Source organism: Tyto alba, unplaced genomic scaffold (genome assembly GCF_018691265.1).
Source record: "Tyto alba isolate M040663 unplaced genomic scaffold, T.alba_DEE_v4.0 Super-Scaffold_31, whole genome shotgun sequence".
NCBI classification, from domain to species: domain Eukaryota; kingdom Metazoa; phylum Chordata; class Aves; order Strigiformes; family Tytonidae; genus Tyto; species Tyto alba.
Window position 1 is genome coordinate 471 of NW_024881306.1, and position 70,242 is coordinate 70,712.

At 50.2% G+C, this 70,242-nt stretch overlaps 2 protein-coding genes and 1 pseudogene across 2 annotated transcripts; 2 read left to right on the plus strand and 1 right to left on the minus strand.

Annotated features, from left to right (window-relative positions):
- The first annotated feature begins 2,605 nt into the window (after window positions 1–2,605).
- LOC122154116 lies at window positions 2,606–8,426 on the plus strand (annotated as a pseudogene).
- A 4,780-nt stretch (window positions 8,427–13,206) lies between these two features.
- Window positions 13,207–16,979, plus strand: LOC122154099 (ubiquitin carboxyl-terminal hydrolase 42-like). The gene is made up of 10 exons (XM_042800340.1): window positions 13,207–13,433; window positions 13,877–13,987; window positions 14,063–14,165; window positions 14,313–14,380; window positions 14,536–14,606; window positions 15,063–15,145; window positions 15,390–15,501; window positions 15,807–15,947; window positions 16,171–16,271; window positions 16,958–16,979. Exons 1-10 carry the CDS (start codon window positions 13,247–13,249, stop codon window positions 16,977–16,979), a joined length of 999 nt encoding a protein of 332 aa, XP_042656274.1. The 5' UTR covers window positions 13,207–13,246.
- A 33,080-nt stretch (window positions 16,980–50,059) lies between these two features.
- Window positions 50,060–52,170, minus strand: LOC122154100 (olfactory receptor 14C36-like). The gene is made up of 2 exons (XM_042800341.1): window positions 51,428–52,170; window positions 50,060–50,324 (listed from the first exon to the last, which is right to left on the minus strand). The coding sequence occupies exons 1-2, from the start codon at window positions 52,168–52,170 to the stop codon at window positions 50,060–50,062; spliced, it is 1,008 nt and encodes a 335-aa protein (XP_042656275.1).
- Between the last annotated feature and the right edge of the window lie 18,072 nt (window positions 52,171–70,242).

A 70,242-nucleotide genomic window follows, 5' to 3' on the forward strand; every position in this document is an offset into this window, starting at 1 on the left:
ACTCCCGACGTGCCTCGCGCGGTCGGTCGGTGGAGCCACGCGCTGATTGGCTGTGGAGGGGGCGGGGCCGCGGCGCACGGCGGGGCCCGCCCACTGGCAATGGCAGCAGAGCAGCGGGACGGGTAGGAGGGTCCTGTGGAGCCCAGGAGTGGGGCTGAGGGGGGCTCCGTGCCTTGGGGGGGCTGTGAGCATCTGGGGAGGGGGCTGGGGGGACTGCGGCCCCCCGGGGGGCCTGGGAGCGGCGGGTGGGCCCCGGGGATGCCAGGGAGTGGGGCTGGGGAAAGGCTCGGAGCCACTCGGGGGGCCGAGGAGTGGGGCGGGGGGCGCTGCGGGCGGCCCCGGGGTTGGGGAGTGGGGCGGGGGGTGCTGGGGGGACTGGCGGGGGTGCTGGAGAACGGAGGGGGGCTGGGAGCCGCCGGCAAGGGCTGGGGGAGCCCCGAGCCCGGGGGGGCTGTGAGCCGGGGGGTCCCGCCCCTTTCCCTGCCCGCCCCAGGCCCCAGCCCGGGGTCCCGGCCGAAGCCCCTCGAGGAGCTGATTTGGCCGCCCCGAGGGACGGCTGGGGGGGCAGCCCCGAGCTGCTCGGCTGGGGCCTCGTTCTTGGGGCAAGAGGCAGCGGGGGCCTGCGCAGCGCTGGGGGTTGGCGCTGAAAATCCCAGCTCGGGGGGGTCGGGGCTGCTTCCCCCTCCCGGGGCGGCTCCTGCTCCGCCAATTCCAGCCAGCAGCCCCGCAGCTTCATCCAGGCTGCTTGGGGTTGTGCTCTTCTTCAAACGCCAGTTGCAGAAATCAGGCTAGTGTTTGAACAGGTTTTGGTCGCTGTGATGACTGCAACAGGCTTCAAAGATGGACCTCAGCAATTCAGTAGTCCCAGACCTTCCCCTTTGTGCCTTTAATTAAGGAATAATTTGAAAACTGATGAAAACTAATGGGTGTTTGGGCCGTGCAGAGTCTTTCTTTGCATGGGGGAACAGATTTGGGTTTTCTTGGCTTAGTTACTGTCCATGGAGGCAAGGAAGGAGAAACCAAGCAGCAGTGATGTCTTTTCTTTAGATTTAAGACATGCATAAAAACACCTAACTAAAAGAAGCCAATGTTAAATTGTCTTGTTTAATGTTAGCAGGAAGCTGATGGGACTATCCTTAAATCAAAACTGATACAAAACAGAAATGTGTCCTAAGCATCTTCTGTGTGTAGTGTCACCCTTAGTGGATTTCAAACCCTTTAATTTCCTGGTGATAGGTTATAAATGTTTAGGGCAATGCAAATAAGTTGTATTAAGATGGTAGCAACTTGATTATTTTCTTATATCCACAAATGTTTTTTAAAAAAGTAGTTGGATTTCTAATTGTTGTGGTTTAGGCCTGATTGGCAGCCAACCACAACGCAGCACCTCTCTCTCCCTTCCCCTCCGGCAATGAGAAGGGACAGAGAGCCAGGCTTGGGGTTCAAGATAGGACTGGGATGGGGGAAAATCCCCCTTTTATGATCACGAGCAAAAGGCAGACTCGTTAGGGGAAGGAAAAAAAGAACATACATTTATTACAGACACTAACAACACATAACAGAGTAGGACAGTGAGAAGCGTTGCCACATCTTGAGAACACCTTCCCCCCACCCCTCCCTTCTTCCCGGGCTCAGCTCTGCTCCCGATATCTCTACCTCCTCCCCCAGTGGCGCAGGGGCAGGGAATGGGGGGTGCAGTCAGTGCTGCCACTTCCTTCATCTTCGGTGAGGGGAGTGTCCAAAACTTGTTACCCCCTGCTCCATCGTGGTCCCCCTCTCACAGGAGACAGTCCTCCACAAACTTTCTCTGACTTGAATTCCTCCCACGGGCCGCAGCGTTCCCCACACTGCTCCGTCATGGGTCACTAACTTCCTCCGACTGGAGTCCCTCCCACGGCTGCAGCCCTTCCCGAGCTGCTCTGGCGTGGGACTCCCCCGCATGCTGCAATCCTCCCAGCACTGAATTACAGCAGTGGGGCTGCCTTTTCCCATGAGACCCCGGCCTTCTTCAGGCACAGAACCTTGATCAGCCGAGCAACAGGCTGTAAATCAATGTCTGCTCCACCGTAGATCTGCATGGGTGGCAGGGGGGGCCGCCCTGCCGTCTCACCACAGGATACAGGGGGGTCTCTGCTCTGGCACACCTCCCCCCTCCTTTCTTCCTCCGTTCCTCCACTGACTTGGTGTTCACAGCTGCATCAACTCCTCCTCACAAGTCCGACTGCCCGTCACCACGTCCCTTCTTAAATACGTTATCGCAGAGGCAGCCGATTGGCTCAATTTCCCAAACAGAAGTGGAGCTGGCTTGGAGCTGGGGGAGCTTCGAGAAGCTTCTCCCAGGGGGCCGCCCCGATAGCCCCCTCCCCTGCCACCAAAAAACTCCACCACTCACTCAACCCAGGACACTAATTTAGGTCAAGTTATCTAAAAATCATAAGCAGGACTTTTTTTTTTCCTCATTTATATTAATTCTGAGTAAAAGAGCAGAAGTTGATTTGGAAACCTGTAAGCTGAAGGGTGTTTTCCAGTGAGGTTTTGGTTTGTTTATTTTTCTTTTTGCTTTGTGAAGTCCTCAATATTATATTTTCTCCCTCATTATTTCCAGGCTGCAGAACCAGCCTGAAAGGCACGGTGGAATTACTTTTCCCATTAGCTGGGCTCCTTCTAAGGATATAGATTGCATCCATACTCAGAAGCCAGTTGCAGCAACGAAGCCGTTTCGGGTATTTGAAGAGGAGGAAGAACTGAATCACCAGTAAAACGAGACTGTAAAATTTGTTAACCTCTTGGGTTTTTCAGGACAAACTTAACATGAGTTTCCTTTACAAGCTGGTGGTTCTTGGTAAACTGAATAACTTGGTCAAAGAATGGATTTCAGAATTTGGTGAGAGCAAGGTAAGGGTTTTTTATATGCTCTTGTCAAAACAGCTGATGCCTTTTTATTTCTTTTAAAGGCCATACTACTAGGATTTATGCTGAAGTGGAACTTTCAACTTTCTTCTAAAGTATTGAGGAGAGCTGTAGTAACTGCCGTTGAAATAAGGTAGAAAAGGTACTACAGTTCACAATCTTGAAGTCCCTGGGGCACTGAATAAATGTGTGAAGTGGCTCTGTGGGTTGACTTGTAGCAGCTAACAAAGCTGAAACAAGGGATTGTGGGGTGAGCTAGATGGGAAACGGGCACTAATCTCGCCCCAAACAGCCTGCAGCACCCAGTGTGGTTTGAAACTATTGCACTAGACTTGACCTTTGCAGAGATTGTGTTTATTTATGTGCATCTGCTGTGGGGAAGACTAATAATAGGTCTTAATTTCTGTAAATTAAGGACTTAATTTCTGTAAAAAGGACTGATACATTACTCATCTCTTTTTTTGAGTTGCAAGCACTCATTTCAGAAAAACAGTAGCAGTCTATTAGACTAACAACTCAGTCTGGGAGTGAGAAAACACTGTTTATGGAGGCTGTTGTAGTCTTTCTAAAGAGCCCGTATGCTACCTAAACTTGCACATAGGTCAATGTGTATCTTATATTATAAAGTAAACACTTTCTCTTCTACACACAGAATCTTCCTCCTTCAGTAGCAGCAGCAAATGTTGGTGGCAAAATATTTACATTTGGTTCTTACAAGCTTCGAGTACACACTAAAGGTAGAACTTCTTTGTCCAGTCATAGTTCTGATGTTTGAAAGTGACTTCCAACAATAACAGAAGAAATGGAATCTCTTTGCAGGTGCTGACATAGATGCTGTTTGTGTTGCTGCTAGACATGTAGAAAGATCGGATTTTTTTCAGTTGTTCTTTGAAAAACGGAAACATCAGGAGGAAATAAAAAACCTAACAGTGAGTAAGCGCTCTCCGTGATAATCGTGCAACTTCTACAGTAAGAATGTTCATGTTAAAGACTTATATTGGTAGAGGATGTCTTACAAGACAAAACTTTAAAATACATTGTTTCTGAGTCCCTTCTAAAATGCTATCTTATGCAGCATGAAAATGCTGAAGTCAAGCTTTTGGTTCCTTTCCCCAGTGGCTGTACACCACGTAAGAATCTTTGTGGTCCGCTTCTCCCCTGCCCTTGGTTTGAGAATGAGTGGCTGTATCAAAAAGCAAGGCTGTCCCTGGGAGCCCTGCTTTCATCTCAGGTGCAGTAAGGGGCCTGGACATGCACGCCGGGGGAGGAGGGGGCAGCCTGAAAACTCAGGAAGGTGACGGTGATGTGGAAAGGCTCCTGTCAGTCCCTTGGCCGTGCTGTTCCTCTGGACAGACTTTAGGAGCTCTCGTTCATTCTCCTCTGGCCATGTTCCTCTCTGGCTCCTCAGCCTGAGCCTTTGCGGCCGGGATGCACACTGTCAGCTTTCCAGAAAGTTCCCAGGGGCTGTGCTGGGAACATACAGAACTGCTGTGTAAAATGCCCCTCGGGTGCATGCATTGCGTACCTCGCAGGTAAAACTGAGCTCCTGGGAAGTGCTTCTCAGCCTGGGCTTCCTCACGCAGACGTTTGAAAGACTTCACGTGCATAGCTACGGAGCCTTTGTTTAGGTGACTGTCACCTGAAAACAGACTCTCAGCGGGCTGTGGCACAGTTCTGACAAGTGCTCTACAAAACTGAAGACTGTGCCAGAAGGTAGCTGACAGCATCTCAGGCACGGTAGAAAATAAAAAGAGAAGACTAGTGCGCGCTGTCAAATGTGGACAGAGTTGGTTAGATTTCTCTGGATGTTAACCAGCAGTAAGATAGCTAGAGAAATCTCTTTTCTTCCTCACTGCCAAGGTAAGTACCTTACAGCCACTGATCCTGGTGGCTCATTGTGCGCTGTTTGTTCATTACAATCCATGATCAGCCTCAGAATCTCTTGGCTAAATAGCTTTTTAAAGCCAGTATTAGTTTTAGGCTTTAAAAAGCCTAAAGTATTTACAGTATTAGTGCTCTACTGCTTGCAGCTTACTACCAATTTTTTTGGTTTGGAAGCAAGTCAGTCTTTATACCAAATAGTTTAGCAGTGTAAATTCTGTATTTTATCACAGTTTAGGGAAAGATCAAAGTAGCAAGAAATACTTTCTTACACAGTAATCCTCTCCTTTACAAGCAGTTGAAGATACGTGTGTATCAGTTGTCAAGTTTGAGTTTGATGGCATCGAGGTAAGAATTTTGCTTTTTTTCTTTAAGTAAGGATTTTTTTTTTTTCTTGCTTTGGAATAGGACAACTTTTCAGGGACTTGTGACCTTGCTATTTTACAAGGTTTTTGGTACCTGACAGTGTATTTAGGAAACTGTGATTAAACAGCCTGACCACAGCCTATCCCAGGAGAAGGCACTGCAGTAAAATGGGAGCTGATAGGAAAAGAAGCCCCTAGGAAGCCTGGCGGGCACGGGAACATCAGGGACACCTCTTGCTAAGCCTGTGCTGCAGGCCAGGGTAGCCCACTGGAACAGCAGTTATGTCACAGGGATTGTGCAGCGTGGGAGTAGAGGCAGTGTCCCTGCCAACCCTCCTGAGCTCTGACAAACCAGCTTTCTGCAGGGGGACGGGGATAGTGTAGCTCACCGTATGGATCATGTGAGCAGACTGAATGTTTTGTTGCAAATCAAAAATGAAGTGGTTGTGAGACAAACGGTCTGGAAGATGAAAAGTGAAAGCCCCCATTTGACTCCTGCCCAGGTTTGTCAGCTGCAGGAATCCTTGTATCTTGAATGCATCTCACACCGTGAGTGCAGACCTGCATGCTGTAGTACCTCAGCACGTTACTGCTCGGTGTCACTATCGCCAAGACCTTCAGTGACCTTCTTGTGGCCTCTCTCTGGTACAGACATTCACAGAATAATTTTCTTGCCTCAGACTCTACTATAGACCAGATGCTTTGGGATCAAAAGGGCTTACCGCAGAAAGGAAATGCTCTCTCCTTTGCTGAAGTGTAGTTGAGGTGGCTGAACTTGCATCTTAATTTTATGATTTATGTTCTCTTTTAATGGAAGATGGAAATTGAGAGTAATCTTTTCAACTTAAAACCCCCTTCCTTTCCCTAGCTTAAAAAGGCGGGATACAGTGACGGTTTTGTAAATAAAATATGGAACTTCTAGCAATTCTCTTGAGTTTTCTGGCAAGTAAATCTCTCGGGACATGTATCTGTAGTCACATAGGTCTAAATACAAATGTTAACCACTCTGTAGTCTTGACTAGCTTTTCCCCCACTGATGTGCTGTTTGAAAATGATGCAGCATTCTAACTCACACTTGGCACTTTTCCCCCTCTTAAGATGGATCTCGTGTTTGCCAGACCATCTGTGCAAACTTTTTCTGATAATCTTGATCTCAGAGGTGACTCATGTCTGTGAAGCCTGGATACGAGATGTATGCGGAGCTTAAATGGTAAGCATATTTACACTTCTTTAAAAAGAAAGTGTTACAGAGCTTGGTATAGAATGCACATGGCACAACCCATCGGTTTCTGTACAAGTTGCAGAAACTGATTCCTGTCTACTTGAGATCTGAGGAGGTGGCAAGTGGGCTTAAATTGAGATGCTTCAAGGAGTTGTGTGTTTAGATAGACCTGTATCTCATGTTTCTTTGATCAGGGTGTGTGCATTGTTCTAGTTCGCCATAGAAACTGCTTCAGATGAATAGGTAGAGCATTTGATAGAGAAGAATGTGTGGTAATTCATTAAAAAAAATATATATATTTAAAATACCTGAAGCCTAACTTACTCACTGTTTAACACTGACTGGTTTAATTGTTCCCTGCTGTCGAAAGAAACAGCTTTTGGAATCCTCCAGAAAGGCCTTATTAAAAATTGTATTCTATAAACTGTGAAAAAGCTGCTGAGGGCATCAGTTACCTGGAGTGATACTGATGTTGCATGTAATCTGTAATTTTTAAGGAAATACAAAGCAAGCAATCCAAACTTGTTTTCATAGGCTTGAACAATGAACTGTGAGCTATTGATCCAGGATAGCATAAAACTGACTTGTACCCGTTACTAGGAACTGCTGCACTTCAACTTTTTTCTTAGAGGCTGCAGAGCTACTGATGAAATACTGCATCCAGAGCCAAATGAAGAGAACTTCCAGCTCACTCTCCGTGCAATTAAACTGTGGGCAAAATGTGAGTAAGGGGATTGTTCATGATCTTTAAACTTTTCACAGGCACCTCGTGCTGAAAAAAGACCATTAGCAGTACTTCACCTTTGGATAGCTGTTTAAATGATGGCTTTTAAACTAGAACCTGTTCTTCAGTTTAGATTCACGGTCTGTCCGTGGGGTTGATTCGGTGTGGTTTTTAATGGGGGTAGAGTGGGGAGAAGAGGGGAGTGCCTACAAGACAAGGTGCTGCATTGCTTATCAGGAACCTGACTAGAGGTGATAAAAAGGCAAGTTAAGTATAAACTTGATACGTAAGGAATAAGAAAATACTGTTTGCGTATGTGTCTAGAGCAAGTGCTACAAGAATGGTAGAATTTTTCGTAAGGGAAGTTGGAGTGAAGCAGTAGCTGTAGCAGGTAGGCAAATTCCAGAGTAGCAGTATTTTGGGAAGTGGTGTGGTCATGATTCTTCTGCTCATCACTGTTAAGGACCAACAATTTTGGCCTCATTGCATTGCAAAAGTAACTGACTTGGAGGCTAAAGTGTACTGAGTATTCTACAGATTGTGAAGTTGGTGCTGTAAATTTGAAGGAAGGTCCTTGGGTATTGAAGGACTGCAGGCTAATGACACGTACCCATTCTAGGACATGGCATTTACTCCAGCGTGCTGGGATTTCTTGGTGGGGTTTCCTGGGCAGTGCTAGTAGCAAGAACAGGTCAACTCTATCCAAATGCCAAGAAAGGCAAAGCCAAGAGGAGAACAATAACTGCACTCCCAAAAGGGGAGGAGCAAACTGAGGGAGGGCAACTCATCGGCCCCTGTCAGAGTTTCAACACTTGAGATAAACAGAAGAAATAAAATTGTAGGAAGTTAACAGTGGCCGAGAAGCAGATTATAAATCCATCTGATCCAAATCTCAGAAAGACTTTCAGTATTGATTTGTGTGAATACTAGACCGAGGCTGAAAATTAAGTGTTTGCTTCTGCTTTCCACGTCACGAGAAGATAACTTAAATGGGCTAAACAGTAACGAGAAGATGCTCAAGGCAATAGCAGAGCTTACTGGTTTCCTCCACTGGACCAACTGTGCAGTGAACCAGCTTAACACGGCCAGTCTAAGGATGTCACTGAAGTTGCTTAAAAAAAAAAAAAAAAAAAAACAGGTAAGTCCTTATCCTGGAATGTGAAGGCAGCACCTTGGCTCCCACACAGGGTGGCAGAGATGGCCCAGCAGGGTCATGTCCCGACGTTCCAGGTCAGATAAAGAAAGTGCTGGCTGTGTTTGTGGGGTCGGTTTGACGTATCTTTTCTGTTTTCTAGAAGCCTGGGGAAGGACGCGCTGTGCGGTAGGACCGGTGCTACTTTAGCCCTGAGGTTCAAAAACTGCACATCAGTGCAACTCCCTGAGTGGCCTTCATCACCAAATAAACCAGATTTGCTTTCTCCAGGGTGGTGGGAACAGGAGCTCACAAGTGGATTCCAGCTACACCTCAGGGTAGCAGTTGGCACATGCTTAACTTTAACTTTAAAGCCCACCCACTGGCTATTAAAGGTCACATGAACCCCTGAGATCTAATGAAAGGAAAACCAAACAAACCAAAAAAACCCACGACAATATCCCCAGAAAACACTACACCCCGTTTCCCACTCCTGAAGGAGGCCGGGTTCACATGACACGTCGGGGTCCCCCCCTCACCCCGGGAACTTGCCAGCCTCAGCCAGGGAGCCGGAGCATTTGTCCCCCCCTGCCCGGGGGCAGCTGCCAAAGCAGCGGCGCAGCGAGGAGAGCAGCTCCCACTCGGGCTGGCCGTGCCCACGGAACCAGAACACTACACAGAACAGGTGTCCAAGCAAAAAGGCCCCGGTGTGCCAAAAGAAATAAAAGATTGAACGCTGAAGCAGCTGGGCAGGAATGCTCTGCAGTGAGCAGCTCCATGATGTCTGGCACTCCTCTGCAGGTACAATTCTACACGGCACTTCCACCAGACACAGGGACACTCAAGGGACTATTGAAGCCCTATTTAAGATACTCAAAATGCAGTGACTTTCACTTTCCATTAATGAGAAGAGCGTCACCCAATCGTGGTTGCGTACTTCAACAGCAGTAGCTTAGCATAATTGAAATGTGTGGCAGGACTTTGGAGTGAGCTTTTCAAGGATCTTCCAAGGCAGCCATGGAACCCTGCAGAAGCCCCATGGAAACCTCTGTCTGGGATAGTAGAGGTGTCAAAAAAAATATCCTTTAAGATAACAGGGGGAACGTATAGTAAAGAAGGGGATCCTTACCTACAACCCAATAGATCGAATGCTACCCCAAGAGTCCTATTCGTTTAAACACACCATGTTGGAATACCATGGCAGTGACGGCCCGTGGCAGTTTCAGCCCTGGCACTGAAGGATGTTGAGCATCTTTCAGATCGGGGAAGCAAGCGGGGATAGAGAAAGGCCGCTGACAGCTGCGGCTTAGTGCCCCTCAGATCCCAACATCTTTACTGGTGCTGTGTAAAAGGGAGCATTCTACTGGCTTTGCAAAAAAATATTTGGGGTGCTTTTATTAAAATCATGATTCTTGAGGGGTTTCTAAATTCATGCTTTTATTGGCATGAGACTGAAACCTGACAATATTTTCAGGCCAAAGTTGTTAAATGCTTTCTGCAGAGCATGCAGGGTTTTTCAGTGGGTTTGGGGTTTTTTTGGTTTCCCTGTTATTCTGCAGCATAAAGATTACCCACAGAGTTATATTTCTCTTCTCACATTGAAGATGTAAGTATTTGCGTGCCCTGAGCTGCACGAAGAATATAAAAAGTATACAATTGCATAGCAATTAATACACATCAGCGAGACAGAATTTCTTTGGCACTTACATCTTGCACAATAGACCAGGTGACCATTTAAGCCCCAATGTCTTCACCACTTGCTCTGTCCTACTGTAACAACATCACTTTTTAAATATTTAAAGATTTGCTTTAATAAAGAACTGTGAATAATTATTTTACCCTATCCTTGATTTCTCCCTGCTTTTCAGAGACTTTTTTTCTCCTGCATTTCAAAATACTACATTGTTTATTGCCTGCTGCCACACTGTCCTGGTTTCAGCTGGGTTAGAGCTTATTTTTTTCTTCTTCGTAGCTAGAATAGTGCTGGATTTGGGATTCAGTGTGGGATTTGGTGTGAGAAGAATGTTGATAATATACTGATGGTTTTAGTTGTTGCTAAGGAATCCAGGACTCTCTATCTCCCCGTGTCCTGCCCGTGGGCGGGTGCACACAAAGCTGGGGGGAGCACGGCCAGAGCACTGGACCCAAACTGGCCAAGGGCATATTCCATATCCGACAGCGTCATGCGCAGTGGGTCGCGGGGGGTGACCGGGTAGCCCTCGCTCTCGCTTCTGGGATTGCGGTTTGGAGATTTCCTCATCTCTGGGATCGCTGGCTGGGGCCGGGCTGGGCATCGGTCAGCGGGTGGGGAGCAATCGCACTGGGCATCACTCGCCTCTATTTTCTATTATTACCGTTATTATTACTATTTTATTTCAATTATGAAATTGTTCTTATCTCAACCTAAGTGTCTCCTTACCTTTTCCCCTCCGATTCTCTCCCCCATGCCCCGGGAAGGGGGAGGGTGGTTGAGAGGCTGCGTGGTGTTGGGCTGCCAGCCGGGTCCAAGCTCCGAACAGCCCCTTTGTTAAAGAACAAACCCAAACCCAGAGCACCCCCAGGCACACACACAGCCCCCCCCCACTCATTCTGCATTTCGTTAGCTTCGTACTGCTTTGAACTTAAACAGGATGCTCTAACTCGTCTGGGTCTCTGTCCCCCTGCACTCCCCCGGAGCAAATGCCATTTCTGGGCAGTCGCTCTGCATCTCCCTCTGTTCCCTCCTGGTCAGGGCTGTCACCCGACACTCTGGGGCAGACAGGTTCTTCTGGGGACCCTGGGCAGAATGATGGCGGCACTAAGTCATAGTTACAATTAAAGCTTTATTTTTTTAACATTATTTTATGATCAGCGTAGCCTAGAATGTCATGATCAGAGTAGCACAAGATTTCTACAAGCAGCATCAGCGTAGCACAATTTTATAAGTACCGTAGCGCTGAATTTTATAGCACAGCTTAGCTTATGGCTCCCAATCACCCGGACCCTCTGCAGATTGGGTCGCATCTTAACACTTGGCTCGCCGTAGCTACGTAACGATCCTAACCTGGACTCAAAACACATGAGAGCATACGAGTGGCTCTCTCAATCCTCAGAGGAAGCAGACTGGTTGATCTTACAGACGGGGTCTGTGTGCTGCTGCGCTTCCCTGTTCTGTGACGGGGTCGTCACAACCTGCTGGGCCGGTGCCCGGCACCTTCCAGGCCCGTGGGGAGGGAAGACGTCGGCCTGGCGCCCGGGAACCTTGAGGCCGACGGGGACGGGGAGAAGAAGTCTGCCTGGTGCACAGGAGCTCCAGGGCCTGAGGAGGAGGGGAGAGGGGACTGAGACAGGACCAGCCCGGTCACAGAGCGTGGCCGTTTGCCTCATGAAATGGCGTTCGTTATGCTAACCGTGTTTCCAGGGCTCGGGAGCAGGGGGTGCAGGCCACAAGCGCAATTGTTAATCGCCTCCATCAGATGGTTCCTGAAGTGCCGGGATGGCAGCAATGCAGGGCCCAAATAGCCGTTAGGCTCAAGGCCACTGGACTGTGTCTTGGCGGGCAGAAAAAATTAATTGGAAACAAACCCGTAAGAGACCAGGTGCTTTGCTACATGAGTCTCACGGACACAGTCCTGTACCTGGGAAGAGTGGAAAAGAAACCCTCAGCACCCCGAACGTGCCAGCCAGCGCTGCGGAGGCACGTTTACAGCCCTGGGCAGGTTTCTTTCACCTGGCTGCTGCAGCTCGGGGAAGAGGCGGGGGCTCTGCCAGCGGGCGAGCAGCCCTTCGGCTGCGGCGGCTGTGTGGCCGCAGTGTGTCCCCGTGCGTCCCTGGGTGGCCCCGTGTCACAAAGGGGCGGTGATGCGGCACCCGCCCGGCGATTGTGATCTCACCGGGCCAGGGCCCGACATCCTGACAAACAGGCCAGTGAAAGGCGGTGGGGCTGAGCCGGCCTTCGGGGTAACTCGGCTCCTTCCTTTGGTACTTGCGTGCCTCCTTTGCACCAAGCAGTTACTGTGTACTGCCCTCTTCTCCTCAACTGCCATCCTCTTTCAAAGGTAATTATGATTTGACTTTCAGGGCAGATCATATGAGTACGTAGATACGGGCTAAAAGTATCCAAACGGCCTTTGGAATTGCTGCCAGTTGGAGTCCTGTGACAGGGACAGTAGGGCCAGCAGCCTGCAGCTCTGCAGCAGCTGCAAGTACCACTGACACGCTCTTGATGGCGGAGGCTGTTCTGTGGGTTTCATTTGGGGTTTTTAAAATTCCTTCTGTTGAGCTACAGTTATCTCTTTGCAATCAGGGACTGGCGCGGATCTTCTCTGTCTGGAGAGCAGCCTGACATCCTTTGTCACCCCAAGCTCTCCCCTGTGTTGCTGAGAGGAGCGAAGGCCGCAATGGGGAACGACTTCTGTGAGTGACAGCTTCACCAGCCCGTTTGGATTTGGGGAATACCCAAAGGCAGCGGACGTGGCCGGTGCTCCAGCCCTGAGTGTTGCTGTGCTGACAACCTAGAGTTAATTCTGGGGCCTTGCGTGGTAGCAGCCAGACTTACCTAGCTGTTTTTCATTACGCACAGGAAAACACATTTTATCACTCCTCTGCCTCCATGTACAAGACTTTGAAAGCTGTCATTGCTCGTAGAAAGAGCTGACATCAGTAGGGTTACCTTCTGGGCTGGATACTTACTTGTTTTTGTCAAGTTAAAATCAGGAAAAGGGAAAACTTGACCTGCTAATCCAGTTCAAGACTCGAGAGGGAAGGGAAGGTAGCCCGAGGCACCGAAATCAGCGTGTGGGTTTGCTGGAATTTTGACAAAGAAAGCAGGGGAACAGACTATTTTCCAAAACTGTTTCTTGGCCAGCAAATTTCACTGGCAGTGTTAGGCTTCCCCCAGTGTTTCTGGGTTGGATGTAGACCTGGTTGTACCGGGTGCTACTGAGGAGAACTCAACCTTTAATATGCTTTTGTGCAGCAATATTGTCTCATGTCTTTTCAAATCTCATTTCCCTGCAGTCACTGTTGAGGGAATGGCTCCGCCACAAAAGATTCTCTTTCCCCCGGAGAAGATTTGCATGGACTGGCAGCAACGACAGAGCGCTGGAGCAGGGCTCTACAACCTGGGGAACACGTGCTTCCTCAACTCCGTCCTGCAGTGCCTGACGTACACACCCCCTCTGGCCAACTACCTGCTCTCTCGGGAGCACAGCCAGTTGTGTGAGTGCTTTTATGAACATCTCCTTGTAAATCTGTTGGGCACTTCCCAAGGATTCCCAGAAACTGGAATTCAATTTAGGAGAAAAGCAGCCTTTCTTTGTCAACCCCCTGAGTTGGTGGTCTTGTAACACTCAAGCCTAGAAGCCTCTTGTCGTAACCAGAAATGTTCATCTTCAGAAAGACAACTCTTTCTAGCCCTGGGTCTCTATTCCTGCAAGTTAAACAATTCTCTTTGCTTACTCTATAGAAAACTTGTGTCAGTTTAGTGTCCCTCTGAAGAAATTTTCCTGTGCACTAACATGTTCCAGGCTTGTTGAGACGTCAGCACCTTGAGACAAGAGGAGTGGAAACTGTTCTTCTAACTTCAAGATTTCCACTAAGTTTCCCATGGCTATGGGTATTTTGCTAACCAGAGAAGCTTCCTTCCCTCTCTCCCTCTGCAGGTCACCAGCAAGGCTTCTGCATGATGTGCAGAATGGAAGCGCACGTTAACAAGGTGCTGCATTCCTCAGACAGTGCCATCCAGCCTTGGGATGTCGTCAGTGTTCTCTCACGTAAGTCATCTCAGGTGCTTTTACATGTTTCCTGCCATTTTTGTAGGACAGCACTAGTGACTCCTTCTTTCTTAGGAATAGGAGAACATTTCGAGCCTGGCATGCCGGAAGATGCCCGTGACTTCTTACGCTGTACTGTCAGTGCCATGCAGACAGCTTGTCTGAGTGGGAGCAGCGAGTAAGCACAAACAAATTACTTTTTCCATGTTCCTGAGCCCTTTGGACATCTTGATGTACTCTCATCAAGAAAACCCTACGCCCAAGGCTTTCAGACAAAGCAAAACTCTTGGAGGAGATAACTCTCTGCCTTACCATTTATTTCCAGCTTGGATGCCTCTTCTCAACTAACTACAGTTGTCCAACAAATATTTGTGGGCTTTCTGAGATCCAGAGGTACTTTTCCACAACCCTTCTTCTCCTCGTCTGTGCCCTTCTGCCTGCCTGTGATAAACAGCTGATTGTGTAACTGGTGTAGTAGGTATGAAGGATGTAAACTGGCACAATCAGTTGATTTCCCCTATCGCTGAGCATTTTGATTTGCCTTCCAGTCACGTGCTTGAGCTGCAACATGACTACCAATTTCTACCAGGCCTTCCTGGATCTTTCTTTGGATATACAAGTAAGGGTTTCTAACTGCGCTTCAAGACATCTCAAAGTCCCTGTAGCTTCCCAGAATCAACACAGTTGACTTAAAAATGTGTACTGCAAACACAAGAGAGCTTGGTGGTGGGTGGGATGTGGAAAGGATGGTGTCCTTCTGGGGAGGCCATGGCAGAGGTCTCCGTGTAGGTGCTGGCCTTAAGCTGGACAAGCACCCATTATCCTCTCTGCACATCATCAGTACATGAACTGAACGGTGGCACAGGGATGGAACTCTTGATAGCCCCAAGGATCCTGGGGAAATGAGGGCAATTTTGAGCGTAATAGCCTCTTTCTGCCTCCTTCTGGACACTTCTTGGCGGTTCACAGTGGCTCTCCTCAGTGTCAACCAGCTGCATTTTTGCGTAAACTCCTAGTGAGTGTTTGGGCAAGGGTACTTCCCACAGCTCAGTGCTCTCTTTTCTCACTCCTCCAGGCAGCCTCATCTGTCACCGCAGCTCTGGAGAACTTTGTGAAACCGAAGCAGCTGGATGGTGAAAACTGCTTTAAATGTAGCAAGTAAGATGATTCCTAACGACATATTAGTACTAGATCCTGCGGGAAGGTGCTGCATGTCTCTGTCATAAGCCATCTTGTCACGTAGGTTTAATGCACAATAGAGTTGTAGCTTTTTTTTATTTGGCCTTATGGTACTGAATAGCCTTAAAATAGCATAAGGATGTGTGAGACAGGAGAGCTTGCCTGGCCTCCTTGGGGCAAGACAGGGTGCATTTCAGCACCTGGCTCTGTGCTTGGTTTCAAGGTGTGACAAGATGGTTGCCGCCTCCAAGAGCCTTACAGTCCACCACGCACCCAGGGTTCTCACGGTGTGTCTGGAAAGGGCTGAAGATTTCACCAACAGGAAGATCAGCAAGGTGTGTACGCAACTGGAGTGCAACTTTCTCTTCCTGGAGCAGGAGATTTCCCAGAGCTGTTCATGTTGAGTTTTTCGTGTTTCCTTCTGGAGAGAGGAGAGTCCCCATGGGAAGACAAGCGTGTGCTCTGCTCCGACTGAGCTACTTTGGCCGACAAGTTTCCTGCCACCCAGACATGTTGTTTTAGGGAAGACCAAGTATCCAGGAGCCCAAAGATGTATTAATACACCTCTGGCCCCTGGTCATTGAGGGCTATTTCATGAGTATTTCTGGATCATTTTGGAGCCCTCTTGGTCTCTCCGTAGGTTGTGGAGTATCCCGAGTGCCTGGATCTTCGCCCGTACACATCTCAGGCAGCTGGGGAACCGCTCCTCTACTGCTTATATGCTGTCCTGGTACACAGCGGTGACAGCTGTAATGAAGGACACTACTACTGCTACACAAAGGTAAAGAGCAGCTTGCTTCCAAACAAGGGAGAAATGTGTGCTGGGGAAGACAAATTTGCATGGCAGGTATCAGCAGATTAGATTTTGGGGAAGAAGGTCTCCTTAGGGGCTGGATTAGATTTGGTGTGGTGTTTGTACTCTTGCTTCTTCTGTAGTTTTCTGCCTGTGTTTTTCTGGAGAAACCACACAGTTCGTCTCCAGGTATCGATGCCTTTTTTTACAGGCCAGCAACGGACTGTGGTACAAGATGGACGATATGTCTGTGCATTATTGTGACATTGACACAGTTCTCAGGCAACAAGCTTATTTACTGTTTTATGTCAGGTAATAACAAGTATTAAAATGTGTTCAGAATACATTTCCTTTTGCTAACTTTTATTTTTTTCCTTTTCATCCCCCTGAGTGTTTCTCTTTCTGTCACAGGAAGCAATTACCACCTGCATCATTCTGTGCTGTCAAATCTAAACTACCCCACGGCAGCCCATAAGGCCCCTTGCTGGGCTTTAGGTCGCTGCCGTGGTGTAAACTGCTACTTGTCTTCTATCTGAAGCTGGCTAATGTAGAGAAGAGACCTTAAAAGTACAGGAAAGATGGGGAGGGACTGTTTATCAGGGAGTGTGGGGATAGGACAAGGGGTAACAGTTTTAAACTGAAAGAGGGTAGATTTAGATTAGGTATTAGGAAGAAATTCTTTACTGCGCAGGTGGTGAGGCACTGGAACAGGGTGCCCAGAGGAGCTGTGGCTTCCCCCTTCCTGGAAGTGTTCAAGGCCAGGTTGGACAGGGCTTGGAGCAACCCGGTCTAGTGGAAAGTGTCCCTGCCTATGGCAGGGAGGGTGGGACTCGATGATCTTTACGGTCCCTTCCAACCATTTTATGATTCTATGACTCTATGAAATGGAGGCTGTAGGATGTATAAAGACGAGATCTTGCTCCGACAGGGGCAGACCTGGTGGGGAGACCCCAACTGAGTTTCCCATTTGTCTTGGTTATGTCTTCTCTCTGTTGTAGGAAACTCCAAGAAAATGACTGAACCCCAGAGGAGGTGCTCGGATTTGCAACCTGAGAAAGGACTTCTTCCTCACCGGCACTGTCCTACGCCCGTTCCTTCCTCAGTCAGTGGGCGCCGGCAGCGAGCAGGTGGGCTCTGTGGGACCACAGGGTCTGCCTTGTCGGACCAAGGCAACTCAGGGGAGGTGGGTCAGGGCACCAGACAGACAGTGGATTTCTTTCTGAGATCTCTTTTCCCTCCTAACCTGCAGCTTTCTTCACAGTTGCAGCACCGCTCCCTCTCCAAGCACCCCACCTAGATCCATCCCATTTCTCCACCTTTGGCTCTTCTGCCTTTGCAGCCCTCCAGGAGAGCCTTTGGGAGGCCCTTGGCTGTTCCCTCCCACAGCTCCTGGGGGTTCCCCATGGTTCTGGTCCTTTCAGGAGGAAAGGGCAGGACCTTACCACAGTTCTCTTTGCAGGATGTGGCGGTGGGCATGGAGGGCTCTCTAGAGGACAGTGGCTCCTCTGCACCAGCCAGCAGCCAGGTAACCTCGGCAGGTGCCCAGGAGGCATCTGCATGGTGGCTGTGCCGTATCTGGCCAGGCAGGCTCCGCATGGCCTCCTACGTGGGCTCCTGCTTGCATCGCTTCTTCTGTGGCTGTGTAAGGCTGGTATCCAGAAGGAAAGCTGCGTGCCTGGACTCCCGTCAACTATCTGATAGTGTGCTGCACGCCATGCGAGAAGACAGCAACAAAGGGGAGCACGGATTCAGCACTTCTTCCCGCTGCCAGACAAACAGCGCCAGGGAGAGGGCCCGGAGCAGGTCCCCACAGTGGGGAAAAGATCATCGCAGCTGGCTCGTGGACACCACGGACTACGAGCACTCAGCAGGGAGAAGGAGGAGGAGAACTAGTCCTCCAAGTCGTGAACACGCTTCCAGGGATGACACAGCTCCAGAGCCTCCTAATGGAAGCTCCCAGTTGGCTCCCACAGCCAGGGCTGCTCGGGAGAAAACGCTGCCAAGGCAGAGCGAACAGAGCAGAGCCCTGCAGCGCAGAGATGATCTCCTCAGCCAGTTCAAGGAGATCACGGATTACCACTGCTCAGAAAGGACAACACGTTCTCCACGCTGTGACCGAGCCCCAAGGGACAATGCAGCTCCAGGGCCCTCCAACAGCAGCTCCAAGTGGGCTCCCAGGGCTGCTTGGGAGAAAACTCGATGGAGGCAGAGAGCGCGGAGCAGATCCCCACAGCGGGGCCGTGATCGCCGCAGCTGGTTCATGGACACCAGACTATGACCCTTCGGCAGGGAGGAGGAGGAGGAGAAGGGTTTCAGTGCCCCAGAAATGCACATCGCACAAACACTCAGAGCGCTGCAGTGGTGACAGTGGCAGATTGTGACCCTGGATGAGGGAGGAGCATAGCATCCGACTTCTGCCACGCTGGAGAGGAGGAAAACTAATTCAGGAAACACCAAAACTGTGCCCAGCAGGGACCAGGCTGCGCTAAGGCCACCGGCAGCCCCCCTTGTCCTTCCTCTCAGTGCTGCCTCTGCCCAGGAGGAGCTCAGAGAGACCTTCCAGAGACCTGGGCAGCTCTGCTGGCTGGCCCCCCTGCCCAAAGGCCCCTTGAGGAAGAGCTTTAACCCATGCTCAGCTTTTGGGATCACCTTGCAAAACCAGCACTCCTCTGGAAACAACAGTCAGAAAAGCCAAAGCCAGAATTAAAAACAGGTGTTGGCCTTGCATGTGTAATTTACGGGGTGTTTCATTCTCTGCAGGTTTGGGGTCAATCAGTGGAAATATCCAGTCTGAGAAGTTTATGTTATGGGATTTTGAAAGCTGTGGGCTTGCACGTGCCCATCTTGCGCTCTCATTAAGTTCCAGTTCAAGTCACTCGAAGGGAAATGGTCCACATGAGCCAGCACCGAGCGGGACTGCAACAGGCTGAACGGCCGGGCCGAGGGTGCTGCTCAGTGGCACCAAGTGTAGTCAGAGGCCAGTGACTAGCAGTGCCATTCAGGGTTCAGTACTGGATCTGATCCTGTGTGCCCTCTTCCTCAACTGATGGTCTGGATGACAGGGCAGAGTGCACCCTCCACAACTTGGCAGATGCCACCAGACTGGGAGGAGTGGTGCCAAGGCCAGGGGGCCGTGCTGCCATCCCGAGGGGCCTGGGCAGGCTGGAGAGATGGGCTGGCAGTTCAGCAAGGAAAAGCACAAAGGGTGCTGTGTGGGTGACGAGCACCAGCACCGGCTGCCCGAGGCGCCTGTGGAGGCTCCAGCCAGGTAGATGTGCCACAGCCCTCTCTGCCCATGGCCAGGGACACCCAGCTGCAGGTGGCCCTGCTCGAGCAGGGCTCAGCCCGGGTGAGTGCCCCCTCCGGCGGCTCTCCCGGCCAGCCTCACGGAGCCTGCGCTGCTGGAAATGGCTGCTGAGAAGAGGACGCAGGACTTCTCCTCAACTTCCATCCTCTTTCCATGGTAATTATGATTTAACTTTCAGGACAGATCATAAGAGTAGGCAGATACAGGATAAAAGTATCCAAACGGCCTTTGGAATTGCTGCCAGTTGGAGTCCTGTGACAGGGACAGTAGGGCCAGCAGCCTGCAGCTCTGCAGCAGCTGCAAGTACCACTGACACGCTCTTGATGGTGGATGCTGTTCTGTGGGTTTCATTTGGGGTTTTCTAAATTCATTTTGTTGAGCTACAATAATGTTTTTGCAATCAGGGACTGGCGCTGATCTTCTCTGTCTGGAGAGAAGCCTTTGTCATCCCAAGCTTTCCCCTCTGTTCCTGTGAGTAATGGCCTCACCAGCCCGTTTGGATTTTGGGAATGCCCAAAGGCAACGGACGTGGCCGGTGCTCCAGCCCTGAGTGTTGCTGTGCTGACAGCCTAGAGTGAATTCTGGGGCCTTCCCTGGTAGCAGCCAGACCTACCCCAGTGTTTCTGGTTACACACAGGAAAACACATTTTATCACTCCCCTGCCCCTAGCACAAGACTTTGAAAGTTGTCGTTGCTCATAGAAAGAGCCGACATCAGTAGGGTTACCTTCTGGGCTGGATACTTGCTTGTTTTCACCGAGTTACAATCAGCAAAAGAGAAAACTTGAGATGCCATTCCAGTTCAAGACTCAAGAGGGAAAGGAAGGTAGCCCGACGCACAGAAATCCGAGTGTGGGTTTGCTGGACTTCCAGCATGTTACATGGACTGGCAGCAACAACAGAGAGGTGGAGCAGGGCTCTACAACCTGGGGAACACGTGCTTCCTCAACTCCGCTGCAGTGCCTGACGTACACACCCCCTCTGGCCAGCTACCTGCTCTCTTGGGAGCACAGCCAGTCGGGTGAGTGCTTTTATGAAATATCTCCTTGGAAATCGGTTGGGCACTTCCCAGGGTTTCCCAGAATCTGGAAGTTGATTTAGGAGAAAAGCAGCCCTTCTTTGTCAATCCTATAGTGGGTGTTCTTGGAACACTGAAGCCGAGAAGCCGCTTGTCTTATCTAGGCGTGTTCATCTTCAGAAAGGCACCTCTTCCTAGCCCCGGTCTTGGTCCCTATTCCTGCAAGTCAAACTCTTTGCTTATTGCACAGAAACTTATGTCAGTTTAGTGTCCCTCTGAAGAATGTTTTCTATGCACTAAAATGTCCTGGCCTTGTTGGGACACTGGCACCTTGGGAGAAGAGGAGTGGAGACTGTTCTTTTAACTTCAAGATCCCCATCAGGTTTCCCATGGCTATGGGTATTTTGCTAACTTGAGAAGCTTCCTCCCTCCCTCCCTCCCTCCCTCCCTCCCTCCCTCCCCCTCCCTCCCTCCCTCCCTCCCTCCCTCTGCAGGTCACCAGCAAGGCTTCTGCATGATGTGCACAATGGAGGCACACATTAGCAAGGTCAGGTATTCCTCAGGCAGTGCCGCCAAGCCTTGGGCTGCATCAGTGTTCTCACACGTAAGTCATTTCAGGTGCTCTTACAGTATTTTCTCCATTCCTGTAGGAGAGAACTAATAACTTCTTCTTTCTGAGGAATAGGAGAACATTCTGATCCTGGCATGCAGGAATATGCCCATGAGTTCTTACGCTGACTTCCCCTACCACCGACCATTTTGATTTGCCTTCCAGTCAGGTGCTTGAGCTGCAACACGGTCTCCGATTCCTACGAGGCCTTCCTGGATATTCCACTGGATATAAAAGTAAGAGGTTTGGCAACTGTGTTTCAAGACGTCCCAAGGCCCCTGTAGCTTTCCAGAATGAATATGGTTGACTTAAAAATGCATACTGTGAACACAAGAGCGCTTGGTGGTGGGTGGGGTGTGGAATGGACGGTGTCCTCCTGGGCAGGCCATGGCACTGCTCTCCCTGTAGGTGCTGGCTTTAAGCTGGACAAGCACCCATTATCCTCGCTGCACCCTTGATAGACTCTCATCCCTCTTTCTTTTGCCCTCCCTCAACCCCCATCTGGCTCCTAGGCTGATGGGTTGTGTTGTTTTCATTACCGATGACCCTCCACACCATCGGAGCTGAACTGAGCGGTGGCACAGGCACGTAGCTCTTGACAGCCCCAGAAATCCTGGGGAAATGAGGGAAATGTCGACCATAATACCCTCTTTCTGCCTCCTCCTGGACACTGCCTGGGGGTTCGCAGTGGCTCTCCTCAGCGTCATCTAGCTGGGTTTTTGTGTAAACTCCTAGTGAGTGCTTGGGCGAGGCTATTTCCCACAGCTCACTGCTCTCCTTTCTCACTCCTCCAGGCAGCCTCATCTGTCACCACAGCTCTGGAGGAATTTGTGAAACCGAAGCAGCTGGATGGCGAAAACAGCTTTAAATGTAGCCAGTAAGATGATTCCTAACGACATATTAGTACTAGATCCTGCGCGCGGGTGCAGCATGTTGTCCATCATAAGTCACCTTTTCACATAGGTTTGATGCACAATAATGAGACACAGCACTTTTTCATATGGCCTTATGGTACTGAATAGCCGTAAAATAGCGTAAGGCTGTGTGAGACAGGAGAGCTTGCCTGGCCACCTGGGGCAAGGCAGGGTGCATTTCAGCACTGGGCTCTGTGCTTGGCTTCAAGGTGTGACAAGATGGTTGCTGCCACCAAGAGGTTTACCGTCCATCGCGCACCCAGGGTTCTCACGGTGTGTCTGAAAAGGTTTGAAGATTTCACCAATGGGAAGATCGGCAACGTGCGTACGCAACTGGAGTGCAAGTTTCTCTTCCTGAAGCAGATTTCCCAAAGCAGTGCCCTCATGTTGCATTTTTCATGTTTCATTCTGGGGAGAGGAGAGTTCCCGTGGGAGGACAAGCGTGTACTCTGCTCCGACAGAGATGCTTTGGCTGACAACACTTTCCTGCCACCCAAAGACATCACTTGAGGGAAACCAAGTGTTCATGAGCCCCAGAGATGTTTTTATACACCTCTGGGCCCTGCTCTTTGAGGACTATTTCATTTAGTGTTTCAGGATCATTTCGGAGCCCTCTTGGTCTCTCCGTAGGTCGCGGAGTATCCCGAGTATCTGGATCTCCACCCGTACATGTCGCAGACAACTGGGAACTGCTCCTGTACTCCTTATATGCTGTCCTGGTACATAGTGGTGACAGTTGTCAGGAAGGACACTACTACTGCTACACAAAGGTTAAGAGCAACTTCCTTCCAAAGAAGGGAAAAATGTGTGCTGGGGAAAACAAATTTGCATGGCAAGGTTACTGGCAGCCAAGGTTTTGTGGAAGAAGGTCTCCTTAGGAGCTGGAGTGGATTTGATTTGGTGTGTGTACTCTTGGTTCTGTAGTTTTCTGCCTGTGTTCTTCTGGAGAAACCACGCAGTTCATCTCCAGGTATCGATGCCTTTTTTCACAGGCCAGCAATGGAGGGTGACACAAGATGGACGATACATCTGTGAACTGTTGCAACGTCGACACAGTTCTCAGGCAGCAAGCCTACTTACTGTTTTATGCCAGGTAAAAACAAGTCACAAAATGTTTCTGTTTCTCTTTCTGTGTTTCTCTTTCTGTCATAGGAGACAATTACTACCTGCATCCTTCAGTGCTGAAAAATCAGACCTAACCCACGCCAGTCCTTGTCTTTCCTTGCCGGGCTTTAGGCTGCTGCCCTGCTGTAAACTGCTACTTGTCTGCTATCTGAAGCTGTCCAATGTCGAGGTCCTGGGTTTGGCTGGAATAGAGTTAATGTTTCTTCTTAGTAGTTAGAATAGCGCTGTGCTTTGGATTCAGTGTGGGATTTGGTATTAGAAAAATGTTGGTAACACACTGATGTTTCAGTTGTTGCTGAGACATCAAGGACTCTCCAACTGCCCGTGTCCTGCCCGTGCGCAGGTGCACAGGAAGCTGGGAGGGAGCACGGCCAGAGCGCCGGATCCAAAGTGGCCAACTAAATACTCCCTGTGATGTAACGTCATGCTCAGTGTAGAAAGGAGGGGGGCCAGGAAGAGGGGGGCTCTCCCTCGCTTCCAGGATTGCCATTGGGGGATCTTGGGATTTTGGGACTGCTGGCCAGGAATGGGCTGGGTAGCAGTCAGTGGGTGGTGAGCAATCACATTGTGCATTGCCCATTTGTACTTTCTACTATTGTTGTTTCATTTTATTACAGTTACTAAACTGTTTTTATCTCAACCTATGAGACTCCCTTTACCCCTTCACTGGAAGAGGTTGCCCAGTGAAGTTGTGGCTGCCCCCTCCCTGGAAGTGTTCAAAGCCAGGTTGGACGGGGCCTTGAGCAACCTGGTCTGATGGAAGATGCCCCTGCCCATGGGAGGGGGTTGGAACTAGACAGTCTTTAATTTCCTTTCCAAGCATTTTATGATTCTATGTTTCTCTGAAATGGAGGCTGTCAGGGGCATAAAGACAAGGTCTTGTTTTGACACCAGTCAAGTTTCCCATTCTCATCTTGGTTATGTCTTCTGTCCGTTGTAGAAACGGCTCCAAGAAAATGACTGAACCCCAGAGGAGGTGCTCGGATTTGCAACCTGGAGAAAGGGCTTATTCCCCACCGGCACTGTCCTACGCCCGTTCCTTCCTCAGTCAGTGGGCGGCCGGCAGCGAGCAGGTGGGCTCTGTGGGACCACAGGGTCTGCCTTGCCTGACCAAGGCAACTCCGGGAGGTGGCCAGGGCACCAGATGAACAGTGGATTTCTTTCTGGGATCTCTTTTCCCTCCCACAAGCTGCAGCTTTCTTCACAGTTGCAGCACCACTCCCTCTCCAAGCACCCCACCTAGATCCATCCCATTTCTCCACCTTTGGCCCTTCTGCCTTTGCAGCCCTCCAGGAGAGCCTTTGGGAGGCCCTTGGCTGTTCCCTCCCACAGCTCCTGGGGCTTCCTCCCAGTGCTGCCTCTGCCCAGGAGGAGCTCAGAGAGACTTTCCAGAGACTCGGGCAGCTCTGCTGGCTGGCCCCCCTGCCCAAAGGTCCCTCGAGAAAGAGTTTTAACCCGTGTTCTGCTTTTGGGATCGCCTTGCAAAACCAGCACACGTTGGGAACCAGTAGTCAGAAAAGCCAAAGCCAGAGTTAAAACCACTTGTTGCCCTTGCATGTGTAATTTACGGGGTGTTTCCTTCCTTCTCTGTAGGATTTGAGGCAGTTGGTGGAAATACCAGTACTACAAGTTTTTGGTATGGGGTTTTGAGAGCTGTGGTCTTGCATGTGCCCATCTTGCACTTCTTTAAGTTCCAGTTCTAGTCACTGGAACGGCAATGGGCTGCATGAGCCAGCACCGAGCGGGACTGCAACAGGCTGGACGGCCGGGCCGAGGGTGCTGCTCAGTGGCACCGGGCGTAGTTGGAGGCCAGGAACCAGCGGTGGCATCCAGCGGTCAGGGCTGGGCCCAGGACTCTTTGCCACCTTCCTTAATTCATGGGCCGGGTGGCGGGCTGGAGCAGGGCTCGGCCCGGGTGAGTGCCCCCCCCGGGGGCTCTCCCGGCCAGCCTCACGGAGCCTGCGCTGCTGGGAAATGGCTGCCGAGAAGAGGACGCAGCCACCAACGCCGTCCCCCTCGGGCGGCCAGCGCCAGCAGGAAGCTGCAGCCCGCGGAGAGCCCAGGCCCGAGCGGGACCCTGGCAGGAGCTGCGGCCCCTGGAGAGGAGCCCAGGCAGTTGTGTGAGTGCTTTTATGAACATCTCCTTGTAAATCTGTTGGGCACTTCCCAAGGATTCCCAGAAACTGGAATTCAATTTAGGAGAAAAGCAGCCTTTCTTTGTCAACCCCCTGAGTTGGTGGTCTTGTAACACTCAAGCCTAGAAGCCTCTTGTCGTAACCAGAAATGTTCATCTTCAGAAAGACAACTCTTTCTAGCCCTGGGTCTCTATTCCTGCAAGTTAAACAATTCTCTTTGCTTACTCTATAGAAAACTTGTGTCAGTTTAGTGTCCCTCTGAAGAAATTTTCCTGGCACTAACATGTTCCAGGCTTGTTGAGACGTCAGCACCTTGAGACAAGAGGAGTGGAAACTGTTCTTCTAACTTCAAGATTTCCACTAAGTTTCCCATGGCTATGGGTATTTTGCTAACCAGAGAAGCTTCCTTCCCTCTCTCCCTCTGCAGGTCACCAGCAAGGCTTCTGCATGATGTGCAGAATGGAAGCGCACGTTAACAAGGTGCTGCATTCCTCAGACAGTGCCATCCAGCCTTGGGATGTCGTCAGTGTTCTCTCACGTAAGTCATCTCAGGTGCTTTTACATGTTTCCTGCCATTTTGTAGGACAGCACTAGTGACTCCTTCTTTCTTAGGAATAGGAGAACATTTCGAGCCTGGCATGCCGGAAGATGCCCGTGACTTCTTACACTGTACTGTCAGTGCCATGCAGACAGCTTGTCTGAGTGGGAGCAGCGAGTAAGCACAAACAAATTACTTTTTCCATGTTCCTGAGCCCTTTGGACATCTTGATGTACTCTCATCAAGAAAACCCTACGCCCAAGGCTTTCAGACAAAGCAAAACTCTTGGAGGAGATAACTCTCTGCCTTACCATTTATTTCCAGCTTGGATGCCTCTTCTCAACTAACTACAGTTGTCCAACAAATATTTGTGGGCTTTCTGAGATCCAGAGGTACTTTTCCACAACCCTTCTTCTCCTCGTCTGTGCCCTTCTGCCTGCCTGTGATAAACAGCTGATTGTGTAACTGGTGTAGTAGGTATGAAGGATGTAAACTGGCACAATCAGTTGATTTCCCCTATCGCTGAGCATTTTGATTTGCCTTCCAGTCACGTGCTTGAGCTGCAACATGACTACCAATTTCTACCAGGCCTTCCTGGATCTTTCTTTGGATATACAAGTAAGGGTTTCTAACTGCGCTTCAAGACATCTCAAAGTCCCTGTAGCTTCCCAGAATCAACACAGTTGACTTAAAAATGTGTACTGCAAACACAAGAGAGCTTGGTGGTGGGTGGGATGTGGAAAGGATGGTGTCCTTCTGGGGAGGCCACGGCAGAGGTCTCCGTGTAGGTGCTGGCCTTAAGCTGGACAAGCACCCATTATCCTCTCTGCACATCATCAGTACATGAACTGAACGGTGGCACAGGGATGGAACTCTTGATAGCCCCAAGGATCCTGGGGAAATGAGGGCAATTTTGAGCGTAATAGCCTCTTTCTGCCTCCTTCTGGACACTTCTTGGCGGTTCACAGTGGCTCTCCTCAGTGTCAACCAGCTGCATTTTTGCGTAAACTCCTAGTGAGTGTTTGGGCAAGGGTACTTCCCACAGCTCAGTGCTCTCTTCTCACTCCTCCAGGCAGCCTCATCTGTCACCGCAGCTCTGGAGAACTTTGTGAAACCGAAGCAGCTGGATGGTGAAAACTGCTTTAAATGTAGCAAGTAAGATGATTCCTAACGACATATTAGTACTAGATCCTGCGGGAAGGTGCTGCATGTCGTCTGTCATAAGCCATCTTGTCACGTAGGTTTAATGCACAATAGAGTTGTAGCTTTTTTTTATTTGGCCTTATGGTACTGAATAGCCTTAAAATAGCATAAGGATGTGTGAGACAGGAGAGCTTGCCTGGCCTCCTTGGGGCAAGACAGGGTGCATTTCAGCACCTGGCTCTGTGCTTGGTTTCAAGGTGTGACAAGATGGTTGCCGCCTCCAAGAGCCTTACAGTCCACCACGCACCCAGGGTTCTCACGGTGTGTCTGGAAAGGGCTGAAGATTTCACCAACAGGAAGATCAGCAAGGTGTGTACGCAACTGGAGTGCAACTTTCTCTTCCTGGAGCAGGAGATTTCCCAGAGCTGTTCATGTTGAGTTTTTCGTGTTTCCTTCTGGAGAGAGGAGAGTCCCCATGGGAAGACAAGCGTGTGCTCTGCTCCGACTGAGCTACTTTGGCCGACAAGTTTCCTGCCACCCAGACATGTTGTTTTAGGGAAGACCAAGTATCCAGGAGCCCAAAGATGTATTAATACACCTCTGGCCCCTGGTCATTGAGGGCTATTTCATGAGTATTTCTGGATCATTTTGGAGCCCTCTTGGTCTCTCCGTAGGTTGTGGAGTATCCCGAGTGCCTGGATCTTCGCCCGTACACATCTCAGGCAGCTGGGGAACCGCTCCTCTACTGCTTATATGCTGTCCTGGTACACAGCGGTGACAGCTGTAATGAAGGACACTACTACTGCTACACAAAGGTAAAGAGCAGCTTGCTTCCAAACAAGGGAGAAATGTGTGCTGGGGAAGACAAATTTGCATGGCAGGTATCAGCAGATTAGATTTTGGGGAAGAAGGTCTCCTTAGGGGCTGGATTAGATTTGGTGTGGTGTTTGTACTCTTGCTTCTTCTGTAGTTTTCTGCCTGTGTTTTTCTGGAGAAACCACACAGTTCGTCTCCAGGTATCGATGCCTTTTTTTACAGGCCAGCAACGGACTGTGGTACAAGATGGACGATATGTCTGTGCATTATTGTGACATTGACACAGTTCTCAGGCAACAAGCTTATTTACTGTTTTATGTCAGGTAATAACAAGTATTAAAATGTGTTCAGAATACATTTCTTTTGCTAACTTTTATTTTTTTCCTTTTCATCCCCCTGAGTGTTTCTCTTTCTGTCACAGGAAGCAATTACCACCTGCATCATTCTGTGCTGTCAAATCTAAACTACCCCACGGCAGCCCATAAGGCCCCTTGCTGGGCTTTAGGTCGCTGCCGTGGTGTAAACTGCTACTTGTCTTCTATCTGAAGCTGGCTAATGTAGAGAAGAGACCTTAAAAGTACAGGAAAGATGGGGAGGGACTGTTTATCAGGGAGTGTGGGGATAGGACAAGGGGTAACAGTTTTTAAACTGAAAGAGGGTAGATTTAGATTAGGTATTAGGAAGAAATTCTTTACTGTGCAGGTGGTGAGGCACTGGAACAGGGTGCCCAGAGGAGCTGTGGCTTCCCCCTTCCTGGAAGTGTTCAAGGCCAGGTTGGACAGGGCTTGGAGCAACTCGGTCTAGTGGAAAGTGTCCCTGCCTATGGCAGGGAGGGTGGGACTAGATGATCTTTACGGTCCCTTCCAACCATTTTATGATTCTATGACTCTATGAAATGGAGGCTGTAGGATGTATAAAGACGAGATCTTGCTCCGACAGGGGCAGACCTGGTGGGGAGACCCCAACTGAGTTTCCCATTCTCATCTTGGTTATGTCTTCTCTCTGTTGTAGGAACTACTCCAAGAAAATGACTGAACCCCAGAGGAGGTGCTCGGATTTGCAACCTGAAGAAAGGACTTCTTCCTCACCGGCACTGTCCTACGCCCGTTCCTTCCTCAGTCAGTGGGCGGCCGGCAGCGAGCAGGTGGGCTCTGTGGGACCACAGGGTCTGCCTTGCCTGACCAAGGCAACTCCGGGGAGGTGGGTCAGGGCACCAGACAGACAGTGGATTTCTTTCTGAGATCTCTTTTCCCTCCTAACCTGCAGCTTTCTTCACAGTTGCAGCACCGCTCCCTCTCCAAGCACCCCACCTAGATCCATCCCATTTCTCCACCTTTGGCTCTTCTGCCTTTGCAGCCCTCCAGGAGAGCCTTTGGGAGGCCCTTGGCTGTTCCCTCCCACAGCTCCTGGGGGTTCCCTATGGTTCTGGTCCTTTCAGGAGGAAAGGGCAGGACCTTACCACAGTTCTCTTTGCAGGATGTGGCGGTGGGCATGGAGGGCTCTCTAGAGGACAGTGGCTCCTCTGCACCAGCCAGCACCAGCCAGGTAACCTCGGCAGGTGCCCAGGAGGCATCTGCATGGTGGCTGTGCCGTATCTGGCCAGGCAGGCTCCGCATGGCCTCCTACGTGGGCTCCTGCTTGCATCGCTTCTTCTGTGGCTGTGTAAGGCTGGTATCCAGAAGGAAAGCTGCGTGCCTGGACTCCCGTCAACTATCTGATAGTGTGCTGCACGCCATGCGAGAAGACAGCAACAAAGGGGAGCACGGATTCAGCACTTCTTCCCGCTGCCAGACAAACAGCGCCAGGGAGAGGGCCCGGAGCAGGTCCCCACAGTGGGGAAAAGATCATCGCAGCTGGCTCGTGGACACCACAGACTACGAGCACTCAGCAGGGAGAAGGAGGAGGAGAACTAGTCCTCCAAGTCGTGAACACGCTTCCAGGGATGACACAGCTCCAGAGCCTCCTAATGGAAGCTCCCAGTTGGCTCCCACAGCCAGGGCTGCTCGGGAGAAAACGCTGCCAAGGCAGAGCGAATAGAGCAGAGCCCTGCAGCGCAGAGATGATCTCCTCAGCCAGTTCAAGGAGATCACGGATTACCACTGCTCAGAAAGGACAACACGTTCTCCACACTGTGACCGAGCCCCAAGGGACAATGCAGCTCCAGGGCCCTCCAACAGCAGCTCCAAGTGGGCTCCCAGGGCTGCTTGGGAGAAAACTCGACGGAGGCAGAGAGCGCGGAGCAGATCCCCACAGCGGGGCCGTGATCGCCGCAGCTGGTTCATGGACACCAGACTATGACCCTTCGGCAGGGAGGAGGAGGAGGAGAAGGGTTTCAGTGCCCCAGAAATGCACATCGCACAAACACTCAGAGCGCTGCAGTGGTGACAGTGGCAGATTGTGACCCTGGATGAGGGAGGAGCATAGCATCCGACTTCTGCCACGCTGGAGAGGAGGAAAACTAATTCAGGAAACACCAAAACTGTGCCCAGCAGGGACCAGGCTGCGCTAAGGCCACCGGCAGCCCCCCTTGTCCTTCCTCTCAGTGCTGCCTCTGCCCAGGAGGAGCTCAGAGAGACCTTCCAGAGACCTGGGCAGCTCTGCTGGCTGGCCCCCCTGCCCAAAGGCCCCTTGAGGAAGAGCTTTAACCCATGCTCAGCTTTTGGGATCACCTTGCAAAACCAGCACTCCTCTGGAAACAACAGTCAGAAAAGCCAAAGCCAGAATTAAAAACAGGTGTTGGCCTTGCATGTGTAATTTACGGGGTGTTTCATTCTCTGCAGGTTTGGGGTCAATCAGTGGAAATATCCAGTCTGAGAAGTTTATGTTATGGGATTTTGAAAGCTGTGGGCTTGCACGTGCCCATCTTGCGCTCTCATTAAGTTCCAGTTCAAGTCACTCGAAGGGAAATGGTCCACATGAGCCAGCACCGAGCGGGACTGCAACAGGCTGAACGGCCGGGCCGAGGGTGCTGCTCAGTGGCACCAAGTGTAGTCAGAGGCCAGTGACTAGCAGTGCCGTTCAGGGTTCAGTACTGGATCTTATCCTGTGTGCCCTCTTCCTCAACTGATGGTCTGGATGACAGGGCAGAGTGCACCCTCCACAACTTGGCAGATGCCACCAGACTGGGAGGAGTGGTGCCAAGGCCAGGGGGCCGTGCTGCCATCCCGAGGGGCCTGGGCAGGCTGGAGAGATGGGCTGGCAGTTCAGCACGGAAAAGCACAAAGGGTGCTGTGCGGGTGACGAGCACCAGCACCGGCTGCCCGAGGCGCCTGTGGAGGCTCCAGCCAGGTAGATGTGCCACAGCCCTCTCTGCCCATGGCCAGGGACACCCAGCTGCAGGTGGCCCTGCTCGAGCAGGGCTCAGCCCGGGTGAGTGCCCCCTCCGGCGGCTCTCCCGGCCAGCCTCACGGAGCCTGCGCTGCTGTGAAATGGCTGCTGAGAAGAGGACGCAGGACTTCTCCTCAACTTCCATCCTCTTTCCATGGTAATTATGATTTAACTTTCAGGACAGATCATAAGAGTAGGCAGATACAGGATAAAAGTATCCAAACGGCCTTTGGAATTGCTGCCAGTTGGAGTCCTGTGACAGGGACAGTAGGGCCAGCAGCCTGCAGCTCTGCAGCAGCTGCAAGTACCACTGACACGCTCTTGATGGTGGATGCTGTTCTGTGGGTTTCATTTGGGGTTTTCTAAATTCATTTTGTTGAGCTACAATAATGTTTTTGCAATCAGGGACTGGCGCTGATCTTCTCTGTCTGGAGAGAAGCCTTTGTCATCCCAAGCTTTCCCCTCTGTTCCTGTGAGTAATGGCCTCACCAGCCCGTTTGGATTTTGGGAATACCCAAAGGCAACGGACGTGGCCGGTGCTCCAGCCCTGAGTGTTGCTGTGCTGACAGCCTAGAGTGAATTCTGGGGCCTTCCCTGGTAGCAGCCAGACCTACCCCAGTGTTTCTGGTTACACACAGGAAAACACATTTTATCACTCCCCTGCCCCTAGCACAAGACTTTGAAAGTTGTCGTTGCTCATAGAAAGAGCCGACATCAGTAGGGTTACCTTCTGGGCTGGATACTTGCTTGTTTTCACCGAGTTACAATCAGCAAAAGAGAAAACTTGAGATGCCATTCCAGTTCAAGACTCAAGAGGGAAAGGAAGATAGCCCGACGCACAGAAATCCGAGTGTGGGTTTGCTGGACTTCCAGCATGTTACATGGACTGGCAGCAACAACAGAGAGGTGGAGCAGGGCTCTACAACCTGGGGAACACGTGCTTCCTCAACTCCATGCTGCTGTGCCTGACGTACACACCCCCCTCTGGCCAGCTACCTGCTCTCTTGGGAGCACAGCCAGTCGGGTGAGTGCTTTTATGAAATATCTCCTTGGAAATCGGTTGGGCACTTCCCAGGGTTTCCCAGAATCTGGAAGTTGATTTAGGAGAAAAGCAGCCCTTCTTTGTCAATCCTATAGTGGGTGTTCTTGGAACACTGAAGCCGAGAAGCCGTTTGTCTTATCTAGGCGTGTTCATCTTCAGAAAGGCACCTCTTCCTAGCCCCGGGTCTTGGTCCCTATTCCTGCAAGTCAAACTCTTTGCTTATTGCACAGAAACTTATGTCAGTTTAGTGTCCCTCTGAAGAATGTTTTCTATGCACTAAAATGTCCTGGCCTTGTTGGGACACTGGCACCTTGGGAGAAGAGGAGTGGAGACTGTTCTTATAACTTCAAGATCCCCATCAGGTTTCCCATGGCTATGGGTATTTTGCTAACTTGAGAAGCTTCCTTCCCTCCCTCCCTCCCTCCCTCCCTCCCTCCCTCCCTCCCTCCCTCCCTCCCTCCCTCCCTCCCTCCCTCCCTCCCTCCCTCCCTCCCTCCCTCCCTCTGCAGGTCACCAGCAAGGCTTCTGCATGATGTGCACAATGGAGGCACACATTAGCAAGGTCAGGTATTCCTCAGGCAGTGCCGCCAAGCCTTGGGCTGCATCAATGTTCTCACACGTCAGTCATTTCAGGTGCTCTTACAGTATTTTTTCCATTCTTGTAGAAGAGAACTAATAACTTCTTCTTTCTTAGGAATAGGAGAACATTCTGATCCTGGCATGCAGGAATATGCCCATGAGTTCTTACGCTGACTTCCCCTACCACCGACCATTTTGATTTGCCTTCCAGTCAGGTGCTTGAGCTGCAACACGGTCTCCGATTCCTACGAGGCCTTCCTGGATATTCCACTGGATATAAAAGTAAGAGGTTTGGCAACTGTGTTTCAAGACGTCCCAAGGCCCCTGTAGCTTTCCAGAATGAATATGGTTGACTTAAAAATGCATACTGTGAACACAAGAGCGCTTGGTGGTGGGTGGGGTGTGGAATGGACGGTGTCCTCCTGGGCAGGCCATGGCACTGCTCTCCCTGTAGGTGCTGGCTTTAAGCTGGACAAGCACCCATTATCCTCGCTGCACCCTTGATAGACTCTCATCCCTCTTTCTTTTGCCCTCCCTCAACCCCCATCTGGCTCCTAGGCTGATGGGTTGTGTTGTTTTCATTACCGATGACCCTCCACACCATCCGGAGCTGAACTGAGCGGTGGCACAGGCACGTAGCTCTTGACAGCCCCAGAAATCCTGGGGAAATGAGGGAAATGTCGACCATAATACCCTCTTTCTGCCTCCTCCTGGACACTGCCTGGGGGTTCGCAGTGGCTCTCCTCAGCGTCATCTAGCTGGGTTTTTGTGTAAACTCCTAGTGAGTGCTTGGGCGAGGCTATTTCCCACAGCTCACTGCTCTCCTTTCTCACTCCTCCAGGCAGCCTCATCTGTCACCACAGCTCTGGAGGAATTTGTGAAACCGAAGCAGCTGGATGGCGAAAACAGCTTTAAATGTAGCCAGTAAGATGATTCCTAACGACATATTAGTACTAGATCCTGCACGCGGGTGCAGCATGTTGTCCATCATAAGTCACCTTTTCACATAGGTTTGATGCACAATAATGAGACACAGCACTTTTTTTGTATGGCCTTATGGTACTGAATAGCCGTAAAATAGCGTAAGGCTGTGTGAGACAGGAGAGCTTGCCTGGCCACCTGGGGCAAGGCAGGGTGCATTTCAGCACTGGGCTCTGTGCTTGGTTTCAAGGTGTGACAAGATGGTTGCTGCCACCAAGAGGTTTACCGTCCATCGCGCACCCAGGGTTCTCACGGTGTGTCTGAAAAGGTTTGAAGATTTCACCAATGGGAAGATCGGCAACGTGCGTACGCAACTGGAGTGCAAGTTTCTCTTCCTGAAGCAGATTTCCCAAAGCAGTGCCCTCATGTTGCATTTTTCATGTTTCATTCTGGGGAGAGGAGAGTTCCCGTGGGAGGACAAGCGTGTACTCTGCTCCGACAGAGATGCTTTGGCTGACAACACTTTCCTGCCACCCAAAGACATCACTTGCGGGAAGACCAAGTGTTCATGAGCCCCAGTGATGTTTTTATACACCTCTGGCCCCTGCTCTTTGAGGACTATTTCATTTAGTGTTTCAGGATCATTTCGGAGACCTCTTGGTCTCTCCGTAGGTCGCGGAGTATCCCGAGTATCTGGATCTCCACCCGTACATGTCGCAGACAACTGGGGAACTGCTCCTGTACTCCTTATATGCTGTCCTGGTACATAGTGGTGACAGCTGTCAGGAAGGACACTACTACTGCTACACAAAGGTTAAGAGCAACTTCCTTCCAAAGAAGGGAAAAATGTGTGCTGGGGAAAACAAATTTGCATGGCAAGGTTACTGGTAGCCAAGGTTTTGTGGAAGAAGGTCTCCTTAGGAGCTGGAGTGGATTTGATTTGGTGTGTGTACTCTTGGTTCTGTAGTTTTCTGCCTGTGTTCTTCTGGAGAAACCACGCAGTTCATCTCCAGGTATCGATGCCTTTTTTCACAGGCCAGCAATGGAGGGTGACACAAGATGGACGATACATCTGTGAACTGTTGCAACGTCGACACAGTTCTCAGGCAGCAAGCCTACTTACTGTTTTATGCCAGGTAAACACAAGTCACAAAATGTTTCTGTTTCTCTTTCTGTGTTTCTCTTTCTGTCATAGGAGACAATTACTACCTGCATCCTTCAGTGCTGAAAAATCAGACCTAACCCACGCCAGTCCTTGTCTTTCCTTGCCGGGCTTTAGGCTGCTGCCCTGCTGTAAACTGCTACTTGTCTGCTATGTGAAGCTGTCCAATGTCGAGGTCCTGGGTTTGGCTGGAATAGAGTTAATGTTTCTTCTTAGTAGTTAGAATAGCGCTGTGCTTTGGATTCAGTGTGGGATTTGGTATTAGAAAAATGTTGGTAACACACTGATGTTTTCAGTTGTTGCTGAGACATCAAGGACTCTCCAACTGCCCATGTCCTGCCCGTGCGCAGGTGCACAGGAAGCTGGGAGGGAGCACGGCCAGAGCGCCGGATCCAAAGTGGCCAACTAAATATTCCCTGTGATGTAACGTCATGCTCAGTGTAGAAAGGAGGGGCGGCCAGGAAGAGGGGGGCTCTCCCTCGCTTCCAGGATTGCCATTGGGGGATCTTGGGATTTTGGGACTGCTGGCCAGCAATGGGCTGGGTAGCAGTCAGTGGGTGGTGAGCAATCACATTGTGCATTGCCCATTTGTACTTTCTACTATTGTTGTTTCATTTTATTACAGTTACTAAACTGTTTTTATCTCAACCTATGAGACTCCCTTTACCCCTTCACTGGAAGAGGTTGCCCAGTGAAGTTGTGGCTGCCCCCTCCCTGGAAGTGTTCAAAGCCAGGTTGGACGGGGCCTTGAGCAACCTGGTCTGATGGAAGATGCCCCTGCCCATGGGAGGGGGTTGGAACTAGACAGTCTTTAATTTCCTTTCCAAGCATTTTATGATTCTATGTTTCTCTGAAATGGAGGCTGTCAGGGGCATAAAGACAAGGTCTTGTTTTGACACCAGTCAAGTTTCCCATTCTCATCTTGGTTATGTCTTCTCTCTGTTGTAGGAACGGCTCCAAGAAAATGACTGAACCCCAGAGGAGGTGCTCGGATTTGCAACCTGGAGAAAGGGCTTATTCCCCACCAGCACTGTCCTACGCCCGTTCCTTCCTCAGTCAGTGGGCGGCCGGCAGCGAGCGGGTGGGCTCTGTGGGACCACAGGGTCTGCCTTGCCTGACCAAGGCAACTCCGGGGAGGTGGCCAGGGCAACAGATGGACAGTGGACTTATTTCTGGGATCTCTTTTCCCTCCCACAAGCTGCAGCTTTCTTCACAGTTGCAGCACCGCTCCCTCTCCAAGCACCCCACCTAGATCCATCCCATTTCTCCACCTTTGGCCCTTCTGCCTTTGCAGCCCTCCAGGAAAGCCTTTAGGAGGCCCTTGGCTGTTCCCTCCCACAGCTCCTGGGGCTTCCTCCCAGTGCTGCCTCTGCCCAGGAGGAGCTCAGAGAGACTTTCCAGAGACTTGGGCAGCTCTGCTGGCTGGCCCCCCTGCCCAAAGGTCCCTCGAGAAAGAGTTTTAACCCGTGTTCCGCTTTTGGGATCGCCTTGCAAAACCAGCACACGTTGGGAACGAGCAGTCAGAAAAGCCAAAGCCAGAGTTAAAAAAACTTGTTGGCCTTGCATGTGTAATTTACAGAGTTTCCTTCCTTCTCTGTAGGATTTGAGGCAGTTGGTGGAAACAGCCAGTACTACAAGTTTTTGGTATGGGGTTTTGAAAGCTGTGGGCTTGCATGTGCCCACCTTGCACACTCTTAAAGTTCGAGTTCTAGTCACTGGAACGGAAATGGGCTGCATGAGCCAGCACCGAGCGGGACTGCAACAGGCTGGACGGCCGGGCCGAGGGTGCTGCTCAGTGGCACCGGGAGTAGTTGGAGGCCAGGAACCAGCGGTGGCATCCAGCGGTCAGGGCTGGGCCCAGGACTCTTTGCCACCTTCCTTAATTCATGGGCCGGGTGGCGGGCTGGAGCAGGGCTCGGCCCGGGTGAGTGCCCCCCCCGGGGGCTCTCCCGGCCAGCCTCACGGAGCCTGCGCTGCTGGGAAATGGCTGCCGAGAAGGGGACGCAGCCACCAACGCCGTCCCCCTCGGGCGGCCAGCGCCAGCAGGAAGCTGCAGCCCGCGGAGAGCCCAGGCCCGAGCGGGACCCTGGCAGGAGCTGCGGCCCCTGGAGAGGAGCCCAGGCAGCAGCAGGTTCTCTGGCCGCAGCTGGGGCCTGCGGGGCCCAGGCGGGAGCAGGGAAACGGCCTGAGGAGGAAGGGGCGGCAGAGACGAGGCGCCCGCAGCCCCGTGCCCCGTCCCGCTGCGGCGCTCGCTCGAGGGGGAGAGGCGGCCGAGGAGCCGGGCAGGGAGGAGCGCGGCTGAGCCCGGGCACAGCGGCGCTGGGGAAGCGGCTGCCGGCGGGGTTTGTTCCCGCTCCCTTTCTGAGGGACGGACAAACCGCCCCGAGCCCGGCCCGCTCAGGCCCCGCGCGCTGGGGAGGGGGCGCGGGGCGGCGCTGGGAGGAGGGGCCCGGGCTGCCCTGCCCGGCAACAGCCACGCCATTGGCCACGGCTGAGCCAATGGGCGGGGCCGGAGGCGGCCCGGCAGTCCCGGCCGGCCGGGGGGCGGGGCCTGAGGAGCAGCGCGGGGCGGGGCCGCCCTCCCCAGCCGCTCCCCGTGGGCCCCAGGGGAGCGCTGGGTCGGGCCGGGCCTGGCCAGAGCGGGCCGGGGCCGTTTGCCTTCGCCCGCCCTCGCTGGCTGCCGGGCGCAGCCGGGCCGGGCTCCTCCCGCTGTCCCCCAAATCGGGAATAAACCCCCTGAGCCCAGGGGAGCCCCCAGAGGCAGGCATTCTCTGTGCCCCAGCGCGGGGGGGGGCTCCCTGCGCCCCGCGGGCATGCCCCGGGACAGAGGGAAATGGGGCACCCCCTGCCCCAAGAGGGGATTATTTTCATAGAGCAACCAGGAGATATCATTAGTTGAGCGAAAACGGTGGGTTTTCACCTCTTCACACCTGCAGAGCTCCTTTTTCTTTGTTTCTCCGAGGCTGTCTCAGTACTTTTCCACTGCCCTCTCGGGGAGGGGGGGGGGGGGGGGGGCGGGGACGCACTAAGCCAGGTCTCTCTCCATCAGGAGTTCTTCGCTTAACCCTTTTCTGCTGGCTTCTATTCCTCCCCAGCCCCCCCCACCCAAGTTCCCCTTTACATGACACCTAACCACAGACCACTCCCCATCCTCCTCCTTGCCCAACTCCCCACCGTGCCCAACCACATGCCTAACTTGTGACCAAAAAAGCCTTGCTTGACTGTTATAATTTTAGCAACACTAATTTTAATAACAGCTTTAGCCTGACTCAATAAAAGTAATTGTTTAATTACTTTTAGCAAAAGCAGAATAATTCCGTTATTTATCACAAACCACCCTGATTTACGGATGAAAGACTTCACAACTAAGGGTTGTAAAGCAGGTATGTTTATTCGGCGCCGGGCACATGGGGAATCGCTCCGCCACAACAAGCCTGTGCCCCCCCCGCCGCTCCTGCCTTGCTTATATGTTACAAAGTGTTGCATATTCATGAGACGCTTATACATATTCACAACATATCCCCGCCTACCCTCCCTTCTTATTATAATTAGGTCTCCTCCTCCTTGCGGCTGCGCAGTGAGTTCCTTTGGTCCTGGGCAGGGGTCGTGAAGGGCTGGGTGGTGGTCGTGGGAGGAAGTATCTCCTCTTCCTCACTGCTGAACTTTTCATCCTGAATTCCTGCGCAGTCTCTGTCGCCTCCTGGACCCGGGCTAAACCGCAGAGCTGGTTTGTGCTGGTTGTGGGGTAATCTTCTGCTGACACCCACTTACTTAGGGGTGGAGGGGAGGCTTTGTACTAAACAGAAGATAGCGGCTGAGCAATACAAACATAGCAATATCTATCTCGTGCAAGCATAATACCAATTTTGGTTAATATCCCATTTCAATCAGCACTGCCATCTTTGCCTACCTGAAGCCCCCTCCATCTCCTCCCCATCTCTGGACCTGGTGGTGTCAGTTCTGTACTCGGTGGTGCCTCCAGCAGTGAACCCCCTCATCTACAGCATGAGGAACCAGGAGATGAAGGACGCACTGAAGAAGCTGATTCACTCAGCTGACTCTCAACAGGGATAAGCCGCCCGTGTCTCTTCAGAAGTCATTTCTAATTCTTATCTGAAACCTTCTGTGCAGTAAGCATTTTATTTGTGAAACTCTTGTTTGTTCCTAAAATGTCTGTATCCACTCCTCTTCCTCAGAGACATGAACCAGCCTCTCTGACAGAGAGGACTTTGTGCATTGTGTCTGGTAGGACAGTACAGCTGGCCTTCCTAGTCACATATCTGTAATAAAACAATTTTTTCAGTGCCAATATCTGGAGGTTGGTCTCTTCCTCCCAAGCTGAGGTCAGGAACAGGCTGAAGCAATTGCCCCTCTGAGCATGCTGCTGTGCTGGGGTTCTCCAGGGGTTCAGGGCAGGAGGGCATGGGGGGATGTGTTAGGGAATAGGCCTGTGCTGCCCCTTCACGTGGGGGTGCCCAGTGCAATGGAAATGATGGCTGATCCATGGGGATCTCCCTGGGACCATCTCCCCATGGCTTTCAGCCACCACTGCCCTGCAGAGCAGCACCGCCAGCTCAGGGCCGTGCCTGAGGTGACATCCCACAACAAGAGCAGACCTATTTCTGGAGGCACCAGTTTGGGCAGCTTTTCTCTGGCTGGCACAGCAGGAGCTGCCTGGGGAGCCCCCAGTGCAGGAGTCTTGTGCTGGGGAGAGGGACGGGCACAGAGGGGCTGCCAGCACTGGGCAATCAGGATCTCTTGGAGAGAAGAGCAGCAGAGAGAGGGAGACGCTGGCCTGCGTCTGCTCATGGCATGGCTGGCCCCAGCCCTGGGGCTGATGGGGAGGCTGAGAGCCCTCTGTGCCCCAGGAGCTGCTGTGACCTTCCGAGGGGCTGGGGCTGTGGGGTGAGTGCCCAGAGCTCTGCAGCACCCTGCGCTGGGCAATGCCCTGGGGCCAGCCAAGACTGGGATGTTGTACTGGGCTGGGATGGTCTGGGGAGAGTGTGGTGGGCATGGGGAGTGCTGGGGAGGTGCTGGGCTGGGGTGGAAAGTGCCTTGGAGAGAAAAACACCAGTGTACATCTTATACTGTGTGAAGATGCAGGGTGAGCACTCACACCAGGGGATTTGTGGTGCGGAGCCAGGGCTCATGACAGGGATCAAAGATATGAAGGCAGAGGAGAGAGGGTGCCACTTTGTGCTCTTGGTGGCATGGCCAGACTGGAAAGGTGGCCCAGGACATTCATCACCCCCCAGCCTATCTAGCTGGTCATTTACAGCACTGGCTGCTCACCCAGGTTTATGGGTGAGCGTTGCTGCTAAACCATCTCCATCCTCCTGCTGGTCTCAGTGCCTGTATGGGGGGACCGGCCAGCCCTGCCCGGCCTCTCTCCTGGTGCAGACCCTGGCAGACTGAAGAGAAGGGAGGTCTGTGAATGCCCACATGGGACACAGCTGGGGCTGGGAGAGTGTTGGATACTGAGGGAGCCTGCAAATAGTATGTTATGAGGTTATGTCTTGCTGGATCTACGGGGGGGGACAATGATCTGATTGCTCTCACTGGCATCATAATGGGGAAAACTTACCCTGACAGCAAGTAGGCTGGGGGTGTTTAAGAAGCTGGGAGGGGACACAACTGGGACAGCTGACCTCAGCTAACCAAAGGGATGGTCCATACTGTATGACAGTGTGCTCAGTAATAAAAAATACAGGTAAAGCATAAGGGAAGATATTTGTAGTGACAGAGCTTGTCTTCCCAAATAACCTCTGTGCATGATGAAGCCCTGTTTTCCTGGAGATGGCTGAACACCTGCCTGCCTGTGAGAAGTAGTGAATGAATTTCTTTATTGTGCTTGACACTTGTACACAGCTTTGTTTTATTTATTAAACTGTCTTTACCTCAACCCATGAGTTTTCTCACTTTCACCCTTCCAATTTTCTCCCCCATCCCACTGGGGAGGAGTGAGTGAGTGGCTGTGTGAGCCTAAGCAGTCTACTGTGATTAGTCCACAACATCTCAGCCTCTCTAGATCTCCCTGGATGGCAACTCTGCACTCCAGCATATTGACCCTTACTTCCACAATTCAGTGACATCTTCAATCTTAGTGAGAGTGCACTCTTTCAGTTCTTCCATGTCCTTGGTAAAGATGTTTGCCAGGACAGATCCCAGGGTGAACACTTGCAGTACTCCATGTGTTACTGATCTGCCTGCAGAGAAAAATTCATTCACCATGAACTTCTGAACCCCACCATCAAACCAGCCATCCAGACTGTAATGTCCTTACTTGGGCATCTGGCCAGGCCCAAAGAGTAGTGGTGAATGGAGTTCAATCAAGCTGGTGGCCGGTCACAAGTGCTGTTCCCCAGGGATCAGTATTGGGGCCAGCTCTCATTAATATCTTTATCAGTGATCTGGATGAGGGGATCAAGTCCACCATCAGTAAGTTTGCAGACAACACAAAGTTGTGCTGGAGTGTTGATGTGCTGCAATCTAGGAAGGCTCTACAGAGGGGTCTGGACAGGCTGGAGTGATGGGAAAGGCCGATTTTATGAGATTAAAGAAGGCTCATTGTCAGATCCTGCACTCTGGGCACATCCACCCCATGCAAGGCTACAGGCTTATGCAAGAGTTGCTGAAAAGCTGCCCATCAGAAAAGGACCTGGGGATGTTGGTTAACAATTGGTTTAAAATGAGACAACAGAGTGCCCAGGTGGTCAAGAAAACCAATAGCATCCTGCCTTATATTAGAATTTCTGTGGCCAGCAGGATTAGGGCAGTGATCATTCCTCTGTATTGGGCACTGTGAGGCTGCACCTTGAATAGTGGGATCAGTTTTGGGCCCCTCATTACAAGAAAGACGTTGAGGTGCTGCTGCATGTCCGCAGAAGCATATTGAAGGTGCTGAAGTCCTACGAGGAGCAGCTGTGAGAACTGGGGTGTTTAGCCTAGAGAAAAGGAGGCTCAGGAGAGACCTTATCACTCTCTAGAACTACCTGAAAAGAGGTTGCAGTGAGGTCTGGGTCAGTTTCTTTTCCCATGTAACAAGTGAAAGGACAGGAGGAAATGGCCTCAAGTTGATTCAGGGCAAGTATAGATTGGATATGAGGAAACATTTCTTCAATTGAAGAGTTTTCAAATGTTGGAACAGGCTGCCCAGGAAAGTTGTTGAGTCACCATCCCTGGAGGTATTTCAAAGACATGTAGATGTGGCACAGAGGGACCACATTTAGTGGTGGGCTTGGCAATGTGATAATGGCTGGATATGATGAACTGAAGTGTGTTTTTGTACCTAAATGATTCTATGATTCTGTGACTGCCAGGGAAGATGGGGAGTGAGGCATGGCCTGTTTAATGTGGCTCACATATATGGAGCTCCTCTCTGGGACACTTCAGGTTGGTGCTTGTCATAAAATCACAGAATCACAGAATGGTTTGGATTGGAAGGGACCTTTGCAGATCATCTGGTTCCAACTCCCTGTGTTGATGATTAATTTCTATCACTTTGTTTGTTTATTTGTTTTTGGGTTTTTGTTTTTGTTTTTGTTTTTGTTTTTTTTCTGATTCTTCAGTGTTTTTCAGAGTAGTCACAGAAAAATAGCAAGTACACCAAAAGAGATGCTGTGTGAATTACCAGTGAAAATCAGGTGAGCTACCCCCATGCCTGTGACTCCCTGGCAAGGAGTCTGTCCTGAGAAGGGGATCCAGCCTCTGCCACTCTCTGGAGAGGGAAATCAACAGTGCCCATGCCTCCTGGGGACACAAAAGGAGACTTTTACAAGAGCAGCCTTCATGTGAACTGCTTTGGAAGGGCGACTTGAGGATGGCTTACATTGCAAATACTGATTGAATTGACATTGACCACCATGTCTACAACACAAGCAGAGTGCTACCTTGCACTAATTTACACTTGGTCAGGTTAATTCTCTTTCTTTCTTTCCTTCTTTCCTTCTTTCCTTCTTTCCTTCTTTCCTTCTTTCTTTCTTTCTTTCTTTCTTTCTTTCTTTCTTTCTTTCTTTCTTTCTTTCTTTCTTTCTTTCTTTCTTTCTTTCTTTCTTTCTTTCTTTCTTTCTTTCTTTCTTCTTTCTTTCTTTCTTTCTTTCTTTCTTTCTTTCTTCTTTCTTTCTTCTTTCTTTCTTTCTTTCTTTCTTTCTTTCTTTCTTTCTTTCTTTCTTTCTTTCTTTCTTTCTTTCTTCTTTCTTTCTTTCTTTCTTGCTTGCTTTCTTTCTTGCTTGCTTTCTTTCTTGCTTTCTTTCTTGCTTTCTTGCTTTCTTGCTTGCTTTCTTTCTTGCTTTCTTGCTTTCTTGCTTTCTTGCTTTCTTGCTTTCTTTCTTGCTTTCTTGCTTTCTTGCTTTCTTGCTTGCTTTCTTGCTTTCTTTCCTTTTCTTCCTTTATTTCCTTTCTTTCTTGCTTGCTTGCTTGCTTTCTTGCTTTCTTGCTTTTTCTTTCTCCCTTTCTCCCTTTCTCCCTTTCTCCTTTTCTCTCTTTCTCTCTTGCTTGCTTGCTTGCTTGCTTCCTGTCTTAATTTCTTTCTTGCTTTCTTCTCCCTTTCTTTCTTTCTTTCTTTCTCCCTTTCTCCCTTTCTTGCTTTCTTGCTTTCTATTTTGCTTTTTTTCTTGCTTTCTTGCTTTCTTGCTTTCTTGCTTTTTTTCCTTGCTTTCTTTCTTGCTTTCTTTCTTGCTTTCTTTAGTGAACATATGGACAGATTCAAAATATGCTTTTGGAGTAGTCCATGTCCATGGAGCTCTATGGAAAGAACGAGGACTATTGTCCTCCCAGGGGGCAAATATTAAGCATCAAAAGGATATCTTACAATTGTTACTGGTGGTTCAAGAACTGGCCCAAATAGCAATCATGCACTGTAAAGTACATCAATCCAGAAATACAATAGTAGCAGAAGGAAATAGATTGGCAGACCCAGCTGCTAAGAATGCAGCTCAACAATGAGGGTTACAAATGGCAGTAATTCCTACTCGAACTGTAATTGTCCCTAAGGAACCACCAACACATTCAAAAGAAGATGAGAAATTAGCTCAATTCCTAAGTGCAGAGAAAATCCAGAGGGATGGTGGACAACCTCTGAAGGTCAGGTGGTTGTGCCCCCATTAATTATGAGGGCAATACTAACAGGTAAAACATCAGGAATGCCTTTGGGGTGTAGAAGCCCTGGTGACATTCCTGAAGAGGCACATAGTAGCAGGAAGAATGTTAGAAATGGCTAAATCAGTTGCTGCAAACTGCAAACTATGTTTAAAGAATTATCCGGTGGTACAAAAAAGGGTTCAAATGGGTAAATCAAAAACAGGAGTAGAACCTGGTGACTATTGGCAGATTGATTTTACAGAATTACCCAAATGCAAAGTTTATCAGTATGTTATCTCTAGGATTGACACTTTTTTATGGATGGCCGGAAGCCCTTCCCAGTCACACAAATCAAGCTAAAGAAACAGTTAAGTGGCTTTTATAAGAAATAACCCCAAAATTTGGGGTGCCCATTGGAATATCGTCAGATAGGAATCGGCATTTTATAGGAACTGTGGTTCGGGACATGAGCAAAGCTCTAGGGATGACCTGGGTCTTGCATGCTCCCTGGAGACCACAATCCAGTGGAAAAGTAGAAAGAATTAATTAGACTTTAAAGAGACAAATTAGCAAAAGAAGTCAAGAGGCTAACTTGAAATGGCCTCGAGCACTCCCACTGGCATTACTGCATATTAGAATACAACTGAGGAGTGAGTTCTCAGCCAGCCCCTATGAATTACTTTATGGAAAACCATAAGAGACGCTGAAACCCAATCCAAATATGCATGTAACAAGAAAACAAGTGTATAATTACTGGCTTTCCTTTGGAAAAACTTTAGTTAGACTCTGGAGGGTGGTGGTGTGGAATCCTGTGCAAGAATTCCAACCTGGGGACTATATCTAATCTATATTACCTACATCCCAGCAAAACCCTGGACAACCTCCAGCCCACATTCTGTACTATTTCTAGCATGCTCAGCTCTCACACTATCCCGTCCATCCTCATTAACCATCATCCTCCTTCCCCTCCTTTGATTTGTACGCAGATATCAACCCCTTAGTCCATGGACCACCCCTGTGAAACGTCCACAGAATGTCCAGAGTTCTTTTAGTCCATGACCTGGGTTCTCTCTGTTCTGGTGGTCACTCAGGACAGTGTTGCTCTGCTTGCTCACCCTGACCCATGAGCTCGCAGAGGCCCATCACTTGTCCCAAGGCAGAGATCCAGCCATTCCCGCCACTCGCTCTGTCGTAAAGGGCAACTGCCCCTCCTTGCCTTACAGGCCTGTCCGTCCCTGCCCGCGCTCCTGCTGTGTGCTATCTCACACCCACGCTGCTCTCCACATGAGCCTGTAGCCCACTGGAACCACACACAGACGTCTAATTCCTCCTTCTTCACGCCCCGCACATCAGTGCACTGGCACTTCAGAGAGGTGCCCGGCAGCACTGATTTCCCAGAAAGGATGTCACAGGACCATCAAATCACAGTAAAGTTGAGGTTTGGAGGGACAGGACTGGAGCCAGTATTGACCCCTGTAGTGCCCCACTGGTGACCAGCCTCCATCGAGACCTGATGCCACTGACCACCATTCTCTGGGCTCGGCCGTTCAGCCAGGTTTCAACCACCTCACTGTCTGCTTCTCCAGCCTCTGCTTCACCAGCTCATCGATGAGGATTCTCTGGGAGACACTGCCAAAAGCCTCCCTGAAGTCCAGGTGGACAATTTCTACTCCTCTACCAAGCCAGTCACACTGGAGAAGTTTATCAGGTTATCAGATAGGAAGGACATTTCCTTTTGTTGGCTGTGCCCTGGGCCTCTGTGTATATGTTGGGGTCTGGCACTTGGAGGGCCGTGATGTTGTGCCATTGTCCACCCTATACAGATTTGGCCAGCTCAAACCCAGGGGACATATGAGGGAAATGCTACAAATGCTTTCTTTGCTTGATAGCAAGGAAACACTAGTGGGCTCTATGTAACCTCTTCAACCAGCATTGCTCTCAGCTCTGTTTAGATGCAATGGAGACATTAAGTGTCTTAATAGAAATATGTCTTGGAATCAATTTCTCCATTCAAAATATAAATAGGAAATGTGTTTTAGAAATGGATGTATAAGTCTATATTTTTGAAGTGGGAATGAAACTGTCATGGGCTTGTTGGTGTATTCAGGTGTTTCTGAAGTTCCCCCCATTACATTGCCAGTGAGAGCAATCAGTTCATCATCCCCCCCATAGCCCTGGCAGGACATAACCTCATAAGGCACATTTTGCAGACTCCCCCATTATCCAACCCTTTCCATACCCCAACTGTGTCCCCTGTGGGGATTCACAGACCGCCCTTCTCTTCAGTCTGCCAGGGTCTGCGCCAGGAGAGAGGCCGGGCAGGGCTGGCTGGTCCCCCCATACAGGCACTGAGACCAGCAGGAGGATGGAGATGGTTTAGCAGCAGCGCTCACCCATAAACCTGGGTGAGCAGCCAGTGCTGGAAGTGGCCAGTGAGAGAGGCTGGGGGTGATGAATTCTGTATCCCGGGTGAGCCCCCAGTTGTGAGAAACAAGCCCACGTATATTTCAAAATATGTTTTACTGGGGACAGAGTCAGTGGAGCAAAGAATACAGCGTTCCCCACCATGTTTGTGACGTCACAGAGGACCCTCTGGTGTTTCCAACCACAATTGTGACATCATAGAGGACCCTTGGGGTTCCCCACCAGGGCTGTGACATCATAAAGGACCTTTGGTGTTCTGCATCAGGATTGAGATGTCATAGCAAGCTCTTGGGGCTCCCTACCAGTGTTGTGACATCATAGTTGACCCCTGTGTAGTGGGAGTGGGCTTATGGCATCACAGGGGAGCTCATGGGGTTGAGGTGGGGATCCACAATGGAATTGCAGTATCAGAGTCTCACTTAGTTCTGATGGGGATTCCCCAACCCTGGGTTGTGATGTCACTGGTGGGTTATGACATCCGTGAGGGGGTGGTTCCCCTGCCCTATGATTTCACTCATGACCCCACCTCCCAGGCATGGTGGCATGAGGAGAATGACAGACTCCGACAACTCTATAAGACTCAGAAATCAAAATCGTTTATTGCCGATACAAGTGCGCTTATATGTCTGCCTAACAACTGATCAGACATAAACAGAAGGCTGGATTGGTTACATGCATTCCTCACACACTGTTCACACGCCCAAGACTAACGTTTGATTGGTCACTACCCTCTGTCCATAATACACCAGACAATTCATTGGCTACAAGTTAGTTACTGGTATCCTAAAGCCTATTGGTTAATTAAATCTTACAAGCACAAACACAATGTTCTGTACACTTTTAGCACAAGGTAGAAAACTTTCCACTGTTTAAGAAACGACCAGATGTTTCCCATCAACCATAGCCTGGCATGTTTTCTTCAGACAAAGCTCAGCATCCTTATCTTGTTTTTCTACATTCCTGTTCGCTACTCCCAAGGCTTCTGGCTGATGAAGGTCAAAATGTTCTCATCATTCACCAGCTGTAGAGCTCTCTCAGTTCTCCTCCCTCTTTTCACGTCCCTTTTGCGATGTAGCCAAAGTCTTGCTCCTGTCCAATGTGGCCGTTGTCCTCCAAAAATGATCCCACAGTAGCAGAGGAGAGGAAACTCTTTGACATGGATGAGCACTCTGGGGGACCCTGAGACCCATGAATCCTCATTTTGGGAGGGGCCACAGGGTCCCCTGACACTCCCCCCCCAAATAATTTGAGGGGGGTTTTGTGTTGTTTGAACCACAAGCCCGAATTTGCAGGGCGCTACAGTGTTTCCTGCAAACAACACCCAATTATTTTTGGGCTGATCCCTGAGACCCTCCAAACCCCTATTTTGAAAGGGTTGTGTGGTCAGTTGACGCTCCACTTAATTCAGTTTTGGTTGCCCCCCTACTCTGTCTTCCATTTTGGTAGGCTGTTGGGATCTCTGACCCCCCCACAACCTTCCACTTTGGTTTGCCTGCCCCTCCCCCCCCCCATTATATAGGTGGTGGTTTGGGTTTTCTCCCCCCCAATATCTTTCATTTTTGGGAGTGGTGACAGTCTGAATCCCCAAAACTCCTGATTTTTGTGGGGCTAAATCATTCCCCGCCCCCCTGAAATTATTTGTGAGTAGTTCCAGTGTTCCCACACCAGCCTATATTGAGGGCCATTCAGTGCACCCCCTCCAGCTTGCCAACATCCTTCCTGTACTGGGGATCTGCAATCCAGACACAGTAACCTGGACAAGCCCCTATCTTGATCTCCTGGCCATCCTGCTGGCCACAAAGTGCAGCTGGCCTCCCTTGCTGCCAGGGCACATGGCTGCCTCCTCTCCAACCCACCAAGACCTTTCCCACGGGGCTTCTCCCAGCCAGGCAGCTCCCAGCCTGTGCCATTGCCAGGGGGATGTCCTGCAGGGTCACACACGGGCACTTGGCCTTGCTGGGTTGCCTGAGGTTCCTGCCAATGCGTGCTCTCCTGCTCGTGGAGCCCTTTCCCTCAGCACAGAGACCTGAAGACCTTTTCAGAAAAGACTCAGGCAAAGAGGGCTTTGAGTGCCCCAGCCCCACCTGCCTCTGCTGTTATTAAATCAGCCTTCCCATTCAGCAGTAGCCCTGCATGTTCCCTCTTCAGCCTTGGTCTCTAATGAGCGATTGAAGCTCTTCCTTTTGCTTTTGACTGTCCTTGCAACCACTGGCTCCTGGCAAGCTTTTCCTTCCTAAGGAGAGTAAAGTCAAGACATAGAAATTTGTCCTTTGTAAGCTGTCCTTGCTGTCACCTCCTGGCAGCTGCTTCATGGTCCCTGTCAGAGCCAGCCCTGTCCCTGTGCTGACCCAGCCTCCCTGCCCCACAAATACATTATCGTCAAGGGAAGACCTGTGGTGCAAGGAAGGGTGTCTGCCAAGCAAAACCATGGCCACTGGAGAAAGGGAAGCAAGGGCAGGCAGTTGCTCTGCTAGGCTATGTTACTGCAAGATCTCTATAGCAAGACAAAGTATCTCCCTCCAGGAGTTGGTTTTACACCTTCTGTCTGTTCAGGGTTGCTCATTTGGAAGAGCACCTGGAATAACATTCCAAGGTTTGGACAAGCTTCAGCTGACCCTCAGCAATGCACCCTTTGATGAAGGGCAGGTGACGGAGCTCCTTGGAACCTGCTACAGAAGCAAAGGCAGCAATGATGGAGAGATGTCAGTAAAGGAGGGGAGATGCTGAGTGGAGAGAGAGGTGGGTTAGTTGTGTTGACGCCTCCAGCCTGGTGTGGAACAGAGGTGCAAGATGCTGTAGGACAGCTTGTGGTGGAGACAGCCATGTGCTCTAAGAAGCAACATCTCTGTGCATAATTTTTATTAATTTTTCAATTCTTGCAAATAAAGGAATTTCCAGAATGTAGCCTAAACAAAGAAGATATTAATATTAAATTTTTTGGTTTGTTGGTTTTTTTTGTTTGTTTGTTTGTTTGTTTGTTTGTTTGTTTGTTTGTTATCTTGTTTTTGCAATTTTGTTCAGTTTTCATCTTCTAGATCAAGGAATATCTACATTCTCCAATTTATATTGACCCTGCATGTGCCCTGATGGAGTCTGAAAAAGCATGTAGGAAAAGCAAGCTCAGTGAGGTCACACACTATATGGCCAATCTTGATGACTATGTCCCCAACACTGACGTGTGTCCTATCAGCCACCGGGGTTTTTTCAGCTCTAGTCTTTCTGTCACAGGAAGTTGTTTTTTTATTGCCAACATATAATAATAAAGGTTCATAGTTCAACAGAAAAAAACCTAAATAAGTCTTCTGAACCTCCACTTTCCACAGTGGATGACTGTGGGGGGTGTACGTGACAAGGGGTTGGTGGCCGGAGGGGCTGCAAGGGTGGCCTCTGTGGGAGGAGGCCAGGGATTGCCCTGTGCCAGACAGAGCTGTTTCCAGCTCCACAATAGACTCAGCGCAGGACACTGAGAAGCCCATCAGCAAATCTGGTCATGTCCCTGTGAAAACTTCTTCAGGAACTGGCAGCAAACACCAGACTGGTAAAGGTGGAGAGAACAAACATATTGAGAAACAACGGAGGGAACACCAATGTAGGAGAAAGAGGAGGAGGTGCTCCATGGTGGAGCAGATCTCCCTGTAGCCCATGGAGGACCAGTGCCAGAGCAGAGCAAAACTGGGGAAAAGAAGGAATAATAGATAAAAACTGTTATGTGCTGGTTGTGACACCCCATCCCAAACACCCCTGCACTGCTCGGGATGGGGAGAGGAGCCTAGAGTGAAGGAGTGAGTTAAGCTCCCCCAAGTCAAGTCTTGCCCGCAATGGGAACTGGGAAGTGATGTCCTTGTCATTGTCTCCCCCCAGGAGCCTTCTCATTCCCATTCTTCCTATTTTCTTCCCCATCCCACTGGGGTGGGAGAGGGAGTGAGCGAGCAGCTGGGTGGGAGTTGGGTTATTAGCCACGGTTAGCCCACCACAGCAGTAAGATGCCTCGGCTGGTGGATGAGGGGAGAGCAGGGAACGTGTTTCAGCTCAATATTAATAAGGCTTTTCTCACTGAATCCCATCACAGCCTCACAGGCATGAGTGAGGTGGACTGGAAACAGGATGAAAGGCCGGGTCCAGAAGGCCATGACCCATAGCACAAAGTCCCCTCGGGAGCTGATCACCAGCGATGTACCCCAGGGGTCCATACTGAGTCCTGATCTGTTAAACGTCTTCACTGATGAACTGGAAAAATAGGACAGAGCGCAACCTCACAGCAAGTGCAGACAGCCCTTCTCTGGGGTCTGGCGGGGTCTGCGCCAGAAGAGAGGCCAGACAGGGCTGGCTGGTCCCCCCATACAGGCACTGAGACCAGCAGGAGGATGGAGATGGTTTAGCAGCAACGCTCACCCATAAACCTGGGTGAGCAGCCAGTGATGGAAATGGCCAGTGAGATAGGCTGGGGGGTGCTGCAGAGCTCTGGGCACTCACCCCACAGCCCCAGCCCCTCGGAAGGTCACAGCAGCTCCTGGGGCACAGAGGGCTCTCAGCCTCCCCATCAGCCCCAGGGCTGGCGCCAGCCATGGCATGAGCAGACGCAGGCCAGCGTCTCCCTCTCTCTGCTGCTCTTCTCTCCAAGAGATCCTGATTGCCCAGTGCTGGCAGCCCCTTTGTGCCCATCCCTCTCCCCAGCACAAGACTCCTGCACTGGGGGCTCCCCAGGCAGCTCCTGCTGTGCCAGCCAGAGAAAAGCTGCCCAAACTGGTGCCTCCAGAAATAGGTCTGCTCTTGTCGCGGGATGTCACCTCAGGCACGGCCCTGAGCTGGCGGTGCTGCTCTGCAGGGCAGTGGTGGCTGAAAGCCATGGGGAGATGGTCCCAGGGAGATCCCCATGGATCAGCCATCATTTCCATTGCACTGGGCACCCCCACGTGAAGGGGCAGCACAGGCCTATTCCCTAACACATCCCCCCATGCCCTCCTGCCCTGAACCCCTGGAGAACCCCAGCACAGCAGCACGCTCAGAGGGGCAATTCCTTCAGCCTGTTCCTGACCTCAGCTTTGGAACAAGAGACCAACCTCCAGACATCGGTACTAAGAAAATCCCCTTTTATTATGGTTATGTGGCATGGGAGGCCAGCTGTCCCGTCCTACCAGACACACGCACAAAGGGCTCTGGATCAGAGAAGCTGGTTCATGTTTCTGAGGAAGAAGAGTGACTGCAGATATTTCTAGAAAAAAAAAGATTTAGACAAATAAAATGATCAATGTACGGTAGGATTCAGAGATGAATTTGAAACAGTTCTGAAGAAAAAAGAGGCATTTTATTGCTGCAGAGAGGAAATTGACTGAATCAGCTTCTTCAGTGCATCCTTGATCCCCTGGTTCCTCATGCTGTAGATGAGGGGGTTCACTGCTGGAGGCACCACCGAATACAGAAATGACACCACCAGGTCCAGGGATGGGGAGGAGATTGAGGGGGGTTTCAGGTAGGCAAACATGCCAGTGGTGACAAACAAGGAGACCACAGCAAGGTGAGGGAGGCAAGTGGAAAAGGCTTTGTGCCGTCCCTGCTCAGAGGGGATCCTTAACATGGCCCTGAGGATCTGCACATAGGACAGCACGATGAAAACAAAACACCCAAATCCTAAACAGACACTAACCACAAGGAGCCCAACTTCCCTGCGGTAGGAATCTGAGCAGGAGAGCTTGAGGATCTGGGGGATTTCACAGAAGAACTGGTCCACAGCAATCCCCTGGCAGAATGGTAGGGAAAATGTGTTGGCAGTGTGCAGGAGAGAATAGAGAAACCCACCGCCCCAGGCAGCTGCTGCCATGTGGACACAAGCTCTGCTGCCCAGGAGGGTCCCGTAGTGCAGGGGTTGGCAGATGGCAACGTAGCGGTCATAGGCCATGATGGTGAGAAGAGAAAACTCTGATGGTAACAAAAATAGAAACAGAAATACTTGTGCAGCACATCCCAAGTAAGAGATGTCCCTGGTGTCTGTTAGTAAATTTAACATGGCTTTGGGGAGAGTGGTGGAGATGGAGCCCAGGTCGAGGAGGGAGAGGTTGAGGAGGAAGAAGTACATGGGGGTGTGGAGATGGTGGTCGCAGGCGATGGCTGTGATGATGAGGCCGTTTCCCAGGAGGGGCAGCCAGGTAGATGCCCAGGAAGAAACAGAAGTATAAGAGCTGCAGCTCCCGCATGTCTGCAAATGCCAGGAGGAGGAAGTGGGTGATGGATCTGTTATTTAACATTTGCTTTGTCTGGACATATGAGCCTGTTCAAGGAGGAAAGATGACAACACATTAGGGTATATTTCTCTTATAAATATCAACACCCTCTGTCCTTATCCCATCCCAGCCACTACATGGCACCCCCCTTTTTGAGATCTTCCTTCAGCTCTGTAGCTGGAGCTGTGGTAGGTGCTGGACAAGCATTTCATGAGGGGAAGGGTTTTGGCATGTTGTCTGCCAAGGAGTCAGCTCTTTGTGTGACTCTGTCAGAAAAACCTGCCCTAACCCAGAAGGGCTTGTCAGCCTTTGCTCTACCAGTGGTGAGGAATGGGGAAAGCAGAAGACAGGCTGAGAGGGTTTTCTGCTGCACTCAGGGAGAGCAGAGTGAGTCAAGTGAGGCAAGAGGATTTTCTGTGCCTTAGTGCAGAGTGAGGGCAGCTGGTCTGTCTTTCTGTCTTGTTCCCGTCTGCCCTGAATTACACCTTTCTGAGTTCAAGGGTGATTACACTCCCATGTTACCCTGAAAATCAACCAGACACTGCTGAGAGCAGAGGGATCCTCTGCAGAGCACCAGATGACTCACCCTTTCCCCAAGTCTCAGCACCCCACTTTAGCCAATGACACCCACAGCTCACAGAGTCCTCTGGAAGCAGCAGACAGCTGGGATGGACACCCCAAGGAGAGAGCCAAGGGTCCGAACCACGGCAACTTCTTAAGGGAGAGCCGGCTCCTGGCCCAGCCTCACAGACTGCATTGCCCAGAGCTTCACGGCTTAGAGGAAAGCTGGGACACCTCATTGCTGGGGGCACATCTGCAGAGGAGGGCTCCCAAGCTCTGTGCCTGACTCTGCAGCTGGAACCCCCCTTCCCAGAGAGCTTGTCAGCAACACCAAGGGCATCTGAGCAAGGCAAGGAGAGGGACAGACGGGCTCTCAGGAAAGCCTTTCCCTTCGGCAGCTCTGCACAGCACCTCCCAGACAGCAGCAATGCAGGACAGTCGCCCTCAGGCCCTGCTCAGCAGGAACTGGGCCCCTGGCAGCAGAGATGCACTTCATCCCTTCTGCTGGGCTGCTGGGCCAGGAGGTGACTAACGGCCAGGAGCCACGGGCTAAGGGCTGTGCTGGGTGGCAGAGGAGACAAGAGGAGTGTTGCTCAGGGAAGGAGTCTGCCCTGCAGCAGGGTTTCCCTTAGCATTTCCCTCCCTCCCTGCCCATGTCTCCACTGCCTTGAGGTGTCCAGGCTGGCAGTTCTGTCTTTGAGCCCATGTTTCCTCCCTGCCAGTGCTCACAGTCCCCATCCCAGCCCCTGTGAGCACAGCTCTGCCCTGCAGTATCTCTGTGTGTGCAGGGCTTAAAGCACAGCCCACGCAAACCTGATGAAAAAGGAAAGGTGATGCTGGTGTGTTCTGTAGGCTGGTGGGGGCTGAAGGCACTTTCTGAGGTTCATATAATTATCATTGTGAAAGCTTAAGTGTGTCAGACCCCACTCTCATCTACACAGCTGTATTTCCTTTTCCCACCAAGAAGTGTCAGAGAAAATAGGAAGTAGAGAGTCTAGAAAGAACCAACAGAAGCATGAAATCTCTGAGCTGGAAGTATTTGTGACAAATTCCCTGGGAAATGAGCTGGGCATGAGCTGAATCTGTGAGCATCCCTGATCCATGCAGCAGCAGCCTCTGGAGAGCAGAAGGAGCCTGCCCTGGCGGGGTCTCTCCTTCCCCCCACAGCTTCTCCCCACAGCGCCGTGGGGAGCTCCCCGGGCAGGCTGAGTGCTGACCCTGGCAGGCGGCAGAGTCCCTGCCCCAGCACACAGCCCCCTGGGTGCAGGGACCCTGCTGGGAAGGACAGCCCTGGGCACCCCTGCCTGCACACCCGGCTGCACACCCCTGCAGCCGGCCCCGCCAGAAAGCAGCCCTCATGCCCTGGCCCTCGCAGGGGGCACCAGGGAAGCCGAGCTCAGGAGCAGCTACTCCTCCTCCTCCTCCTCCTCCTTTAGGCAGGAGGCAGATTCCTGGCGGCTCTGCCGCCTTCCCCAGATCCCTCCCCGAGCTGCAGCTGCATTGCCCTGCACCCCCAGACTTACTGTGGCCAGGGCCCTGACGCTTTCTCCTCCTCGGAGCTCTCAGCAGCCTCCCAGCCCAGGCTGCCTTGAAGCTGTGTGTGCCTCGCTGCTCTGCCCTGGGTGCCTGCAGGCAGTGCCCCCAGCCCTGCTGCGCTTTGCAGAGGAGCTGCTCCTGGGCAGAGCTGTCTCTCTGCAGCGCTGCCCACTTGCCAGGAGCTCCCTCCGGCCCAGGAGCCCGGCCCAGCTCAGCACCACAGCAACAGCCTAAGGCAGTTTAATGACCCCTCAGGAGGGTTTGGTGCCAAGTCCGTCAACCTCAGGCACACAGAGAAGCTGAATAAACCTCTGAAGAAGTCAGAGTTATTTTCAAACTCCAAGATTTCCTGGAGTGTTAATGGCTCCCACTGAGGGACACTGTTGACAAAGCCTCCTCAGGGTCCTGTTAGAGCAGAAATCTGGAGGCAGTGATGAGAAGTTGGGAACTAAAAGGGAAAGGTGGCTCTGATGCTGAGTAAACCTGAATGTGTTGCATTAAGGCAAAGTTCCAAGCCCAAAGCCCATTAACCAAATGGCCAAGCCACGACCCCCAGCCCCTGGGAAGGGAGATCCTGTCCCTCCCACATTCCTCAGGGCTCTTCCTGGGGTAGGGGGTATGGAGATGTGCACCTCCCAGGCTCCTGAGGATGCACAAGGAGGCCATGAGGCCCCTGTGCTGCAAGGGACTGTGCCTCCTCACAGGCATCAGTGTCAGGGGCAGCATCCATAGCCAAAATCGTGATGGGGTTGACATTACTGGGGGCTTTCAGCTTTCCCACAGCCCTCTGTCATCTCCACCACAGGCTGTCCTATGGGGTTGCATGCCCTGCGCCTCTTTCCCTGCAGGCTGTCCTCATCCCCCCGGCTGTCTCACCTCGCTCCCCCTGAGCATCTTCCTTTCTTTCCTGATCTCTCACCATCCTCCCTGGATCTTCCTTGAAAAACAAAGTCTTGTTCTGATCTGTACTCCTCCTGGGTCATGTGTTGCACCACAGCATTTATCCTGTTGTCCAGTCTGGACTTCCCCAGCTGCACAGTATGACATTATTTCTTTCTCATGCTGTTTTCCACTGTGAAGAAAAAGTCCACCGTCTCTCAAACCACCCTTCAAGGGTTCTTGGGCTACTCCTAGACTGTCCCAAGTCTCCACAACACTTAGTCCAGAATGTTTATATCTAAGCACATTGCACATGGGCTTGAGTCCTCTAAACCCCATCTTGGGGTGATGTCTGGGTACTCTCAAAGGTGTTTGGAGATGAAAACATAGTGGTTACAGGTCAAGAAAGATGGAGTGATACTTCTCACCAGGATCTGTATTGGAAGGGCAAGTGGCAATGGTGTTAAAATGAAAGAGGGTAGATTTAGATTTGAAATAAGGAAGAAATGTTTTACGATGAGGATGCTGAGATACTGGAACAGGTTGCCTAGAGCAGTTCCAGGGAGGGGCAATCCACCACTTCTCTGGGCAACCTCTTCCAGTGTTTCACCATCCTCATAGTAAAGAATTTCCTCCTTTTATCTAAGCTAAATCTACCCTCTTTCAGTTTAAACCCATTACCCTTTGTCCTATCCCTGCAATCCCTGATAAATAGTCTCTCCCCATCTTTCCTGTAGCCCTGTTTAAGTCCTGGAAGGCCACTAGAATTTCTCCCTTGGAGCCTTCTCTTCTTCAGTCTGAACAAAACAAACTCTCTCAGCCTGTTCTCACAAGGGAGGTGTTCCAGCCCCCCAGTCATCTTCATGGCCTCCTCTGGACCTGCTTGAGCATGTCCATGTCCTTTTTATGTTTGGATCACGAGAGCTGGAAACCAGACTACAGTGCCGGTCTCATGAGAGCGGAGCAGAATGGGAGAATCCCCCACCTTGACCTGCTGGCCACACTTCTTTTGATGCAGCCCAGGACACAATTGGTTTTCTGGCCTGCGAGTGCACAGTGCTGGTTCGCAGCTAGTTTTCCATGAACTACCACCCCCAAGTCCTTCTCCGCAGGCCTGCTCTCAATCCACTCCTTGCCCAGAATCTATTTGTATGTGAGGTTGTCCCAAGCCATGGGTAGGACCTTGAACTTGGCCTTGTTGAACTTCATGAGGTTTGTATGGGTCTACTTCTCCAGCCACTCGATCCCACTGTCCATGACAGCGACAAAGATGTCAATCAATACCAGCCCCAACTCCAACCCCTGAGGAATAACACTCATCTCTGTTCTCCAATTGGACATTGAGACTGTGACCTCAGCAATTTGAGTGTGACCATAAAACCAATTCTTTATCCACCGAGTGGTCTATCCGCCAAATCACTGTCTCTCCAACTTATAGACGAGGATTTCATGCGGGACCATGTCAAGTGCTTTGCACAAGTCCACGTAGATGACATCAGTTGCTCTTCCAACTGTTCTTTGGTGAGGCCAGCAACAGGCAAGACGGGTGTGTGTGCATGTCATGTTGGTGTGTCTGCCAGTGGGTGTAACTCATGGTCTGAGCCTGGTCGGCAGCCAAACACCACACAGCTCCCACCTGGGAATGGGGAAGGAAGCAGAGGGGCAAAGGGAGACTCATGGGTTGAGATAGGAACAGTTGAATAATGGTGATAAAATAATACGGTGGCAGTATGAACGGGTAATGTACAGTGCAATTGCATTACCGCCCGCCGACTGACACCCAGCCGGCTCCCAGCCAGCGATCCTAAAACACAAAGATGCCTCGACAACAATCCCAAAAGTGAGAGCGTGCCCCTTCCCGCCCACCCCTCTTTTATATGGTGAGCATAACATCACATGACATGGAACATTGGCCAATCCAGGCCCGGTGCTCCATCTGTGTTACCTCTCTGCTTCTTGTGAGCCTGTGCACAGGCAGGACACGGGGAGCTGGACAGTCCCTGAAATCTCCGTGTGCATCAGCACTCCTACAGCTACCAAAAAGGAACATGAACTCTATTCCAGTCTGAACCAGGACCATGTCCACCCCTTGTTCCATATCCTTTGAATTATCCTCGGGTTCCATATTTCCTCATACAGTCTAATTAATTACTGTCCTCTTCCCTGGTCTTAGGCATGTGCACACAGATATAATTCCCTTAGCCCATGGGCCATCTTAAGCCCATAGGTGGAATTACCTTTGCCCAAGGATCTGGGTGCACTTGGTCCTTGCAGTCTATATACTGCAGAATGTATAGTGAGTTCATTTGGTCCATAGCTTCAGGTTCCATCTGTCATAGCAGTCTCTTAAGGCAGGAGGAGGGATGCTCAGTCGGTAGGGCACAGGTGTCCTTGGGCCTGGCAGGAGGATGGCATGCAGTCTCTGTTGCAGTCGGAGCTGGTGGCTGATGCATCTGACGCTGTCTGTACTCAGTCTGCAGCAGTCGATGGGTATCAGTTGCTGAAACCAATCGTGACTTTATCGAAGTTTGTGTTTTTCTTTATGAATATGATGCCATTAGCATAATATGTGTCAACCATAGCAATGCATTTATAGGATTGTTTGGTGATTAATGTAATACAGTTTATTGGCTATTTTCACCTAACATTAAGTCCCCTTGAGGCACACATCGGAATTCCTCGTCCTTCTGCATTGCCCACCAAGTGCATCCAGGTCCTTGGGCAAAGGAAATTCCACGTATGGGCTTACCTTTACCTGAAGTAGGAATAACCCAAATAGTCTTCCCCAGCATGTTCTTAAGGTGCATTACTGGGACTCTATCTCCATCTGCAGTATGTAGAATTTTGACTGGGCAGGGCCATCCTGGTTGGTAGATGCTCTAGTTTTGACTAACCAGGTGGGCTTTGCTAAATGTGTGTCCCAGTGTTTAAAAGTTCCTCCTCCCATTGCTCTCAGCATGGTCTTTAGTAGCCCATTGTACCACCCAATTTTCCGAGAGGCTGGTGCATGGTAGGGGATGTGATATACCCCTCAATGCCATGTTCTTTTGCCCAGGTGTTTATGAGATTATTTCAAAAATGAGTGCCATTAGCTGACTCAATTCTTTCTGGGGTACCATGTTGCCACAGGACTTGTTTTTCAAGGCCCAGAATAGTGTTCCAGGCAGTGACATGGGGCACGGCCTATGTCTCCACCCACCCGGTAGTTGCTTCCACCATTGTGAGCACATAAAGTTTGCCATGTCAAGTATTGTGGAAGTGCGATGTAATCACTCTGCCAGGCCTCCCCATATCTATATTTTAACCATAGCCCTCAATACCAAAGAGGTTTTAACCTCTTGGCTTGCCTGATTGCAGCACTGTATCACATTCATGGATAACCTGTGTGACAGTTGTTGTGGTTTAAACCTGGTCAGCAGCTAAACGCCACGCAGCCGCTCACCTACCCTCCCCCCACTTGGGAAGGGGGAGGGAATCAGGGGGGCAAAGGGAGACTCACGGGTTGAGATAAAAACAGTTTAATAACAGTAATAGAATAATGTGGTGACAGTATGAATGGGTAATGTACAATTCAGCTGCTCACCACCTGCCGACTGACACCCGCCTGCTCCCAGCCAGTGATCCCGAACACAAAGACACTGTTGCAACACTCCAGGAAGTGAGAGCCCCTCCCGTCTCACTCCTTCCTTTATATAGTGAGCGTAATGTCACATGACATGGAATATCAGCCAATCGGGGCCCAGCACTCCAGCTGTGCTCCCCCCACCCCCCGCGCACAGGCAAGGACTCTCGGACCTGGAGAGCCTCTGGAATCTCAGTGTGCTGCAGCTTTCCTCCAGCTACCGAAATGAACATGATCTCTATTCCAGCCCGAACCAGGACAGGGGCCCTGTGTGTAACTGCGTGTCTCTGTGCCTGTATGCCTGCATGAGAGAAGTGAAACGCAGCACAGCTGCGAAGTGAGTGCGGAGTTCTGATCCCCGCTTCCATGTCCTCCACGAGGAGAGCGGCTGGAGCAAGCGAAGCGAATGAAGTGTATGTCAGATTTTAAAACAGGATTGTTTGAACCTGTGGTTAACTTTTGGTGTCCAATACACAGACCCAACGATTTTTCTTGTAATCCAATCTTTGTTTTTGAATGCTTTGGTTGTGGACAAGACGTCTGGGTGGAATTTGGAGACGATTTCTGGTGTAGTAAATGTCAAGGGAAGTGGTCTGACTGGGACAGAATTGAGCGCTCAGGTGAGCTTAAAAGTACTTTTTGTGGGAACCTAGGAAACTTACAGAGGCAATAGAAGCAGAATGTGGATAAGCCCTCCAGGCTAACAATATGGGAGGGAAACAGAGTGGGGGTATAGTGAAAAAGATCCCTCTGGGCTGCATCTTAGCCCATTGGAAGGAAATCAGAGGAACACCAGGTGGAATTGTGAATAAAAGGACCTTACCTAAATACTGTAACCAGTGGTGGACCCTGTATAAATTAGATGATGGGGAAAAATGGCCCTTTAATGGAACCTTGAATTATAATACTTTGTTGCAACTGATGTTGTTTTTGAGGACAGAAGGAAAATGGGATGACGTCTCCTATGCAGACACTCCAAAATCATCCTGAGTATCAAACTGATCGTGTATTAAAGAGCCCACAATACCCAATGGTTTTGGCTCTAGAAAAGGAAAATATGAAAGAAGGAAAAGGAAAACTGAAAAGGTGCTGTTCAGCCTGTAGCATAGGTCAAAGATCCACAAGGCTGGAAAAGTAAGGGATCCCAAGGTGGGAGAGCTGCCAGAATAATATAAACTGCCATCAAAAACACAACAAAAGGAACGGGAGGATTTGGACCCAGGAACTCCTCCCGATAGCCTGGTCACTTTACATACCCGAGTAAAAAGGAAAGAGTTAGTGTACAGGCACCCTTGAGAGAAGCTGTATGTCAAGGAGGAGAGCCTGTCCTAATAAAAATTCCCTTCTCCTCGTTTGATCTAGAAACATGGAAAAATGTGGTGAAAAACTATCGGAGTGATTCTGTGGGGGTGATCAAACACTTCCAGTTTCTGATAAAACAACATAACCCTGACTGCAGTGATATTCAATTGTTATTAGACCATATGACAGAGTCAGAAAAACAATTAATATTAAAAACAGCCCAAGAGTTGGCTAGTGATTTTCTTAAGAATACGGGGGAAGATATAAAAGCTCATTTCCCCTTACAGGATCCAGGATGGATCCCTAATAGAGGGGCGCATGTAAGGTTGCTGAATACATACAGAGATTGGGTTGTGAGAAGAATGGAGTGGGCTATTCCAAAAACAATTAATTGCACAACTTTGTATGCCATTTAGCAAGGTCTAAGGCATACTCCCTCGGAATTTTTGGATAAATTACAGGATACTATGAGGCAGTACATCCCTTTAGACCCAGGATCGGAAGTAGGCACTCAGCAATTAGTGTCTCTGTTCATCAGACAATCAGCGAGGGACATCCGGAGGAAGCTGCAGAAATTGAAGCCGGTGGAAAGCAGGAATTTGGAGACTTTGTTAGATGAAGCATGGAGAGTGTTTAGCAACAGAGAGGAGGATGGTCGAAGAAGAGACCAGCGGGTGTTGGTAGCGGCGTTACAAGAAAATAAAGAATTCAGGAGTATGGGACCAAGGAGGCCTTTGAGAAGGGATCAGTGCTCATGGTGTAAACAAAGGGAATATTGGAAGAATGAATATCCGGAGAAATGAAAAAGGAAAGGGAGGATACAGGCCCATGTCAAAGAAGATTGTCAAGGATCTGGGGAATCTACCCTAGCAGATCCACTGCTTACATTAAGCTAGGGAAACGACAACAGAATATAAAATTTCTAGTAGATACTGGAGCAACACTTTGGGTTTTGAATGAGGCTTTAACACCTATGGATAATGATTTTAACAGTAAGAAGAGTTATCGGCCAAAGTGAAAAGGAGTACTTTTTAAAACCCCTTAAATTGAAATTAGGAAAACAATTGGCAATACAAATTCTTACATATGCCTAATTCCCCAAGACCTCTATTAGGCCAAGACCTATTGGAGCAGTTGAAAGTGAAAGTAACATTTGAGGGAGGAAAAATAGAATTTCAAGTGGGGAATGATCAGCTAATTGAACTTTAGAGTCTGGCCCTTATAGACACTCCTGTCAGTCCAGGAGTGCCTGAAGAAGTCCAGAATCAAGTACATCCGGGAGTATGGGCCTCGGAAACACGAGGAAGGGTGAAAAATGCCTCCTCAATAACAGTAAAACTTAAAACAGGAAGGCAGCCTGTGAGAATTAGGCAATAACTCCTTAGGAAATAAGATAGTGAAGGAATCCAGCCAATAATTGACTGATTCATCAAATTTGGGTTGTTAACAGAGTCTGAATCAGAATATAACACTCTCATTTTACCAGTCAAAAAGCCAGATGGGAAATACGGATAGTGCAGAATCTCAGAGCTATCAATAGGATGGTTGAAGACTTGCACCCTCTTGTGGCCAACCCATACACATTATTAACCAACTTAGCACTCAAATTGGCCTGGTTTATGGTATTGGACCTAAAAGACGCCTTCTTTTGCCTACCCTTGAGCCCTGAAAGTCAGTTGCTGTTTGCGTTTGAATGGGAAAACCCTGACTCTGGAATAAAGACACAATTAACATGGACTGTGTTACCACAGGGGTTTAAGAATACCCCCGCTCGTTTTGGAAATCAATTAGCCAAGGATTTGGAGAAGTGGGAATGATCACATGGAGCTGGGATAATACTACAATATGTGGATATTTATCAATAGCCACAGAAACAAGATATGCATAGTATGGACAGTTAGTCTGCTCAATTTCCTTGGACTTAATGGCTATCGAGCCTCTCCACAGAAAGCCCAAGTGGCCCAGCAGCTGGTGACTTACCTTGGGTACGAGATAAGTGCTGGACAAAGATCTCTAGGCACAGCAAGAAAGGAGGCCATTTGCCAGACCCCTCGACCACAGGCAGCTAAGGAGCTCCATACATTTTTAGGAATGATGGGATGGTGTCACCACTGGATATACAACTACGGGCTCCTGGTAGGGCCAAGCTATGAACTGTTAAAATCCAGGTCTGGGAAGCTTCACTTGGAATGGGGAAGCAGATAAAGCGTTCCAGCAACAGAGAAGGAAGCTCATGGAGGCCCCTGTCTTGGGGCTACCGGACACAACCGAACCATTTTGGCTGTTCTCGTTCTCCTGAGAAGCAGGGACTAGCCCTGGGAATCCTGGCTCAGAATGTGGGACCATACAGAAGGGCAGTGGCATACTTCTCCAAACAACTTGATGAAGTAAGTAAAGGTTGGCCTAGCTGCCTAAGGGCAGTAGCAGCACTAGTGCTAAACATTCAGGAAGCACGCAAATTCACATTAGGCCAAAGGATCACAGTGTTGCTATCCCATACCATATCTACAGTATTAGAGGTAAAAGGGGGGCACTGGCTCTCACCCCAAAGATTTCTTAAGTACCAGGCTGTTCTAGTGGAACAGGATGAAGTGGAAGTAGTCGTTACTAACATTGTCAACTCAGCATCTTTCCTCAGTGGAAATACAGGGGAATCGGTATCACATGACTGCCTGGAAACGATTGAAGCAGTAGCAGATCCGATCTGAAGGAGGAACCTTTAGCAGACGTGGAGGACTCCTGGTATACAGACGGGAGCAGCTTCGTTCGACAAGGCGTCCGCAAAGCAGGGTATGCTGTAACCACTCCGCAGCCCCTGCCCCAGATACCTTGGCACAAAAAGCAGAATTAATAGCCTTAACCAGAGTGCTGGAACTAGCCAAAGGCAAAAAGATAAACAACTGGACGGACTCTAAATACACCTTTGGGGTGGTCCATGCCCATGGGGCCATATGGAAAGAAGAGGACTCCTGTCCACCCAAGGGAAAATTATAAAGCATGCTGAAGAGATTCTTAAGTTCCTGGAAGCCATCCAGCTGCTCGAGAAGGTGGCTACTATGCATTGCAAAGCTCACCAGAAAGGAAACACTGCCCAGGAGTTGGGCAACACCACGGCGGACCGCGAGGCTAAAGAGTGACAGAGAAGGGTGATGTAAGGGTACAGTCTTTGGTCCCAGATGTAAAATACAGATTGATTGTGAACCCAGATATTCAAAAGAAGATCAGAAACTAATTGAGGACTTGGGAGGTTGAAACAGGTGATTGGGCTAAAATTCTGCAAGGAAAATTAATCACACCATTCACATTGTTGTAGGCCATTGCCATGGCAGAACATAGAAAATCTCATTGGGGAGCAGAGGCTCTGTATAGGTATTTGAACCAGTGTGTAATTGCCCGAAACCTTTACACTACTGTTAAATAGGTGACCAGCAGTGTGAAATATGTTTACAGAATAATCCTAAAATGGGCCTCAAAGCCCAACTAGGAGAAATAGGGAGGGGAAACTATCCGGGACAGCAATGGCAAATTGACTTCACAGAGCTCCCAAGAAAAGGAGGGTACCGTATTTATTGGTCCTAACAGACACCTTCTCAGGTTGGCTGGAAGCATTCCTTGCCGAACCAGTAAAGCCCGAGAGGTGACCAAGGTCATATTACAAGAAATAATAACAAGGTTTGGGGTTCCAGTGGTTGTATCCTCAGACCGAGGGTTGCACTTCATTGCAAAAGTTGTTCAACAAGTTAGCAAACTTCTGGGGATAGTTTGGCAATTACATACCCCATATAGGCCACAAGTAAGCGGCCAGGTGGAGAAAATGAACCACCTTATTGAAATACAGATTGTCAAATTGGGACAAGAAGCTGAATTGCTCTGGCCTCAGGCCCTACCATTGGCTCTTTTGAGAATGAGAACCAAACCCAGAGCCAAAGAAAGGCTGAGTCCCTTTGAAATAGGATACGGGAGACCCTACATGATACAGGCTGGAACATCAACCCAGGTCGGGAATGAAATACTAACCGATTATGTGATAACCCTGCAGAAACAGATTCAGGAGGTTAGGAAGCTAGTCTTGGGAACTAGTGCCTGAGGTCTGGATGGACCTGTGCATAATATTGAGCCTGGAGATTATGGTATGTCAGATCTCTTTCAGATTCACCTCTGGAGCCAAGGTGGGAAGGCCCTTTCCAGGTGTTGCTGACATCCCATACAGCTATCAAGATTAAAGAACAAGCATCGTGGATACAGTATACCAGAGGGAAGAAAGCCCCTAAAACCCAGTGGCGATCAGCACCTACTGGACCCTGAAGCTCCGCATTCAAAAGCAGAGCTAAGATGAGGACTAAGAGCCCTGTAATACTGCTCCTTTTCAGTGCCTGTGTAATAGCATGGAGGGATAATGTGTTTCTGCAACAAACTGGGAAGATAGCTCGTTCACTAAATTTAACAGATTGTTGGGTATGTACAGCTCTTCCCAGAGGAGGAAATTCAGGACCACCTTATTTGGAGTAATATCTAAGAATTCAACTATGAATGCTCAGACTACAAAAAGTTGCACTTTTGGGGAAGATAGAGATAAAAGGACAGGGCCTAAATTTCATTTGCAGATATGGGATCAAGCAAACACAATATACAGAAGAAATAGCACAGGAGGACAGGATGTAGGGACATTCAGATCACTGGAGACTTTAATTGGGACCATTCATGATATCCAAGAGAAAAGTGCAGGTAAAGGACAAGCTCTGTTTTTCCTTAGTAAACAGACTGAAAAGTGTAGTCTAGGTCCTGGGTGCTGGTGGCTCTGCGGAGATGGAGTGGCCAGAAAAAGCCTGCCTGCTAATTAGACAGGGACATGTGCAGAGGGGTACTTGATACCCCAGGACAAAATATTTAACCAGTCCCATGCCTCAAGTGGTGTTTTGAGGTCACCCTGGAAAAGGGTAAGACAGGGAGCTTATAACCCTTATAGAAAAACCGTTAGGGTTTCATAGCTTCACACAGTGGTTCTTACCCTGGTTGGGAGTTAGTGAGATTGAAAAAGCCATGGTAAATATTTTGGCAGAAATGGAAATAATAGCAAACTCAACTACTGATGCTCTTTTACGTTTAGACCAGGAGGTAAAATCCCTGAAGGGAGTAGACTTTCAAAACAGAATGGCTCTAGATATAATCACAGCTCACATGGGACGGGTGTGCACCTTGATCAATACAAGCTGTTGTATTTATGTAGATGAATCAAGTAGAACAGAGATTGACCTTCAGAAGATTTGGGAACACTCAAAATTCTTACATCGGGTATCCCTGGATGATACTCGTATGGGTTTTCTAACCTGGGAAGAGCTCACCTCTTGGCTACCTAATGTCGCAAAGCTTAAGCAGCTTTTTGTTATAGTTATCCTGATTATTGTATTAGGATTATTAGTCTGTTGTGTGTTGCAATGTTTTATGTGGATGGATAAACAAACTGGAAATACCATGTGGAGTGGAAGAAACACAAATTACAGCAAAACATTGAAAATGGCAAGTATTTTGCTAAAAGGAATGGTGCCATATAGCAAAAGAATTTGCAAGGTTAAAAAAAAAAAGGGGGGACTTGATATAGAAAATAAACGCTTAGCAAAATAACTAGCAAGATAAAGGGATACTTGGTTGCAAAAGACCTTGAAAGATAACAGGAAACTTCTTTACAAGAGGCCTCCATAGATAACAGGATATCCATCTGTTAATTAAGGCATCTGCAAGAAGGATCCATCTGGCTGGAACCAGTTCTGCAGTTACTGGCTGAGGTAACTCAGCATTCTGGGACAAAGCTTGAGAGTACATGGTGAAGAAGACCACAGCCTTCCTCCAAAAGACCCCGGCCCACAACCACCAGATAGCAGTACGCATGTGGCAAGAGGAGGAGACTTAGGATAATGAGTTCCTGAAAATAATTACAATAATCACACCTATTCTTAGAACTAATTGTAATAACCCAGCCTATACTAACGAATATGCATGTTTTTGTATCATAAATGATGCCTGCTTCATGATACGGTGTACAAGCTTGGAGGAGAGATCGCCCTTGCACCCACTGCAATAAACATACCTGCTTTATAACTCTTTGTGAACTGTAAAGTGTGTTTCCAAATGTCAGAAAACAGCATGAGAAAGACATAGCAGAACAAAGTACAGCAGGGAGGTAGAGAATGGAGACAAAGAAAGAAATGTCACCCAAGGGCAGTGCTGTGCTGCAACAAGTCACCCAGAGGGAGTCTGGAAGAGCCCACAGCTTTGTGTTTCAAGGAACAACCAGGAGGATGGATAGATACTCAGCATTGGTGCGTCCTCACCTTCGATACTGTGTGCAGTTCTGTGCCGCACAGTTTGAGAAGGACGTGAAGGTCCTCGAATGCATCCAGAGGAGGGCAACAAAGCTGGTGACAGGGCTGGAGGAATGTGCTATGAGGAGTGACTGAGGAGTTTGGGTTTGCTGGTTTGGAGAGGAGGAGGCTGAGGAGTGACCTCATTGCTCTCTGCAGCTTCCTGAGGGGGGACACGGAGTGGGAGGTGCTGATCTCTTCTCCCTGGTATCCAGTGATAGGACATGTGGGAACGGTTCAACGCTGTGCCAGGGGAGATTTAGACTGGACATGAGGAAGCATTTGTTTTACCGAGTGGGTGGACAAACACTGGAACAGGCTTCCCAGAGAGGTGGTCGATGCCCCAGGGTGGTCAGTGTTTAAGACATTTGCCAATGCCGTTATACCATGCTGTAACTTGGTCAGCCCTGAATGGGTCAGGCAGTTGGACTAGATGATGGTTGCAGGTCCCTCCCAACTGAAATAGCCTCGTCTATCTATTCTCTACCAGTGAGGGAAGCGAGATGCTCAGGTGAGAGCGAGGTGGGGAAGAAAGGCTGATGTTGAGAGTCTGCAGGGAAAGAGCTGCAGGTGTGGGACACTGAGGACAGCCTGTGGGAAAGACAACTGAAGGCTCTGGCAAGGCTAAGAGCCCCAGCAGAGCCAAGGTCTTTTCCCCCTTGCCTCTGGCCGTTCCTCCATAACTAAGGCCTACCTGGACAAACGGTAACCTTATGGTACCAGGACCTTAACGCCCCTCGGCCCCACCCCAGAGAGACCCATATTTGTCACTATAGTCCTGTCCTTGACACCGCAAATTCCCACATGACACTGTCCCAGGAAGAGCCCTGGGCAATGTGTGAGGGACAGGATCTCCCTTCCCAGGGGCTGGGGGTCAGGCTTTGGCACTATGGCCTAAACACGTTAAGGTACAGTAAGCACCAGAACCACCTTAACATTGTGTTTGTTTGCCTCTCATTGACACCTCCAACTTCCTGCTCTAACCAGCCCCTGGGGAGGCTTTGGTGCTGATGGCCCTCACTGGGACCCATTAACACTCCTTGAAACCTTAGGGGTTGCTTCTGATGTTGACTTCTTCAGCCCTTCGCTCAGGCTCTTCTTGGTGTCTGAGCTCATGGTCTCAGCATCACAGACACCATGGGGCTCATTCAAATGTAAAAACCATGTCTCCTCCAATTGTTTTCTTCATTTATCAAGCCTTGGACAGATAACTGCAGAGGTCTCTGGAGTGTATGTAAAGGGGAACATTTGACTGAGCATTTAATACAGAAGTATTTTTAGGTTTAAGTCTACTGTATTTTTTCTGTTTACAGAAGTGATTGCAGCCTCCTCTGATCTTGATGCAGAGGGTCTCCTAGTGCTGTCAAGATGGGTAGGGCCAGCTCCTCCTGAAGGTCAGACACTGCATGGACAGCCTGATTCCTCACCTCCCCAGCCCTGCCACTTCTCTCATCGTCCCCCTGGCACTTGCAGCACTTCTCCTTCCATCAGACTTCTCCACCAGGCCCGCAGCTGGACGTTACAGCTCCACTGCACCAGCTCCCACTGGCTTTCCTCAGAGACCTGGCTGCACACGGGCACAGCAGAATTTACCTTCATTGCAAACCAACAGATGGAAAATATAGTAAAAAGGAAAGGTCTTGGTGGGATGGAGAGGAGGCAGCCATGTGCCTGGCAGCAAGGGAGGCCAGCTGCACCCAGGCCTTTGTGGCCAGCAGGACGGCCAGGAGATCACGAGAGGGGCTTGTCCAGGTTACTGTGTCCGGATTGCAGATCCCCAGTACAGGAAGGATGTTGGCAAGCTGGAGGGGGTTCAATGAATGGCCCCCAAGACAGGCCGCTGGAAACTTTGCCTGTGAGGAGAGGCTGAGGGAGCTGGGCTTGTGCAGCCTGGAGAAGGGAAGGCTGAGGGGCACCTCCCTGCAGCCTCTCCACACCAATGAGGAGGTCTTGAAGAACACAGAATGGGGTTCTCCACCACGGAGCATGTTAAGAGGCTGAAAGAGGAGGTTTTGGTGAAACAGGGGATGTTCACCCTGGAGATAAGGAAAAGATTTTCCAGCAGTCTCAGGCTAGTCCTGAGCAGGGTGGCCATGAGCCCTGCCTGCCCTCCTGTCTGCCATGGCTGCTCAGGTCACAAGAACAGAGGTGCCCCCAGAATCAGAACGCAGGTGGGCCTCTTCCACCTGCCTCAGCCCTCCCCTCCCCAAGGAGGTCATTTCTGTTGGGTGCCTTCTCAGATGCACTGGATGACCTCAGAATGCCTGCTGGCCAGCATGTCTCCTGAGGGCCAGTCAGGCTGCTGCAGTGGAAGCCACCTCATCATCATCACCATTCCTGCCACCTGCCCTTGGTCTGTCTCTCCCCTGCCTCTCTGTCCCTAGCTTGTCTCTGCTGGGATGAGTGGTTTTGTGATGCACGTTGGCCCCAAATTTCTGGGGCCAGCTGCTGGCCAATCAGGCTCCTGTAACAGTCATGTGCCTCACAATCACCACCACCATTGGTGTTGTTTGCCTTTGCCCATCTTTCCCCACCCACTCCCTTGACTCCTCATCTCTGCTGCAGCCCAAGTTCAACAGCCAAACCCAGCCCCTTTCCTGGCCTTTCTCTCTCCCCTTTCCCATGGCAGGACAGAACCAGCCTGGGATGTGGTGTGTTTTGGCTTTGCATTTATTGTGACTTACGTTTGTGATTATATGTTCCCCTTTTACAAACTGAGCTGCTGTTCCAAACTTCTCTAGCTCATTTCTAAAATCTGTAGTTCTCTATCTAATCTTGCACTGGCCAATACCTAACTGCAGTTATTTAATCTGTAACCAGAGTCTGTGTCAGTGGACCATAAGAGCATCCTCATTTGTGATTAAGTCTGCTCTCTTCTTTTGGGAAATTACTCCTTCACTTTCTTCATATCTTTTTGCATGTTCTTTAGCATCAGTTCCTCTCAGGAGAAATCTATTTCTGAATGCACCAGCTCAGGACAAGTTTCACTATTGCTGGGGCAAGTGGAGAAGTTTGAGGAGGCCCTGGTCCAGGAGTCTTTTCCTGGGAGAGGGGCTGGCACAGAGGGGCTTGCTGGTAGGGGACAATAAAGATGCCTGGGAGACCAGAGCAAGGGACACAGGGAGACACTGGCCTCCGCCTCCTCATGCCATGGCTGGCCCTCAGCCCTGGGGCTGATGGGGAGGCTGAGACACCTCTCTTCCTTCCTTCACTCCCCACACTTGGATGGGCCTCAGGAAACATCCAGGAGCCTGGAGGATGCACAAACCTCCTGGTCCAAGGGACTGGGGTTATGTGTGACAGTGTATGTGAAAGACATGAAGAAGATGTGAGATGTCTGTGAAGATTCTCAGCATCCCCTGAGGGGAAGGATCCCCATTCCCAGGCTATGGGGTCAGGCTTGATCATCCTGCTTGAGGAAACACATCAAGGGCTTTCACAGTTGCCTGAACATTTGATTTTCAGCCTGGCAGCGTGCCTCTGCCTTCCTGCTTCACCACCCCCAGGACAGGAACCTTGTCTCCTCATTCCCTCCATGGGCTCTTCAGTGATGGCCCTCGGTGGCCATCACTGACACCCTCAGGAACTTGGAGGGTTCCTGCTGACTCCCTCTCTCTAGAGTCTTGGTCAATCCCTTTCCAGGATCTGCAGTTCAGCAACTTGGCACC

Excerpts from the sequence above, each read along its gene's own strand:
- LOC122154099 (XM_042800340.1), top strand. The coding sequence starts at position 13,247 with ATGGCTCCGCCACAAAAGATTCTCTTTCCCCCGGAGAAGATTTGCATG. Across the intron at positions 13,434-13,876 it reads TCGGGAGCACAGCCAGTTGT|GTCACCAGCAAGGCTTCTGC; the intron begins GTGAGTGCTTTT and ends CTCCCTCTGCAG. Across the intron at positions 13,988-14,062 it reads TGTCGTCAGTGTTCTCTCAC|GAATAGGAGAACATTTCGAG; the intron begins GTAAGTCATCTC and ends CTTCTTTCTTAG.
- LOC122154100 (XM_042800341.1), bottom strand. The coding sequence starts at position 52,170 with ATGTACTTCTTCCTCCTCAACCTCTCCCTCCTCGACCTGGGCTCCATC. Across the intron at positions 50,325-51,427 it reads GCACTGAAGAAGCTGATTCA|TTCATCAGTGAAGACGTTTA; the intron begins GTCAATTTCCTC and ends CTATTTTTCCAG.